At 40.4% G+C, this 69,930-nt stretch overlaps 1 protein-coding gene and 1 pseudogene across 2 annotated transcripts; both read left to right on the plus strand.

The window, feature by feature from the left end:
• Positions 1-25,014: 25,014 nt before the first annotated feature.
• Positions 25,015-51,980, plus strand: CLDN18 (claudin 18). 2 transcript variants are annotated; one of them, XM_033133082.1, is made up of 5 exons: positions 25,015-25,234; positions 46,834-46,998; positions 47,621-47,738; positions 50,771-50,881; positions 51,789-51,960. In XM_033133082.1, the coding sequence occupies exons 1-5, from the start codon at positions 25,015-25,017 to the stop codon at positions 51,958-51,960; spliced, it is 786 nt and encodes a 261-aa protein (XP_032988973.1). The 2 variants fall into 2 exon arrangements, with proteins under 2 accessions (XP_032988973.1, XP_032988972.1); XM_033133081.1 differs by lacking the exon at positions 25,015-25,234 and adding an exon at positions 31,317-31,537 and having other exon boundaries at positions 51,789-51,980.
• A 6,078-nt stretch (positions 51,981-58,058) lies between these two features.
• Positions 58,059-60,654, plus strand: LOC117036695 (cysteine-rich PDZ-binding protein-like; annotated as a pseudogene).
• Positions 60,655-69,930: the final 9,276 nt, after the last annotated feature.

The raw sequence follows: 69,930 nt of genomic DNA on the forward strand, positions 1-69,930 counted from the left end.
GATTCTACTCATAAGTGAGATCACGCAGTATTTCCCTTTCTGTATCTGACTTCATGTAGTATAATGTCCTCCAGGTTTATCCATACTGTTGCAAATGTCAGGATTTCCTTTCTTTATAAAGATGAGTAAGTGCATGGTGGAAAGTTCGCGAACTTAATTGTCGGACCTGCATATATCACATTTTCTTCATTCACCGAAGGACACTTATGTTGTTTCCATATCATGGCTATTGTGAATAATGCTGTAATGAACATGGGGTACAGATATCACTGACATAGTGATTTATTTCCTTTGGGTATATATCCAGAAATGAAATTGCTGGGTCATATGTTAGTTCTATTTCTAATTTTTTGAGGAACGTTCATATAGTTCTCCATAATGACTGTTCTAATTCACATTTCCACCAGCAGTGTACAAGAGTTTCCTTTTCTCCACGTGCTCATCAACACTTATTTCTTTACTCTTTGATAGCAGCCATCCCAGCAGGTACAAAGTGAAATCTTATTGTGGTTTTAAATTGCATTTCCCTGATGATTAGTGACGTTGAGCACCTTTTCATATACCTGTTGGCCACGTTTATGACTTCTTTAGAGAAATGCCTATTCAGGTCCTTTGCCTATTTTTAATCAGGTTATTCGTTTTTCTAAAAAAACCTTTTGAGTTGTATTAGTTTTTTATATATTTTAGATATTAACCCCTTATCATATATATAGTTTGCAAATGTTTTATTCCATAGGTTGCCTTTTTGTTTTGTTTTTTCCTTTGCTATGCAGAAATTTTTTAGCTTGATGTAGTCCCACTTGTTTATTTTTGCTTTTGTTGGCTGTGCTTTTGGTATCAATCCAAAAAATCATTGCTGAGAGCAATGTCAAGGAGCTTTCCCCCTTTGTTTTCTTCTAGGAGGTTTACAATTGCAGGCCTTACATTAAGTCTTTAATCCATTTTGACTTGATTTTTGTGTATGGTGTAACTTAAGGATCCAATTTCACTTTTTTGCATGTGGATTTCCAGTTTTCCCAACATTATTTATTGAAGAGACTTTTCCCATTGTGTGTTTTTGGTGCCATTATTGAGTATTATTTGACCGTATTGTGCAGGTTTATTTCTGGGCTCTCTATTCTGTTCCATGGGTCTTTATGTCTGTTTTTAGGCCAATACCATACTGTTTGATTACTATAGCTTTGCGATGCCTCCAGCTTTATTCTTCTTGCTCAAGATTTCTATGACTTTTTAGGGTCTTTTGTGATTCTACACAAATTTTAGGATGATTTGTTCTATTTCTGTGAAAAGTGCCATTGGAATTTTGATAGGGATTACGAATCTGTAGATTGCTTTGGGTAGTATGGACACTTTGATAATATTAATTCTTCCAAACTATGAACACAGGATATTATTCCAATTATTTGTGTCTTCTACAATTTCTTTAATCAATATTTTATAGTTTTAATGTACATATCTTTCACTTCCTTGGCTAAATTTATTCCTAAGTATGTTATTGTTTTTGATGCTATTGTAAATGGGATTATTTTCTTCATTTCTTTTTTAGATACTTTGTTGTTAGTATATATAAATGCAACTGATTTTGTATATTGATTTTGTATCCTACAACTTCACTAAATTCATTTATTATTTCTTTGGTGAGATCTTTAGGATTTTCTATACATAAGATCATGTCCTCTGCCAAGAGACGATTCTACTTCTTTCCTTCTGATTTAGATACTTTTCTTTTTCTTGCCTGATTGCTCTGGCTAGGACTTCCAATACTATGATGAATAGAAACGATGAGAGTGAGCAATTTTATCTTGTTCCTGATCTTAGAGGAGAAGCTTTCAGCTTTTCACCACTGAGTATGATGTTAACTGTGGGTTTAATAAACATGGCCTTTATTATGTTGAGGTACATTCCTTCTATACCGAATTTGTTGAGAATTTTTATCATAAAAGGATTTTGAATTTTTCAAATGCAATTTCGGCATTTATTGAGATGATCATATGATTTTTATCCTTCATCCCACTAATGTGGTGTATCACATTTATTGATTTACAAATGTGAATTATCTTTACATCTCAGGGATAAATTCTGCTTGATTATGGTATATGATTGCCTTATTGCATCAGTGAGTTGCTACTGCCCTCTAGTGGTTATAAGATGATTCACTTTCCTCCAAGAAAGAGTAACCCCTGGCCTGATTACTTCCTGGGAATAGAAATACAGTCTTCAGGTCTCCCAATCATGTAACAGGTGAGCTTTACTTGTCACATACTGTTAAGATACCACAAGAAAAGGCAAGCCAAAAAACGTGCAGACATTGGGTAAAATGTAGGCCAAATACCTGGCTAATTTTAAACGGAGAATAAATAAATTTCATAACTGCCATCAAAAAATTGACAATACCTTAAACATATTAGTGACATAAAGTAAGCCCAAATGGTGGTTAGACTCTATGTTCTTAGGAAGATTTCAGAATCCTCTTTAGTATATCTCAGCATGAGTTAAGATTTTGAATCAGAACTAAAACAGTCTCTAACGTATCCTTATTACACAGTGGAATCTGTGCCATCCATTTTCATAATACTCACTACCTACCACATGGTCTGATATTTAAAAGGCACTCAGTTAAGTTTTATGAAATGAATAAATGAGTCCATACACTTGCATATGTCAAATGGCTCATCCCATGAAGAGAATATTAACAGCTAATATTTAATAAGCACTTAACTAAAGCTTATTTAATAAGCATGGGCGTAGTTGTAATCATTTAATATACATTTACTTATCCAATTCTCATGAATTGATTAGAACTGAAAAACAATAAAAGCACTATCTGGAAAACTTGTAGGATGAAGCTGAAGTACTACTTAGAGGCAAATTTAAAACTTTAGATGCACTCTTTTTAATTTTGGGAAAATTCAAACTAAAGTAGAAAAGAGAATAACTAACATCTCTGTACCCATTACCCAACTACAACCTGTATTGACATTTGACCATTTTGTATTATTTTGGAGCAAAATATATCATATCATTCCATCAATAAATCCTTCAGAATGTATCTCTGAAAGTTAAGCATCTCTCTCTTTTACGTAAACAATAATTTTATCATCACACCCGAAACAACTAATAATAATTCCTTAATAATATTTCAGTTAGTTAGTTAGTTAGTTAGTATCAGGATTCTAAACAAGGTCCATATATTGTATTTGGGTTTATGTGTCTCTTAGATATCTTTTAATCTGTAAGTTTCTCTCTCTTTCTCTCTCTCTCTCTTTCTCCTCTATTTCTTGCTAATTATTTGTTGAAGAAGCCTGGTGTTTTCCTTGAAGAATTTTCCACAGTCTGGATTTTATTGATTCCATCCCCATGGGGTCATTTAACATGTTTCTTGGTTCCCTGTACTTCCTATAAAGTGTTAATTAAATGTTGAGATCTAATTCAATCAAGGTTTAGATTTTCGGCAAGAATACATCATAGGTGGTGCTGTGTACACCCAGTACATCAACTCAGGAGACTTTAGAAGCCATTGAGGATCGTTGCCCACCTTCATTTGATCATTAAGTGTTGCAAAGTGATCTTCTAAGTATATCATTCTTTATTTACTAACTAAAATTATTTTTAAAAGAACTTTCCCTCAACAACTATTTAGTTACCCTGAGGTGTAGTTTGTATAGGAAAAGCTGGATAAATACTGACACTTCCCTTATATAAACGGTTTCAGAATAATGAGTTGATATCCTAACATTAAAGATCACCATAGGGATATTTTAAGTATCATTATGAGTTCATGGATTTTATTATACATGATATATTTCAATTCACAGTAAATAATATTTTTGATGGTCATGTTGTCCCATCCTTGGCCAGTGAGAATGAACCCCTTTAATTAAGCTTCAGTATCCTATTGTTATGGAACTGGTAGTCTGATAGCTTCTTTGTTATCTATTGTGACAGATGTTCCAGAATCATTTTGCACATTTTCTGCCCCAGATCTGGACTCAGCCATTCTTCAAAAAGCCCTGATCTCTTTCAGTAGGATGATATTTAGAAAAATGCATTTTTTAATGGACAAGTTGGAAATAAATTAGTAATGAGGTCATTTCAAGAAGCTAGATGCAAAAGTTTCTTTAAAATGAAATGGATAAAATATTAAAGGTAAGGGCAGAAACTGGGAACAAAAAGATGGTTCCTTGCAAAAACTAATAAAATTGGTTTCATAATAATAAAATAAACAAACTTTTAACCAGAACTTTAGCCAGACTCAGCGAGAATGAGAAGGCAGAAAAAAAATACTGTGGAGGAATAAAAGAAGAAGACAAAGTTACATCTACAATAGAGATCAAAAATTATATTTTAATATTATAAATAATTTTATCCTGATAGATTGGTAAACAATATATTTGAAAAGTTCCTAGGAAAAATCTAAAAAGCAAACTGAAGAATAGAAAGCCTAAATAAACCAAAATCCATGAAAGAAATCGAATTGGAAATCGAAAGACTCTTCTTTATTCCCGAAGACCTAGGACCAAGGGAGTTTGGTCAAAATGTTAGGGAATGTGTAAGGTGAGACTTTCATTTGTCCTTTACCATATCCTCAGTGACTATAAGAGAGCCTGCACCTAGTGAGTATGCAATAAATATGTGCTAAATAAACAATTTTGATAACACATAAACTGGTTCAAAGTATGAAAATATAAGGAATGATGGAAATTAATTCTTGGAGGCGGTAAGTATATTCTCAGTACTAAAATGAGACAAGGAAGGAAAGAAGGAAGGAAGGAAATTACAGGTCAATCTTGTCTATAAAACTAGATGGGAAAATCTTAGGCAAAATACCACTGAATTAAATAAAAACATATATCATGGTAAGATAGAGCATATCCCAAGAATACAAGGAAATCTATTAATACAACATATCACAATACCAAATTAAATGAGAAAAACTATGTGATCATCTCAATAAATGCAGAAAAATATTTGATGATATTCAAAACTTATTTAAGATTAAAAATAACTTCTAATAGATAGAAACAGAAAATAATTTCTTTAATCTGAAAGAGGCTATCAAAACCTAAAACAAGTACTGTACTTATTGGTGAAACATTAGAGGTTGTCCCGTTAAAATCAAGAACAAGGCAAAAATGCCTACATCATTGCTTCTAACCACCATTGTACTAAATACAAGCAATTCAATTCTAACACAAATATAAGAATTGAAAAGAGGAAATAACACTGTCTTATTTACAAATAAGAGAATTCAGCAAGCTTGCTAGAGACAAGATTTATATACAAAAATCAATTGAAATGCTATATAATAGTAATAATCAAATAGAAAAGAAAACAGAAAAAGATCCTATTCACAATACCAAAATATCAAAATCTGCAAGGAGTCTTGGAATAAATAAATGTGTTTTATGAAAAAAAATTATTAAATATTATCGAAGTACATGAAAGGAGATCTGACTAAACAATGATACTCCACGTTCATAAGTAGGAAGATTTGATCTCATGATGAGATCAAGTCTTCCCCAAAGTAACATATAAGTTTAATGTAATTCCAATCAATTTTCCAACAACAGAGGTTTTATTTATGGAACGTGACAAGCTCATCCTTAAATTCAAATGAAAGAGTAAAGGGCCAAGAAAATCGATGACTCTTGAAGAAGAGGAACAAGGTGTGTGGGCAGGGAGAAGGTGAGACTGTGGGATGGCAGGGGGACAAGGAAGGAAGGTCCTTGCCCTACCAGATATCAGACTTTCTATACAGCCATTGTAATGAAGAAAGAGTGGTATACTTGTGCCAAAATGGACAAGTAAATCCAACTTATTAGCTATGTGAGCAGGGGCAAAATGTCAGCCTCTCTCAACAACTTCTTTAATCCCACCTGGAAAAATGTAGCTTTAGAACATAAACTGTAATTGATGTAAAGTGGTCAGTTCAAGAGGAATAGTAGGAATATAGTACAGGGTCTTTACATATATATCTGAAAACCAAAAGTAGTAATTCAACTGTAACAAGCTTTATTAAAATGTTAATTGGGAAAATTGCACTTCTGAATGTATTGGCTTCTCATAGGTTTCTTTGCCCTGGACACAGACACATAGAGCTCAGGAAAATCCTTGGTCCTTTCACTGTAACCTGGAGAGAGCTCTCACAGGAGGGAGATCACACCACTTATCTTCCCTAAGGCTATGGGCCAATAAGATGCTCAGGGTAACAGGGATATTACTACCCAACTATAATTAAAAATAACTTTTTTAATACTAGAAAGTATTACGGGAAATCCTTAACAGTGGTTATGGGTAATTTGATTTGATTTGACATTTTTTGCCTATGTTTATTTCTCATATTATCTATTCTTCTATAATTCACATATGATTTTATAAAAATAAAAAACTAAAGGTACTTTGGAGGCATAAATAATATTAAATGATGTATTTTATTTAATTTTTTTAAAGAGGAAAATATATTGTGTAGTACATCTCTTCATTGCAGGAAGGGACCATCAGTTTTGTCTGAGTTTCTTGGGCAGAGTCTGGTCCATAGCACAGGCTCCAGCTTTCATTACTGACAATGCCTTCCATTTCTTGTGACATAATTTTTCTCACCAGAGCCAGAATTAGGTCAGAGAAACCAGGACTTTGTTACTAAGGAACAAGTATTATAAATAATTCCTTTTAATTGTGTGAGTTTAAACCTTATTACATGTGGCATGTGTGCCTTTAACAGCACAAAATAAAACTGAGTTTATTAACTCAGAATATCCCGTTGAAATAGGAAGCCACGGTTGGCCATATTAGGACAACAAACAACTAACACCTTACACTGCTTCTCTGAAGCCAAGAATTGCTTTTTACAGTTTTTGTCTTCACTAAAGTTGGAGATCAGGGCTCTATGAAACAGTCCTAATAGGAACCTCTGGACCCCAGAAGCTCTGGACCCCTCTTTCCATCACCACACACACGATCGATCCATCATGTCCCCATGAGGGTCATATTCCAAAAATGTGTTGCAATTATGAGCAGCAGAAGATCAAATAGGCTATGGTTTACGTGTAATTCCTAGCAATTCCTTTCTTTCCTTCTCAAGAAAGCACAGGAAAGGCAAATGAGAGGGGTTTTAGGAGGAAAATCCTGAAACTGCTTTCATTTTACAATGAAATTGCTCAAAACTTCACAGCTTTCCTACAGTAATCATTACTGTTGCAAGATCACCGCTGAGAGTTCTCTGTTCTAAATATTTGCTTCAGGTGTCAGCTCTTATAGAGACAATGCATTCCAACGCAAGACCACCCTCCTCTCCTCAATAGTCACACATTTTCAGGAAGAGCCTAGAATAGTCTCTCCCCCTGCCCCCCCCCACACCTGTGGTGGTGGCGATCCCTTCCAGCAAGCGCTGCAAATTTTTGTATCGCTTGGTAACTCTCATCACGATGTCTAAATTTAATGAAACTAATTCTGAAGGTTGGAAATCAAAGTCCTATCGGGATTGAGTTTGGGGTTTCCCGGTAAAAGAGGAAACAGGAATCTTTTGGTTCAGTGGCACTTTTAAAAAGAAGTTTAATTGAAGTCTTAAATGTTGCATAAATGGAAGATATAAGTTTTAATTGAAAAATAATTATAACCACTTAATCATTTTTAAATGAGGGCTGTAATTGCAGTCAGCACACAATAGCCACATACAGACACTGAGATTTCCGCAATAAAGCAGGGATGGTACAGCTTGATTTGCTAATAGCACTTCCACTTCTCCTCCCTTTTGTCTCAAAGATTAATTCAGGCAAGGGCTATTAGTGCTGTTAATTGGTTCTGCAATTTAGACCTTGTGCCTGTGAATGAATGACTGATGCAGTCGCTCAGCCAATAAATGGGAGCACTTCGTCAATGCTCCCCATTGTCCAGCAGGGCATCGTCCAGGCCTCCCAGCCTCCCGCCTGCCAGCCCTTGGGGACAAAAGGCCCAGTGCCTCTTCTTGGTCACAGCTTCAGCGGAACCTGAGATAAGTCAACCAGATGCCTTTGAAATGAGGTTGACTTATTGAATCTAATGATATTCAACTAGCGCTCTTCCCCTGTCACCAGAAGGAAGGTTTCTTTTTGTTTTGAATCCTCCTTTCACTCTGTTATGAGGCTGTGAAGGAATAGGAGGCCTGGTTGTTATGAAGCTTGGCAAAAGAAAGCACCAACTGTAACATTAGCTTGAAGATAAATATACCCCTGAGCTCAGGGAGAAAACCTTCTTTAATTGCTGCAGCGCCGTTTTTGGCGTGGGGACGGCCCCCCCAGGGAGGCCTTGGTGAGTTATCAGACCCAATGAGGGACCATACAGATTGTGCCTCCTGCTGAGGACTTTAGAGATAATTGCAAGCTGAAACACCACCAAAGAGACATCCTGATTGAAGACGCACTCACCAGTGGTCATTTGCAAAGCCACACTAGATTTCACTATTTAGAAAAATTCCCATTGCTCTCTGAGACGCCCCTCCCCGACCACTGCAGGTCCGTCTCTCTCTGCCAGATACTCACACCAACACTTTTCAGAATGAAGATACTGGGAGTCAGTGGACTCTGCCATTTTAGCTCCCTAGAGCAGTCTCAGGCCAGACACGGCCAGAGAAGATGAGGGTGTGCAGAATGTCCCCAACAAGGGACAGGGAGTGGAGACGAAAGGGGCCTCTGTGACTGACTTGACATTGAGTGTGGACATCCCTTGAACTCTGTGCAGACTGGGTACTGAGTTTACACATTCGTGCTCCTGCCTAGGGGGGCACCCATATTCAGTTTGGATCCCATTCAAGAAATGATTCTGCTCTCTAAAATAAAAGTTTTAAATCTCTTCTACCCAGGCAACAGAAACTGCACCATATGAGAAGATGATCCAGGGCTCAGAGGAGAGAGAGAGGAACGCCACGGCACCAAGACGCAGTTTCTGGAATACCAAGTTTCTAAGTACAAATTTCCAACCACAAACTCAGATGTGTAAGAAAATAACTGTCCATTGTTTCATAACCGAGCGTAATTTTTACTTTGAAGTCCCCTTTCACTCAATGACAGAAACTTGGATCTTCCTCTGTTTTCCTGAAGGTGGAATCCAAACTTGGGCGCCTATGTGGTACCAAAGCATCAAGGCGGCATCATCTGTAGAGAATTTAAAAGCAATAATAATATGTATTCAAAGTGGGTCTGCTTTTTAGTATCATCATGTGATACTATATAATGTCAATGATGAAATTCTCCTCCCCAAGTACCTTTTGTTGGTCTAGTATCTAAACAATGACTGTGGTTACCCTTGAGTATTAATATTAATATATAAGTAGTCTTCAAATTAGCACATTTTTATTACTTCTCTTTTCATAAACATTTTCTCTATAGAAGTTAATTCAGAAAATTAACGGTTGGGGCCGTCCAGTTGGCCCCAACACACTTGAACTTAGCTGCACACATTTGTTTCAAAAGTAAGTTCTTATGGGTTCGGTACCATTGTCTTTGCTTCAGGCACAGTTTAATATCTCCAGCGCCTGTGATTCTATAGATTCCTGCATTGAAGCAGTAGATTTAAAATAAGTTATGATGGCATGTTTATTGTAAAGACAAAGAACATGGGCTATTTCAATTCTGTCATTCTATGATTCCACTTGGAGTTTTTCTTGTGTTCAAATTTGAAAGAATACAAATTACAGTGTTATTTTTTCCTTTGTTAAAATAATCCTAATGGCAGTAGAAAATCTTAATTCATGACTTTTCACCTTTTCAGTACTATAATATTTGTTCCATTTTTATTTTTTGTTTACTGGCATGATTATGTATGGAAATTTGATAAAAGAAAAATTTCATGGTCCACATTTCTTCTCTGTCTATTATTATTATTTGCTTCCTTTCATAATTGTTGCAGAAAATAATTTGGTCAAAATAAAATGTTAACAAATGCTCCTCTGTGGGTGTCAAATGTACTAGGCACAACATCGTTAGAGTGGACATACTGATTACTAAACTGTGACTGGTTTTTTGCTGTTTTTGTTTGTTTGTTTGTTTTTTGTCACTCTGATTTGTGGATCTTTGCTATCTAAGAATGACTGGGAAAACTATAGGACCTGCTTATGAAGTCATCCACAGTGAGGTATAGAAATATTCTAAGGCTGGTTTTGACAGCACAGTGGGGAAGGAAAGTTGCGTTGGGCTTGCAACCTATGCATTCAGCTTCTTTGCTGTATTTTGTAAAGCATCCTAGAGGGAATAAAAACCCTGAGCTTTACTCTCATGATTATACTGGGCCCCTACACTGAACTGAAACATGACAGAAATTGCAGGAAATGTCTGCCAACACCAAGTGCTACCATTACACTTCATGTAAGGATGTGCCTGTACACAGCATGAGCTGTTGAGATGCATAGAGAGGGCCCCCAGAAACTTGGTCACTGCCAATGGACCAGAAATGGCCATTCTATTCATCATCCCAGGTGAAGACTTTCAATAAGTTCCATGGTGAAGAGAACTGAAATTGATCACAGAACCCATCTGTATATGTTAACTGTCTAGTAAAAAATTGAGAGCACTGTCATTAACAAACCCCTTTTTTGTCTTTATAAATATCCCCAGGGATTGTTCCAGACGATTCTGGACTGCCTAAATTTTAGAATAAATGAATGGGTCTTAAAGAGAGTTAAACCACAAAAGCAGTTCCCTCCCCCACAAAGGCCATGCTTTCTATGTTCACATCTTTCTAAAAAAAAAAAAAAACAACCAGAAACACCATAAAACCTTGAGTTGTATAGAAGATAAGAATCTGAAAAGTACTCTACTCTAAAACAGTAATTGGAGGCATTAATTTATATATAATTGGAGGGTAGAGACCTCTGCCCACAAATTTGACATTAATTTCACTAAAAGAAGATATTAAAACACAACCTTGTAATGGAATTATTAATCTGATTAAAAACTTTATTCACTAACATGAACAAGCAAATCAAAAGAAAAGAAATTAAAATGTCCACAAATACAGGAAAATGTACTTATTAGTGGATAATAATCAAAGAATTACAGTTTAAAATAGACATCACTTCCATCTATTCTTTCTCAAAAGTAATAAAAATATTGATAATCCTCAATTTTCAAAGATATGAAAAATTGTCATTTAAACATATTGTTTTCTAGCAAGAGTGTAAGCTGATCTAATGTGATCAAAATTTTAAATGTGCATCTTTTTTATGTTCATACAAGATATTTCACTTTAGGTAATTTATCCTAAGGAAATAAAACAAGTAGGAAAAGATTAATGTTCTAAGATATCGATATCATTGCTCTTCATAGTAAAAAAAATATTGTAAACAACTAAACATACATTAATATGGAATTGATTAAATAAATTATAATATAGTCACATGATGGAATGCTTTGGCAGCCTTTTAAAATATTGAGGTAAATTTTGATGGCAGCCTTTTAAAATATTGAGGTAAATTTTGATGCAATTCCACGATATATTAAACTAAATTCCATGATATATTAAACTAAAAATAAAGAGGTTATAGAATATTGAGTATGACCAGTGTGTTGAATAGGTATCATTGTTGGCATATTAATAATGCAATTTTATTTGGGGTCTTTTATTGTCTCTTTAAAATTTGGTGAGTGGGTGTAAATTTCCTAGGCAATGAAATGAAAACTTCACGGACCCATGATTTTCTGCTCACTCTTGGTTAGACAATCCTACAGTCACTTTAAGTTATAATTACTTTCTGAATTCGAAAATCAGAATGGTTGGTCCATGATACTAATCAGAATTCCAAACTTGATTTAATAGCATTTACATATGAGACTTGTTAAAATATTAACCCTTTGTCATTTGTCTTTTAGCTTTGTTCTTGAGATGTTTCACTATAGAGCAAATCTATTTAAGGCCAGAATCCTGCAATTAAAAAGGAGTGTGGAGTTGTCTTCTTTGCTCTTCTCCACATAGAATTTCTCCTCCTTCCCTCTCCTATGGCACACTTTCTATCCCAGGAACACCTGTCAGCTAAATATGGTTCCTTGAGGTTGGGTGTGTGCGAGTGGGGTGGGAGATAGGGTGGGAGGAATGGTGAGGGGACAGGAAAGGTCTTATTTCAACTGGTCCCATGGTAAACTTGTTACTCAGTCAAAGAAACTGAGTCAGAAACCAGAGTGGAGCAATAAGACATCAAAGACAGAATCTAATCTGAAGTCCAAGGGAAGCAGGTGGGGCTGTTGGTTTAGCTGGCTTAGCTCTAATAGAGGAGGGAAAAAGGAGGGGAGTACATTTCAAGTGGTAGGAAAGGGACAGGCAGTGGTTGGGAGAAGAGAAAGAATGACCTGTGCAAGACACAGGAGGTAGTCCAGGGAATTAGGAAAAAGGAGCACAGGGAGAGGGCAGGGGAAGGGAGGGACCATGGCTACCCAGCCCTTACTCTGGCATATATGTATTACCACCTCCTGAGCAGGGTGTCTTATTAGTCTCCTTTAACAAAAGGCATAGCGGAGGCTCAGAGAAGTTGAATAAGCAGCGAAGCAAAAAGCTAAACTCTGATTTCAAATCCCTTGTTCTTTCCAGAAGTCAGTGGTTCCCAAACAACCCACAAAACCAGTATCAGGCTGGCTGCTCAGAATCACCTAGAGAACTTCTTTAAAATCCATAATCCATAATCCTTGGCTTCATTCCAAACCTATGGGCAAGAGGGTCAGGAAATAAGACATATTCATAGGCTTTTTAGGTGATCCTGTGGTGCAGCGAGTTTGGTAACGAGGGTATTAGGTGTCTCACATTATCTCCAACATATCTGTAGGGCAAGGGGCAAATGAACTATTATTTCCTGAGCACCTACTTTGCTTTACTTTATTACGAGCACCTTCTGGGCACTAGTCCAAGTGTATCATCACACGTTGTCCTTCCTCCACATGCCTGTAAGATTGGTATCATCTCCACAGCAATGAGGAAGCTGAGAGTGGTTATGTGATGTGCTCAAAGGGAGCTTAGTAAGTAGCAGAGCTGGGATTCAGACCTCAACTTGTAGGAGCCCTGATTCCTAGTCTTTGTACCTTACCACACTGTATAGGGGGAAGGACCTTATGATGGTGGGAGGAGGATGGAGAGATTTAGATACTGCAGATGAAAGGGCTAATTATGGAGCAATTCAGAGAGATCTGTAGTAGTGGCCCAGACTGCGGGAAACCTTGGCTGGGAAATCGAGTAGGAGGGAAACTGTAGAAGAAGTCCAGAGGCTGTGTTTGTGGATTTGCCCATTTCCTGAGAACCTGCCTAGTCTGAGAAGTCTTTATTCCAAGGGGCTGGCTCCCTCTTGTGGCAGCTGCTGCTATTCCCTGAATCATCTGGGAGCAGGCAGCCTTGTAGAGAGCAGAGGGAGCAACCTGGCTGCACATTGGACTCACCTGGGAGCATTAAAATGTAGCCATGCTCCAGGCCAATGAAATGAGAATATTTGGGGAGATTTAGACCTACACTATCCAATACAGCAGCCACTATCCACATGTGGCTATAGAACACTTGAAATGTGGCTAGTCCAAATTGACATGTAAGTGTACAATTACACACACACTGGATTTCAAAGATCTAGTTTAAAAAAGAAGTTGTGAAATATCTCGTTAATAATTTTTGTATTAATTATATGTTGAAGTGGTATTTTGGACATACTGAGGTAAAGTATATTATTTAAATTAATTTACTTTTTTAAATGTAACTACTAGAATATTTAAAATTACATATATGGCTCACATTAATGGCTCAGATCATATGTCAGATTGCCAGATTTAGCAAATAAAAATGCTAGATGCTCATAAAAATACTAGTTAAATTTGAATTTCAGATAAACACATAAATTTTTCAGTATCTTTAGTAAATTTTTAGTATAAATATGTCCCATGCAATATTTGGAACCTACTAATAATAAAAATAAAATTCATTGGGTGTCCTGTATATTATCTGGCTCCCTGATATGTCTATTGGACAGCACTGATCTAGACACTTGCTACTCAGACTGTGGTCTGAGGACAAGCAGGATAGGTTTTGTCTGGGAGCTTATCAGAAATGCAGCTTCTCAGACCTCACCCATAGCTACTGAACCAGAATCTTCAGTTTAATGAGATCCTCAAGTGATCCATGCAGACACCTATATTTTAAAAGCACTGAGCTTGAGAGCCACCATCAAAATGGAGGTGCACGGGGAAAGGGAAATGGATCTGTCCAGGGCCCTTGGCCAAGGCGAACAGTCCTGGATTTCAAACTCTGAACCCATTCACCTCTCTCCTTTATCTCCACAATGCCCAACACATAAAGGTTGATTGAACAAGTGAGTCAAGTGTGAACACGTAAGTGAGAGAATGGGTAAATAAATAAATGAATGAATAAGTAGTTGGTAGTTGAATGGGTGAATAAGTATGTACATGTTTGGGATAGTGAATAAATTCAAGAGCAACCAGAAGGATGACTGAATGGAGAATTTCATAGTGAATTCAGGACTACACAAGGCCCAGCAGAAGGAAGCACATGGCTCAGAGAGAAGTGACCCAAAGCGTTGTCCCTTCGCTTGCCGAGTACAAGCCCATGAAATAAGGAGCTCTCCTCCTGGCCCAAGACTCACCGTCTGCAGCCTAGAAAGTGTGGGGAGGAAGAGCTTCCTTCTCTATCCAAGCCAACAGCTGATGTGGACGTTCTGTGGGACCTAAACACATATCCCCTTGCTCACCAAGTGCTGGCCCACCCTGCCCCTGGTCTGACCTATCACCAAATGGTTCTCCCGCAGAGCACAGTCAAAACTACAGGCATTGTTTTTAATTTCCTTTAATTATATAAAGTAGGTCGGGCTTTAATTAATTATTTCTTTTTCCAAAATGGTAACTTCTTTCTTGAGTTTTCTTTTGCATTATAAATGTAATACGTGCCCAGGTAGAAAGGAGAAACTGAAAGCCCCACTATAATCCCTTCCTCCATAGATAAGTACTGCTAACATTTCAAATATATCCTTCTAGACATTTTATATAATTATCTATATATACATATTTTACATCGATGAAATCATGCCAGGCATATTATTTTATGGCCCCCTTTTTCACTGAACAGCACATTGTTCATATCAACCAAAGTATACATATCTAATTCTTATAAATGGATGCACATTATTCTTTCCGATGGATGCACCATAATTTATTGAATAAATCCCCTATTGTTGGACATTCAGGTGGTTTCTAAAGTTCACTCTTATTATAGGCAATGCTGTTCACTTCCAACCCCATACCCTTCATTGCCTAGTGAATTTCTACTCATCTTTCACATTTCAGTTCAATTTCAGCAGTTTCATTTCAAACTGGGAAAAACTTTCTTTACTTCTCCTTACCAAAGAGGGGGAAAAATTCTGCAGAGATACAATTCTGACTCAAGCGTACACCAAAAAAAAAAAAAAGTAACTTAGCCCTCAGTATACTTGGATTCTCAGTCTACAGACATTTATACTTTGGTTCATGGCAACACCACATTTCCCCAAGAATAGTAAGAGAGTAAGTATTTTACATTTGCTTAATAATAGTGTTAACTCCAGTGGTGCCCAGAACAAAACACAGCCTACCTTGAAGGAATATTAGAGCCTCTGTACCTAGTGAAATAGAAAATTGCTTACAGCTTAAATCTTAGATTTTTCAACTTCTACCCATCAAGATTAAAAAATAAGAGGGTCTGGGTTATCAAAAATCATATTACACATAAAAAGTAAATGCTGAAATAACCTAAACACTCAGTAGTGGGGGAAAGCTTAAGCAAACATGGTACATCCACATAATAGAATATTCAAATGTATGCTTGCAATTAATTTTTGATGAAGAAAATATTTTTGATAAATATAAATGAAAAAGGATGATAAAAACTCTATGTGCAGTATAATCCCAACTATGTAAAATATATGTATTCAAGAAAATCAGACTAGAAGGAAATAAAGCCAAAATATTAACAGTAGTACCTCTTAGAGGTAGAACCATAGTTTATTGTTTTATTCTCTATGCTTTTCTTCTTTGGGGCTTTAAAAATTTTTTTTCCTTTTATTTTGTTTTTTAAATTTTTTATCAGACTTTATTTTTTAGAGCATTTTTAAATTCACAGCAAAACTAAGTGGAATATACAGAAATTTCCTGTATATCCACTATCCCTACACACACATCGCCTCTCTTAATTATTGACATCCCCCACCAGAGTGGAACATTTGTTACAATTGATGAACCTACACTGACACATCATTATCACCCAAAATCCATAGTTTACATTAAGGGTCACTCTTAGTGTTGGACATTCTATGGGTTTAGACAAAGACATAATGACATGTATCCACCAATCCAGTATCATACAGAGAAGTTTCACTGCCCTACAAATCCTATGCTCCACCTATTCCTCCCTTTTTTGGATTTTTAATTGTTTTTATCCTTTAACATTTTCTACCATTTACATTACTTTAATGAAAAGAAAAAAAAAAACACTGTCATTTGAAGAAATCCTTTTGTGAAGGAAAATGCAGATCAGAGCTTTCATTTTCCCCATGACTCAGAAACTCGTTGAGTACCTTTTCAGCTCTCCTGAATAAAAGCACCCAAAGGTGAACATGCAGTTTGTGTGTTGAGTGTCAGGAGCAGGCAAGGAGCCTCATGCGCCTACAGCTAGTCAAACAGAAACCAGCCCTCCCACCTTGTTTGCTCTCTTGTCTCATTCTCTTCCCGAGAGCGGGGAAACACAAAGTACCACTGCTTCCTGATTCTGAGTGTCGGCTCAGATAAGGCGTGTGCTGGTGGGTAAATGAAAACCTCTATGACTTTCATCCCATATACTAGGGGGTTTCTTCTCTTCTTATTGCATACGTTAACTAAAGGTGATTTGATTTTACATTTTGATTTTTTTATTTTAACTAATCAAAATCAGGGGGTGGGAGGCAGCCTCCTCAGCTCATGCACACAGCCTCTTTTGTTTTGAAAGCAGTCACTACACAGGACCTTTCCGGAGTGTTCTGAAGCATCACTGCTCTCCCTTTAACCGGCCTGACATACAAAAACCTTCCCTGGAGGACCAGCAGTATATTTTCCTTTAGCATACCTGCATTCTTCCAAGTGAAATTTTGACTTCAAATTCTCCAGTAAGGTAGATGAGGGTAAAAAGGATCAAACATATGGTGATCAAAGGAGAACTGACTCTGGGTGGTGAACACACAATGTGATGTATAGAAGAGGTATTACAGAATTGTGCACCTGAAACCTATGTAACTTTACCAACAACTGTCACCCCAATAAACTTTAATTTTAAAAAATTAAATAATCCTGGGACGGACGGGGCTCAGTTGGTTAGAGCATGAGCTCTGGGCAACGGAGCTGTCGGTTCCATTCCCACATGGGCCAGGGAGCTTAGCCGTCTGCAACTAGAATGAAGTCAATGAGCTGCCGCTCAGCTCCCGGGTGGCCAGATGGCTCAGTTGGTTGGAGCACGGGCTCACAACCACAAGGTTACCGGTTCGACCGGCAACTGGACCTGGAGCTGAGCTGCGTCCTCCACAACTAAGATTGAAAGGACAACAACTTGACTTGGAAAAGTCCCGGAAGTACACACTGCTCCCCAATAAAGTCCTGTTCCCCTTCCCCAATAAAATCTTTTTAAAAAAATTAAATAATCCAATAAATTGCTCTACTAATTGAAAAACAAATTCTCAGATAAGATGATTTCTCATAGCACCACATTCTGTTAGTTGTCTTTTCACTTTCTTGATGGTGTCTTTCGTCACACAAATCATCGTCCGCTCTCTCTTTGGGCCCCATGTCTATTCCTCTGTCTTATAGGAATACTCTCTCTCCAAAGCCATCTCATTCCTAGTTGCCAGTCTCTCTCAACTTGCCCACAGCTGACTTGGCCAATAGTTACCAAATAGGAAATGCACATGACCTGGGGACAGAAAAAACAATCCACTGGGATACAGGAAGATAATTTCAGAACTTCTATTTACAATCACTTTTGTATTATCTTCATTTAGTTTCCACTTTAGGCTGTGTTTACAATGTAATACATGAACATGGTAGCACATATATATCATGTATAAATAACCATACATATCTGGGGACAAAGAATGTACCTTATTCATTTTCGTATCCACAGTACTTAGTGTACTGCTCAGCTCAAAAATCGCTTTTTAGACAAATGCATGCATGAATGAATAAAATAGATCACATGAAATCAATCAATGCTGTTCCTCAGTCCCTGTTCACAAAACATTCTAAATGAGTCCCCATAAGGCCACAGGCAGTGTCCTTAGAGACACACCACACCCACTTCTATCCACCTCCGTCCCTGCCCCCTCACCTAGATCATCCTACGTTCCCAAGATCTCCTCTCTTAGTCCATCTACATCTTCTCCCAAAGTCAGCACCTCCCCTCAGAATCACAAAATTTTCACCTTCACCTTCAACTCAAGAGTCGTGTTTCTGGCCCCTATATCCTGGCATTGTTCCCATTCAACAAACCTTTGCAGTGAGCAGCTCACTGGCTGTACGACTGCTCGTCGTCATCCAGGTCCAGCCTTCTGCCCCCATGTGGTCCATGATAGTGCTTTTCTCATCTGAGAAGAAATAAGGAGAAAGATGGAGGATAATATGAAACGTAAATGCAGATGTATATGTCCTATCTGTCCATGACTGTTCTTTATTGTGAGAATGTAGTTTTCTATATTTTTATATTAAAATATTCTTTCTCTTATAAATGATGGTAACTATACTAATCCGTACTGGACAAAATCAAAAGTTTAGCAGTCCTCTTTGGATCCTGAAATCTCTTATGTGAAAATTTACTCATTCACACAATCCAAAATCCTGGGAATCACCAAACCATCAGCAAGCAGAAATGTTTTGTTTGATTTGTTTTTAAGGAGGGAAGAGGAGAAGTTAATTTATGGGGTAAAATACAAATAGTCCACAAGGGGTTACAAACTAATCCTCACTATTCAATCATCCTGGCTTAGCACATCTCTTTTTCCTAATAGCAATAACAGATTTTAGAGCTGGAAGGGAGTATGAGGAGCCTGGGGCACTGAGCATCAGTGAGGAAGGGATGTCTCAGAGAAAGATAGATAAGTGAATCTGAGGATCATCTGTGACGTCATCACACCCATGCCAAGGCTGATTCTGTCTCAGAACTTTTGCCCTAAAAGAGCCTCCTGTATTAAGTGTACACCTTGATATTGGCATGTGCTGGCAACAGGAAAAAGATGGATTTTGTAAATAGTATCCATATTCCTGCTGCATTCTGCTTTATCACCAAAGGGAGCAAGGTTTGGATTTCCCGACTGAAACCCTGATTGGCAAACAAATCTGGACCTAATTCTTGTCTTGCCTGAGAGGATGCATAATGTTCAAATTCTTTTCCAAATATTCTAGGTATATTTCGTATTAAAAATCCATATGCTATTAGTCACTCAAACTGGAACTGAAAGACACAGTCAGATCTAGAAAGCCAATGAACGCTGGGCAGTATTTGATTGGCCATGCTTATTGGCTTTAGAATGAAATCTTGAGACTGAAATGGGGTGGGATACTTGAACCATTCACAGTCAAGGGAGTATTATCGTGTTCCTCCCACAAGCCAAACCTAATGGAAATGAGTCACATGTGGCTGAATCTTGTACTTGGAACACACATTAGGCTGAAAGTCATTTTTCTGAATCATATCTGACTGGACAACATGAGCTCATGTCAAGAACATGCTGAGTTTCTCCTACAGCATCTGGGATGGACATTTTTCACCTGGAAGGAGCAGGTTGGCTGTCTTGGGTCTGGAAATTTGAACTTGTTTTTTCAGAGCCCACACTCAGTGCTGAAGACTGAACATAATGGTATTCAGCCTGTTGTTTTTCAAAATATTCCTTTACTGTAGAGAAGAAATATTGTTTACTTCTCTGGGAAACAGAGGCCCAGTTTTGATAAAATGGTATAAGTAAAATTTCACAACAATGTCAAAGTTAGGACATGAACATCTTCACGTGTTATCATACATGTAAGCACACAGCGGACAGTTAGCGAACTAAATTGTCGACCTTGGGCATACTGAGATTGCTTTGCCTCTGATTCCCAGATTTGGTTAAAAAAAAAAATTCCTACAAATTTCTCAAGAATCCTTGACCACTGACCATACCATCTGGACAGACGGTTAGATATAAGGAGTGTTCTCTTGGCCACACGGCTAAGGTAAACATCTGGCAGCCAGAGGTTGCTTCCAAGTTTTGGCAATTATGAATAAGGCTTTTACAAACATCTGTATGAAGGTTTTTGTGTAGACATAAGTTTTCAGCTCATTTGCGCAAATATCAAGGAGCACGATTGCTTGATCATATGGTAAGAGTATGTTTCATTTCGTAAGAAACTGCCAAACTCTCTTCTAAAGTAGCTGCACCATTTTGCGTTCCCATCAGCAATTCCACATCGTTGTTAGAATTTGGTGTTAATGTTTTGGATTTTAAGCCATTCTAATAGGTGCGTAGTAGTAGTAATATCTTGTTGTTTTAATTTGTAATTTCCTAATGACATATGATGTTGATCTTTTCAGATGCTTATATTTTCTTTGATATTACTGTTCAGATATTTTGCCCATTTTTTAGTCAGGTTGTTAATTTTCTTATGGTTGAGTTTTAACAGTGCTTTGTATATTTTGGATGTGTCTTTTATCCAATTTTTATTTTGGTGGGTTTTTTTTTTTTGGATAAAAATTTTTTTCAAGTATTTTCCTTTGCAGATATTTTCTCTCCATCCTTGGCTTGTCTTCTCATTATCTTGAGATTTATAATTGTTTTTATTCTCAATTTTTAAAGATCCAGTTCTGTGATGTTCTGGTTTCTATTGTTGCAATTGATATAATGGCTACAATTCCTTTATTTATTATAGGTTTTGTTAAAGATTTTTCTCTTTATCTTTGGTATTTTATAATACTACAACACGTCCAGATTTGATTTATTTTTACTTACATTTTGTGAACTACTGTACATCCCTAATATGAGATTGATGCTTTTCATCAATTCTAGAAAATTCTCAGCCAATAACTTATCAAATTGCCTTTCTCTCATTCTCTTGATTATCTCCCAGTACTCCTATTGGATATATGTGGGAACTTCTCATTCTATCCTCCATGTCTCTTACTGCTGTTTCATGTTTTCCATCTCTTTATTTCTGTCTACATTCTGCATAGTATTCTCAGTTCTATCTTGCAGTTCTTGAATGCTAACTTTAGCTGTATTTAATTTGCTAATTACCTGTTAGTTTTCTAGTGCTGCCATAGCAAGTTTCCAGAAACTTAGCAGCTTTAAACAACATACACTTATTATCTCACAGTGTCTGTAGGTCAGATGTCTGGCATAGTGTGGTAGGATCTTCTGCTTAGCATCTTACCAGGCTTAAATCAAAGTATCAGCTATGGCTATGGTTCTTATGTGGGGCCTGAGGTCCTCTTCCAAGATCACTTTGGTTGGAAGAATTCAGTTCTTTTCAGCTACAGAACTGAGATTCCTGTTTCTTTGTCCTGTGATTCCTTTCATCTTCAAATCAACAATTGTGCATTGAATCCTCGTTCTTCTAATCTCTGGCTTTCCTTTCTGCTACATTTCTCTCACTTCCTGTTCTACCATCCTCTTTCCCTCTTTAGGGCTCATAGGATTACACTGGGCCTCCCTGGATAATCTAGGATAATCTCTCTATTTTAAGGTCCCCTGATTAGTAACTTGGATTACATCTCTAAAATTCTTTTTGCCGTATAACATAATATAAGCAAGAGGCAGAGATCATAGGGGACTATTACACTGTCCACTGAGTTTTTTTTGTTGCATTGACTATATTTTTAATTACTAGAGATTCCGGGGGCGGGGGGGGGGTGCCAAATTTTCCTGTTCTTTTTTCATGGTGACTTTTTTTTACTTAGAATTTTAGCTTCTTCTTTTATGTCTTTAACCAATATTATCTGATTTTCTTGGGGAGTTCATTGTATGTATTTGTTAATTCTTGTGATGTTATTCATAATCAAATGGTGAGCTGGAGTCAGCCTCTGGGAGCTGGTTCTGTACATCACTTCCCAACTTTGCATCCAGTGAAGTCACATTGGTAGCTTGAAGTCAGTCATGGTGGGAGTGGTTATGCCACAGAAACTGGCAAATGTTGTTAAGTCAATGATTTTTTCTTTTCTTTTCAGAGTTGGTTTGCCAGTATGTATACCACTGTTTATAACAGATTTTGAATTTTGTGTGTTGAGCTCAAGATTGACAGGGATTTACATGTAGAAATCCTATTCAACCTGCAGCGACGGTTTTGCAGTTCCTCCCGTAAGTCTTTCTAGATGTGTTATCAGCCTGGAATCACCTTTTAATGCTCTTATCTTAGTGTGGGAGTTTCAGGACATGATGTGGGATGTGTAAATTCAAACCCCAGTCACATATGAAACAGAGGCTCATGGTCGTATTTTTTTTCCCCCACATAGGGACCAGGTCAGACTAAGCCTAACAAGCTCTCTTATTTTCTCCCTAGGCCAGTGAGCTGAATTTTCTAGTACATCCCTTCACTGTATGAATTGTTGAATTGATTACTGAATGAATCTTTTCCAGTGGTTTTCAAATTATGTTCCCTTATGCCTTAAGGCGTTCTAATAAATGACCCAAGAAGCTACTTCAGGGAGCAAGAGAAAAGTGGTCAGACAATTCCCTCCATCCTACAAACCCGAGTAACACAAATTTCTCCTCTCCTCAAATTTCAATGCAAGTACACACACACACACACACATGCATTTTATCTACATGATGTATTAGTCTTCCTGACAATATCACAAAGAAAGGGGTTCCTCTTTTTTAGAATTATGAAATTTCTGAGATATTCCAAACTCTTCACTATAAAAATGGGGAAACTAAGGCACAGAAATATTAGCCAACAATGTATATAATATAGTTCCATGAGTTGGTAAAAAGACTTGAGACTTGAGTCTAAGTTCAAAGTAGGTATGACAATATTTGAACCAAAAAATTTAAAATGCCTTTCTGTAACCAGAGACATTTTGTGTGAGAAGTTGGGGTTTAATTTCTTATCAAGATGAAGAAATACAATGTGAGAGTGATTTGTCAATCACCAAAGCTTTTAATTATGTTACTATCAGTCTACCTTTAGTAATATAAGCATCCCTCTGTATCTGCAGGGGATTGGTTCTAGGGCCCCCACGGACACCAAAATCCATGGATGCTCAAGTCCCTGACATAAAATGGCATGTTTGCATATAAATTATGCACACCATCCCATATACCTTAAATCATCTCTAGATTATTTATAATACTTAATACAATGTATGCTATGTAAATCGTTGTTATACTGTATTGTTTAGGCAACACTGGCAAGAAAAAAAGTCTGTACACGTTCAGTACAGGTACCACTACCATAGACTTAACTACATCGAACATACATATCAGCAACAACATAGCTTTGTTTTTCTGAATATTTTTGATCCACGGCTGGCTGAATCCACAGATGCAGAATCCACAGATACGGAGGGCCCACCACATTTGCTATTATTTTCTGAGTACAGTTCTCCACATGCAATGCTTAGCATTTTACATGCATAATCACATTTAATCTATAAAGCAATCCAGGGAGATAAAACTATTATCTCATTTTACAGGTGAAGACAATGAGGCTGAGAGAGGCTAAGTGATTTAGCTGTTGTCTCACACAGCTAGTCAGCAGTGGGGTAAGGATTGAACGCAGGCTGTCTAGCTCCAGAGCCCAGAGGGCTGCTGCTTACCTCTGCTGTCTTCCCTCTGTGGTTTCTCTCCTGAAAGCAGAGTCCAAGCCAGCTTTCTCCTGAAGCTGCAAACGGCTTGACCACATTAACTACTCACTTCCATCAAATTACTACAGTCGATTATTTGCAGATTCATATTTGCAAATTTGCCTACTCCCTAAAATTTATTTTAACCCCAAAATCAATACTGGAAGTACTTCGTCAGTCATTATTGGACATGTGCTTCTGGAGAGGGCAAAAAATTTGAACTGCTGGAGGTGGATGTTCTCAGCTACAATAGAACAAGGTGAAGTTCTGCCTTCTTGTTTCAGCTTTCCTACTGTAATCAAGAGTCCTTCTCACAGTATATTTAGTGCCATGTTTCTCACATTTTTGTGAAATAGATTTCTCTATTTAAAACGGTCCCCAATCCTAGTGCTGAAGTGCTGGCTAGTGTTTCCAAGCTCAAAAAGGCTATTATGTGCCTTACAGAAAAAAGCATGTGTGAGATAAGCTTTGTTCAGGCATGAATTATAGTGCTATTGGCCACTAGTTCAATGTTAATGAATCAACAATATATATTAAATAGAATGTCTTTAAATAGAAACCCACATAAAACAAGGTTACCAGCTGATGAAAATGTGACCAGAGGCCGCAAGAACCTAACCCTGTATTTCCCTTAGGGGCAATGATTCAGTCTTCGCTAATTCAGTGTTCCTCATGACTTTAGCGAACGTAACTACCATGATTAACGAGAATCAACTGTACTTCATCCTGCCTCATAAGCAGCGTTACCTAAGTTTTTAAGTTAAAGTGGCAGTGGGACCTTGGGAAGGCCACATGGATGAAGCTGTTTCATCTCGAAGTATTTTGTGGCTTAGCTGCTGGAGGGCCTGCGTGGCCAAACTGCCAGGCCTTCCAGGCAGTGCCCTCTGCACTTGCTTTACCCTCTACAGAGGGGAACCTGGTTAATCAGGAAAGAAACTCCCTCAAAAGGTAAACAGTGAATAAAGTGTACATATGGTGGAAAACAAATGCCTCTTGGTACCATGTTGTGGAAATTATCTCAGGTAGATAGATAAAGGAGCAGGGCGAGCCCAGGTGGCACTACTGAGTCCCCTCCTCCATTTCATGGCCCATTCGTGACGTGTGCACCAGCCTTTCCAAGAAAACTCCATCCCTACACTCAGCACTCTCAGAACTGGATTGACTGTCGTGTGGTGCTCTGTGTCAACGCTGTACCCCACCATGGCCGTGACCGCCTGCCAGGGCTTGGGATTCGTGGTTTCACTGACTGGGATTGCAGGCATCATTGCCGCCACCTGCATGGACCAGTGGAGCACCCAGGATTTGTACAACAACCCGGTGACAGCTGTATTCAACTACCAAGGGCTGTGGCGCTCCTGCGTCCGGGAGAGCTCTGGCTTCACCGAGTGCCGGGGCTACTTCACCTTGCTGGGACTGCCAGGTAAGGGCCAGTGCCTGGCAGGCTGTCAGGGAACACTGGGCCTCTGTCTGAGGCACCATGGAGGCACAGAGCGACGATGGGGAGGGAGGAGCAACAGCCCCCACCACCACGGTAGGAACAGGAGTGTGGGAACCTTAGGGACAGGAGCTGTCTGGAGCTGTCAGGGTTCCTGCCCCCCTAACTAGATCGTACAATACTCCCCAAGAGGCACATTTTTAAAGATAACTGCTATGTGAACAATGGCTTTGAGTCTCCATCACCCACAGGAACAGGACTCAGGAGACCAGACTTCAACCACTTCTTCTTTTAGCCCCAAGATTCCCCTGTCTCTGAACTGGAAACTGAATCCATCCGCAGGCCCCCGTATGCCTGGTCCCAACTTCCAGGGAAGCCTAAGCATGTAGTAGCAACAGAAACGGGGCATCAGAAGGGGCCAGAGAGAAAGAACTGCGAGCTAATTTACTCTCGGGTGTGCCAGGTGGGCCCGTCCTCTGTGGCTCCAGGCTCCTGACCTCCAGAAATATTGGCCACATGGAACCAGATCCAGGGCATTCTGGACAGAGGCCTCTTGTGGCAAATGAACTCTGCCATGGGGACAGAGGTGCGGGCTGTGACGCCCACCTCCCCAGATTGGTGTATTAGCCACAGGACAATTGTGTGTTTGTTTGCTTAGTAGAATGGTCTTTATAACTTGAAGAAAAATTCAGGTCTTAAGAGTAGAACAAGTTGAAAGTGTCTTTCACTCAGGTAACAGAGTTAGGCAATGAATAAACTTGTCATTTTTATTTTTCAGTTTTTTGTTCCTTCCGTAAATATATATCAAAGTCTTGAGAGGGGCACTGATCTCAGGTGGCACTGTAAGGAGGATCAGAAATAGAAAATAGGGCTTTCCCCATCCAGACACTTGCCATTTGACAAGGTCAAGATTTAGACATGCACAGAAGGTAACAAGTAAAAACATCAACCGTACAGTGAGTGATTCATGTCTAAAGGTAGACATTCCATTCTTGTTGATGGACAGCTCACTACAGCCTCAGAAATCTGTGGGCTTAGTACCCCTAAAATATGAAAGTGCCCTCCAGGCTGGGTACGACAAGGTGCCGAGTGAGGACGAGGGCCAGGGCTGCAGGAGATGAGATGAGGATGGGACTGCTTAGGAAAGGCTCCACCGAGAAGGAAAAACCACAGGTGACCCTTGAAAGGTAGTGAGAATTTGGAGGGGTAGCAGCACAGAAAGAAAAACAACTTGGGAAAAGGCATGAGGGTGTCCCATGCTTGGGGGAAAATGAAATAATGACCTTGGCTGAAGGAAAGGGTTTATGTGGGACGATTATGGAGATCATTGAATGCCAAGCTAAAAAGGAAAAGCCTGGGTATAAACAGGAGAACATGAGCCAGTGGGTGACCAGCAGCTAGTTCGGCGGAGTCTCCCTCCACTAGGGACCGGAGGGAGGGCGGAGCAACTCCCACATCCCTAGGTCCTGCAGATCCCTCTGTAGCTCGGGTCTAACCACCTGCTCATGGGATTCCCCCTCACCTCAAAGGCAGAATGCCCAAAATCTCTCCGAGGTTGGCCTGGGTCCATGCAGAGTTAGAGACCATGAAGGAGAGGATCAGCCAAGGGCTGACCTTATGCCACATGGAGCACCTGGGTAACATCTGAGGGCTTTATACTGCTTCACAAAGGGCAAAAAACAATGATGAATCAGGCACTAACACTTGAGTAAACTGCCTTACAGTGTTTTGTGTAACCTGTACAAACCACCTAGCTGGACAATCAGCTCTAATGCGTCTTTTGGAGCAAAAATTAATATAAGATCCAGTCTTATTTTATTATAAGACCGGGTATAATATAATATAATATAATATAATATAATATAATATAATATAATATAATATAATATATTATAATATAATATAATACCAGGTCTTATTTTACTATAAGACCGGGTCTTTATAACATAATATAATATAATATAAAATATAATACCGGGTCTTATATTAATTTTTGCTCCAAAAGACACATTAGAACTGATTGTCCCGCTAGGTTTTATTTTAGGGGCAACGGTATTATCATCTCCCTTTTAGAAACAAGGGAACTCAATTTGGGTAACATGTCCAAGGTCACATACAGATGGAGCCAGAGCTCAAACCCTGTCCTGCCTGCACCCAAGCCCCAGTTCGTAGCCCTAACAAGGACTACGACTCTCAGACTCAAAATAGAAATCAATCCTGACCCCAAACAGAAATCCCCAAAGCAGAGGTACTTTCCTAGCCTCACCTCTTACCCAAGTCTGGCAAATAATCCATGGGAAAGATCTTGTTAGTAATCATAGTGATATATTAGGATCCTTAACAAACAAATTGTTCATATAAGTTGATGGGAAAAGTGCTACAATTTCATTACATAAATGAGGAAGAAGAACAAACTGACAATTTAAGAAAAGGAAAAAAACAAGCGCTTCCTAAATATTTGTTTAAAAAAGTTTCAAACTCATTAGTAACCAAAGTGATGCAAATTAAAACAACTGATTGTGTATAACTTAAAAAAATGACAATGTAGGTAAGTTTATAGTGAGACAAGATCTTTCAACTACTGCTGCTGGGAATAAAATTCATAGAAAAAAAATCTGGTTCTACATGAAAAAGATTACTTGAAAGTTCACACTCTTTGACATCTTAATTCCACTCTTAGGACTATCCTAAAGGAGTAATCATAAATTCTGGCAAAGAGTTGTCTGAAAAATGTTCATCATAACATTGTTTTTGATACAGAAAAACTAAGGCAGAGGTATAATCTAACTGTAAAAGAATATATGCTGTTTAGGTGAATAATAGCACATCTATATAATGGAATACTAATATGCTCATATGAAAATACTATTTTACTCATCAAATTAAATGTTTAATATTAAATATATTAAATGAGGTTTACAAGGAGCTTTTATTCCACATGTATGCAATTAAGTGAAAAAAGCAAAACATCAAATTGTATAATCTCTTAACCAGGTAAAAATTATATACAGAGAATGGATAAAAAGGAAACATTCCAAACATTGTCTATATTTAAAACTATGAGTGATTTGTTAAAATTGTCTCTACTTTCAAATTTTCTATTATGAGCACCAAAAGGTAGAATCAGAAATTAGGGATATACAATGTGGTAATATATTTTTAAATTAATATATGTATCAATTATTTGTCTTGCTTGTATACTAATTTTACTCCTCCCCTATTTTATTTTATGCTGCTATTTGACTACCATTTTTTGCTTAATTACCATAGATGGTGTTATATTAATATTCCTAAAAAGAGGTAAGGAAAAGGTGGAGGAAATGTTTTCTCCAATATCAGTAAAATAATATAAGCTCCTGGAAATTTAGAACCTGAAATGGCACTGCCAGAACCATATTTATACCTGCATATGGGGATGATTTCCCCTAAGAAGTCAGCAAAATATTTTGCTCCATTTTAGTGGTGACTAAACAAATTTGTACCAACCGCATACAGTATTGTTAAACAGAATCAGATCATGAAGTATCGGTATTATTATTGTATATTATTATTACATATCATTATAATCAGACCATGAATTATCAGTATTCTTCGAGATACATTTTATGTATTTTAACAAAACCTATTGCCATGAACGAGGAAGCCACATTTTCCTCTGTGGACCCCATTCACTCTTTGGCAGTGACAGCTAAAGCAATGTTCCCCTCATTTTACAGCACAAAAAACTTACCAGGAAGTAAAAAAAACTCATCTCCTAAATGTTTTAAAACATGTCAATATTTATTTCACATTAAAAAGTGTGTAAACTTATAATTTCTCTCTACTCATTCAGTATTCTGCTTATGTAAAGGTAGCTTTAGTTTATCCTTTAAAATCAGCTTTTCCTTCTTCCAAAAAGACTGTCACCATTTCAGACAAGAAACAAAGCTTCATTCATTATTATCTGAATAACTTTTTTCCCCATCTCAAATTTTGCCTAAGAACATTTGCATAGGGAAACCATAGGGAAAACTGCTAGGAGTGAGAATAACTTGTAATAACCTATTTTTTCAATTTTTCCATTTTCAATCTACTATTTTGGTGATATTATGGTCAATGTACTGGGGGAAGTTTCAGACAAAATGTCTTAAAATCAATAACTGGAAACCAAACTCTCATAGATCTCTTTATGAATAAAAAGCCTGCCTCTTGGTTGAAATAAGAGTAAAATGGACTTTGTCCATAAAAACAGTGGCAGAATCATTCCTGAATTATTCCAACATTTTCCAATCTAATTGGTCAATCCCTGTCCAGCAGAGACCACAGTCACTTTTTCTAGTTGCCCCCTCCTCACCTTTTAGACTTCGCCTTCTAGCTCAGTTCAGAGAATACAGTCACCAACACTATTTCACCTGAAATCATATAATCCTCTTCCTCTCTTTTGGGGGGAGGTTCCTGGCTCATACTTCATTCTCTACTAACACTGATCACAGAACCTAAAGCAAGGTGTGAGGTTGAGGAGAGTGTTGCCTCCCTTCAAATTAGAGGGAGATCTTCCATATTTGCTTTCTGTTTTGCTGGAAATAAAAGCATGGGCGTGGTGGCTGGGTGCACCCAAGATAACGTTGAAATGTCCAGATGCATGCACTTGCTTCCTGGAGAACTTATACAGGTTAGAGATTGGTATGTGTGGGGGGGGAGGGGGGTGGGTGTGTGTGTGTTTCAAGGTCTTAAAATACAGATTTAGGGAAGTTCTAATTAAAATGTATCTGACTTCAGAGGCAAGACACACATGACCCCTAGGAAGTTGCGGGTTGATCAATTCTCTAACAAAATCAAATTGTGTGGACCGAATGCAATGGCTGATCTCGGTCAAGTTTCTCTTTTGCATGATTATATCATTCCTGTTATTTTTACCAATTGTCGTGAAAACTTCTGCAAAACGTAGAAGAATACAGTGTGTGAGATTTGATAGGGCTCTGAAGTGTATGAATGCAGTCCCCATGTTACAGATGAAGACACTGTGACTTGCAGGGACTGAGCAGTTTCCCCAAATCACCCAGCACATAGCGTGTTAGCGACAGTGTCAAAGGCACATCCTAGGTCTCTCAGTAACCATGTCAAGGCCTTTGGACCAGCCAGCCCTGGTCTCTCTTCTGGACTTTCTGGAAACTTCTTTGTCTGCCATGTGGTCTTCACGTGGTTTTTGTAGCTGAAAAAGTGAAAGGGTGAGATGGAGGTCAACAGGATGACTCGCTTCTCATCCCAGTTCCAATACATGTGGAACAAGAGTATTATCTCTAGGATTTGGCTTCCTGTTGTTAAAAGCAGGGGCAACTTTGCCTGCCCCTGACACTCCATATGGAAATAGAGAAAGAGCACCAGAGAGGAAATTGAGGTGGGAGCTCCACCTTTGCCATTTTAAAGCATCTGTGGTTGAAGACACTTGGAGGAGTTCCTTAACCTATTTATACTTCACTTGACTCACCCCCTAAAAAAATATGGGGGTGGGGGATAATGATACCTGCCCTACCAATTTCTGTAAGATTAAAATGGAAAGATGTAAGTGAAATATGGTTTATGAGTTGTGAGGAGAAAATGTGAAGATGTGGTTTAAGACAGAGATTCCCAGGGTCATTTTTTTAACTGAAGTCAGCCAAGTGGTTTTCTGTGATGAGCAAAGCCTAAAGGAAAGGCTCATGGGGTTTCCCAGCTGTTCTGGACACGTCAGCTTCCCCCCAGTTGATGGCATGCTCCTGGCAGAGCCAGAGCTGAGGATGGGGAGGCTGGCATGGCCTTGGGGGAGGGTGTCCACTCAACCCGCTCTGCTCTCAAACCAGCTGGGCCTGCGCAACTCTGCAGGACAAGTGCCTCTTGGGGCCGCTTCCATAACAAATGAAAAAATAATGCCCTTGAACCAAGAGTGAAACTAAACTATCTAAGGAAAACACTGTGAGCAAACACCAAGCGCTGAGGGAAACCATCTGATTAGAGCAGCTCCCCTCGGGCACGGTAGGCCCGCACCTTCCAGAGGAGGAAGGTGGCAGCTGGTCCTGAGGCCGCGGTCAGAGTGCCAGAGGGCTAAAGCCATGTCCACCACCGCATGCCAAGTGGTGGGCTTCCTCCTGTCCATCCTGGGCCTGGCGGGCTGCATCGCTGCCACGGGGATGGACATGTGGAGCACCCAGGACCTGTATGACAATCCCGTCACCGCCGTGTTCCAGTACGAAGGGCTTTGGCAGAGCTGCGTGAGACAGAGCTCAGGGTTCACGGAGTGCCGGCCCTATTTCACCATCCTGGGCCTTCCAGGTAGGCGCCCGGCAGAACTCAAGGGCTGGACCAGGGCAGGGCAGGGCAGGAAGGGGCTTTGGAAATCGTTGTAGGAACTGAGCCATGCTCCCACCTCTGGGTGTGACCCTTGCAGCACTGGCTCAGAATACAAGGTGTGAACAAGAAGAGTTGGCCCCACGTCAAACAGGGCGATAGTCATATGAGAGAAAACTGGAGAATTCACACTCAAGTCAAAGGAATAGGTAGTGAGGAAGCAGCTCATGAAAAGGATGGGTCTGTTGTATAGACTACTGTTCCTGAAGGAGAAAATTAATCGTGTGCATGTATGTGCATGTGACTTGCTCCTGCCTGCATATATGTGGGAACAAGGAAGGAGGATGGCATTTTCTTATAGTCAAAAGTTTATGGAGAGCTCTTATTTAATTTTCCATTCAATTAACTTTTTCTTTGAAAAGTTAGAGTCTGTAGGTGCCAAATATATATATATAATATATATATATATATATATATTATATATATATCCACTAAATTATAGTCTTTTTCTGCATTTGTGTTGGGAAGTTATGGTACGCACTCCTAAAAAACAATGAATGGCAGAATATAATTATAAAATTATAATCATATTATAATAATATCAGAATATAATTATAAAAGTGATATCCTTTCACCCCTGAAGATGAACTAAGTTAAATGCCTGCTTTTAATACAAATAATTATTTCAAATATGCACCATAGAAATTTTGCATTCTGGGTATTACGGAGCTCTACTCGTATTATTTAAAAACAAATAAATAGAACTAACTAACTAAATAAATAAATAAAAGGTCAAGCTAATCAGTGGCTCCAAGATATGAGTTTGGTGTCGAAAAAAAAAAACAGTGTTGGGTTTTACCTCTCTGAAAGAAATACCTTGTGAACAGGTAGATAGAAATAAATTTGCATGAAACTGTTAAGAGCCTGTGAAGCCCTTGAAATTGAAACTGTGAAAAGTGATTCAACTAATTCATCTCAATTTTCATAGAGAAGCAGAAGATGGGTAACAGAGTAGAAGAATGGGTTATTTATTCCATTTTTGGAAGCCACTCGTATTGCAGGACTAATAGGACCACAGACGCTGTGAAAGACCTACTTCAGGAAGCAGGGAAGGTAGAACCTAGACAAATGGAAGAAAGAAATCCCAGGAAGGAGGGATTATGCTGTAGTGTGAGTGGGGAGGTCAGAAGAGAGGAGATGCAAGAATGTGGATGGTTGAGTGGCTAGCTACACCTAACTTTAATGAAGCAAAAAGATTGACCTCAGATTCAAAATTAAGGCATGACATCCCATGAGCTCATGCTCAGTAACCTCTTCCCACGGCCCCACCACACGTTATCAATCTCTTGCTCGTTCTTTATCCTTCCAAATATTTCCATGCTCCTAAATGGCCAAACCCCATCGCTGCCACTCTCATTTGTCTTTCCTATTTTACCAGAGGGTCCTACCCTCTTTGAGCCCTCTCTCCCTTGACAGTTCTGCTCCTTGCAGAACAGGATCCCTTCCTCTCTCCTGTCCAAGACCACCCTCTCCCCCAGAGTTCTGAAGGCCCCACACCATCCTGTCTGGTCGTCCCGGCTGATCAGCCCCTCTGCTTCTCGTTTCTTTCATCTCACCTTCTCATTTATGCTTATATCCTCCTTTCCTGAAAAATTTTCTCTTGATTCTGGTCATTGTCAAGTTCTCTCTCTCCCTGGGTCACTGACAACCAAATTAAAAGACTAAATTTTTCTACCACCTCTCACTCTTAGCCTTTTTAAATTTACTTTCTATCCTTCATCTCTTTAGAGTGTTTGCTCCTTTGACTATGGCAGAAGGTAGGGCAGAATGTTCCAATCACCAACTTCCAGTTCTTAGTTCTCATCTCCCTAGATATTTTAAAATGCAAACAGCTTCTGTTGTTCCCCACTCCCAGCTTATTGAGGTGCAGACATGACAGCCTGCCACCCATGCCCTCCTACCTCTCTCACCTACCTTTCCTGACCTATCTCTTACGATTGCCCTGCCAGCCTATGCTTCTCCCTGTTCATTTACTATACTTGAGCTTGGTCCTCAATACCCATTGCTCCCACAGTCTGAATGCTGCCCTTCTAGTCAGAGGTACCCCAACTACCATCTCCACAAATCTTCCTGTAAGTGAGGTCCAGCTCAAATACCACCTCTTCCCTGAAGCCTTCTCTCATCCCCAAATTGAATTAGATGCCACAAATCTCTGTACCAAACCCAGAGCACTCTGAGAGCCTTGAGCATATTCCCTTTTGTGACACTGCTCACAAATCTGAAAAGCTGAAAAGCTCCAGGCAGCTATCACAGAGGTATACCCCAGCCCTGCCCATCTGGGTCAGAGGAACAGGATTCCACCAAAAGCCAGGCAAGACATTTCTTGGGATTGAGTTTGCAGAAAAAGAGATATTTTAAATTATTGTTAATTTATGGCCCTGGAGAACAGTGTGGATTTAAAAATACCTAGTTCTCATGCAGCAGGAGTGACTGCAACGTAAATTGGCGCCCCAAAATGCAAATATTGGTTTGATGACTTAAGATTTGGCTGAGGTAAGAGATGGGTGAGAGGATTACCAAGGGGAAAAAGCTGAAAAGAAACTCAAAAGCTGAAGGCAGCAACAGAGGGAGATGAAGCCAACAGAGCGGAGGAGGCCACAGGGTGGCATATGGATACTTGTGAGGCCCCCGAGGGAGCTGAAAGGAATAACAGAAACCAGCCAGGACCTTGCATCTAGAAGGCACTCAGTCATCAGAAACATCTGCTAAAAGCATTTTCTTGAGCATGACAAGGGGCGTAGGGAAAAGAGACCTGAAGCAGAGAGGCTGGGTAAAATGCTTGGAGATAGAAATGGAAAGTTTTGGAGTTTAATTTTGACTTAGAACCCACAGGAGTACCACCCTCCCCCTAGAGCAGAGAAGTAAGCCTTAAAGTGCTATAAAGGCATGAGGCAGATACCGTTATAATACTTCAGTTAATAATCATACTAATCACCAAGTATTGAATTCTTCCTAAGTAAAAACTCTTTTCTTGCAAAATCTCACTTTTCATTCATCTAAGAAAAATGTATCTTGGTTAGTTGGAACTTGCAGCCATTGAATAATTTACTTCCATTCAACTAGCTGTATCATGTAACCTACAGATAGACTAAATGGCGTTGGTAGCAGGACTGTTCACCAATATATTACCAGCTATAATCTATAGCCCAAGATTCCCTCTCACTGCATTCCAGTCAGTGTAGCATGTAGTTCTCCAAGGACAGTGCCCAGAAATAAAAACACCTACCAGTTAGTAGACTACATATCAACTGTCCATTTTAATCTTTGCAACAATAGAGGGAAATATGTATTGCCTTTATTTTTACAAAAGTGGAAACCAAGGCTCAGAGAGGGGGCCAAGGTAATATGCCAAAGCTCCATGGACAGAAGATGGCAGAAGCAAGGTATGAACACAGGCTGAAAGACTCCCAAGCCTGTCTTTTCCCCTGCCCCATGCTCAGGCCCTGTTCCAGCTAGAAAGGGCTGCCTTTAGAATTGAAGAAATTGGCCTGGGCTTGAGCACCATAAGCCGAGTATATCAGCGCCTTGGCCCATTTACGGCAATATTATGAACAATGCACAGTTAGGAGTAATACGTTTAAGGAGTGGAGGACTTTTGTGTAACTCCCATTTCCCCCCACCCCCACCCCGAGACAGTGGGAGGAAAAAGCAAAGGGCAGCAGTCAATGAGCAGGTGGAGAGGAGGCAAAGAGACCCGGCAAACTCAAGTCCCTGGTTCCACGATGACATCACAGTCAAGTAATTTTTTTCTAAAGTGTTTGCAAATATTTGGACTGAATTTGGTGCAATGGCAGGGTCCTGTGGTTAGAGGCCGGTGAGTTCGGATCAAGGGCACAACTCGACCACCTATATCTCCTGACCTCGCTTTCCCCGTCTGTGAACGTGCTCTGTGACCCATTTTCAAGTTCTGCCTCTTGGTGTCATTAAATCATTACTTTCATGTCTATACCACCCAAAGATCTCAAACAGGATATTTCATCTTCCAGATGTCTTTACTTCTCCAAAATCAAACACCTTTTATGAATCTAAATACCCAAAGTAAAAATTAGTTAGGGTCTTTTTTTCCTTCCCAGTCCTCGTTCCACCCGCGCTCTGAGCACTTCACAGGTTCTCGGCCCCTTTGCAGGGGCTGGTCTTGGTTTTTCTTGTACAGTTGGCTACCTGTGCCCCTTCCTATCTCAATGTGCAAAAACAACAGCCCCTGGAGAGCTAGGGAGTTTCCCATCAAGCTGTCAATCAGATTTATACACACAGCCATGAGAGGTTCTAATGAAACCACATTTAACCCAGAGAACAATTGTACAAAATCTAAAGCAAAAATCATTAAGAGTGAAACTGCCCTTAAGTCTCCTTTCTAAAGGAGCTGCCTTGTTTATTTCTTTTTCGCTACTGGCTGACTGTTTCACATAAAGTCTAACGCTCATGATGCTGTGAAACCAGCTTGTGTTTCCCCAACATCTGGTGGAAGAAATTGGTCCCAGAAGGTAGAGTCAGTTATAAAGGTGTAAGTTAGTTAGAAAGTTGAAATGAGATCTAGGGGAGCCTCTTGATTTTTAGTCAAGCTGCGTTCCCTTTCTTCAAAAAGAGACATGTTTAGCCTTTTTAAATTTGTGAACAAATATCTGTAATAAAAGTCTACACAGTATTGTACATTGAAAGAGATCCCACAGAGAACTGAGGACAGACACATCCACAAAGCCCAAGAGAACCTGTACCTAAAACGAGGCTGCTTGCCCTGATTTCCCTAGGATCAAAGTTATGTTGACCAGAGAATAAGAATGAGAATGAGAACCTCAGCTTGTGGTTGTGGAGGTTGTTGCTTTGATAGCAGGACAGCCACCCACACAGCATCATGCCCTAGCATGGGCTAGTCACTGGAGGGGCATCATTTCACGGTGGGACCACATATTGTCAGAATTATGCAGTTGATGAAAAGGAAGGGCAATGAGGCTGGGAGCCACCTCCCCTGCCTCACCTGTCAGCCACATCCCCTGCTCCTGGCCAGCTGATCCTGAGTCCACTTCCCCTGATCATCCCCCCCCTACCTAGCTCCAGGCCTTTCTCTTCCTTTTATTCTCAAATCTTCTTCCCCTGTGGCGTTTCACACTCCCTCAGCCATGGCTCTTTCAAATTCTCAGCTACTGTATTTTGCCATATATAATGCACATCCACATTTTTGGCCCAGACTTTCAGGGAAAGAAAATCTTCCGTTTTAATTTTTTAACTCAAATTTTTATTTGTGTACATTTAGGTACTTGTTTTTGGTATTATAAAGGAATTTTAGTGTTTATTTTTTAACATATTATGGTACAAGAAATTTTATGTACCGGTAACAAATTTATGATATTTACACATCACAGAAGGCCAAGAACTCGTCGTCATTGCAAGTCTGTCTTAAGTTCAATAAAATCGATTATCATATTCCAGGGTATTATTTTACATACGGATATCATTACTGAGTTCTAGAGTTACACTTTTAACTCATAAGCATAAATAAAATAATTAAAAACATTTATATAGATACGGAATTAGTACTACCCATGTATAATGCACACCTTATTTTTCCCTCACAAATTTGGGCAAAAAAGTACACATTATACATGGCAAAATGCAGTATATTTCATCCCCACACAGAGGATTCAGGTTTGTACATAGTTGGTACAAGCCAAAGCCATACGGGGTTGGAGAGAGATAACTTCTTTTTAGGGAAGGGGAGGGAACTGATCTTTACTGAGTCTGGCTTAGTTCTGTGCTGGTGTCAAGTAGCATCTGATTCTCACAACATCTCTATGCAAGAGACATCTCTATTCCACTCCAGAGTTACGGAAAACTAGGCTTCAGTGAGGTTAAATGACTTGCCTAACAACTCACCTGGCATCAAATCGTTCTGCGGGATTTTACAAGATACAAAGGACCTCCATGTTGGTTCTCTGAGATCTGTGGAAAATCTAGGCCAGGGGTGTCCAAATTGCAGCCTGCGGGCCAACTGCGGCCCATGAGCCATTGTTAATTGGCCCACAGCAAATTCCAAAAACATATTTAGTTGACTTAAATAAACCAGGTGAGGCAATACGTACTTCACCTAGAGTGAGTGGCCCGGCTGTGTGTGTATTTTACCGCATATGGCCCTTGGTGAAAAACGTTGAAAAAAGTTTGGACACCCCTGCTCCAGGCCTTCCACCTGGTTCTGAAAGGCCTTTTCTCTGAGGCCTAACCTCAGTCTTCTCTCCTCTGGGCTGTCCTCCTTGGACTCTTCCCCAGCCCTTCCTACCTCCAATCTAAGGCCAAATTTGCCAGATGGTATGTGTCCTCTCCCCTCCCTCCATCCCCAACAAAGGCCCCAGGTCCAGGCCTTTGGCTCCTGGTGACTTGTTGTCTCATTAGCCCCACGCCCACCCTCCAGCCAGCTCAGTAATGTTAACCAGTGGGAACTCTTTCCTCTCAATTCCCGACTCAATTCCCCTCTTGAGCCCTCTTGAGGGCTGTTTTCCCAATTATTCCTTGAAATTTTATGTTATTAAACAAATGAATGAAAATCTCTAGGGATAGGGCCAAACCATTAATATTTCTTTAAAACTTCCCCCAAGAGATGCTAGTTAAGGTGCAGCCAGAGTTGGGAACCACACCCAAAGGCACCTTGCCTGTCAATCCACAGCTACTTCAGCTACTAAGAAATTTTGCAACACTTACTTCCCATTTTTCTGTTTGCTTCTGTCAGCCCTGAATCCTGCCCACCCTTCAGGTCTGATAATTCCTCATTGTTCATTGGAAAGAATGCTACAGTCACACCTTTGGTGCAGGGAATCCATCTATAGAGCCGGTTGACTCACCTGTTATCAGCTGATAAGCCTAAGCCTCTTGCTCAGAATATCAAATAAGAGACAGAGTGGCTAAAAGGGAAACCTACCTCCTTTAGGAGCAGTTTCTGTTGTTACCTGTTTATGGAAAAGGATTAGAATCCCAGATAGTAGAATCTTCCAAATGGAAAGGAAGTTCAGGTTACCAACATGCATCTCCATGCTCATTATTACATAGCAATGAGTGGTGGAGAACATTTCCTCCCACTTCCTGGCACCTGACCCCATCACAGCTCCCACTCTCAGAAGAACACCAAGGAGGAAAGCAGGAAAAACCTTGGTGCCTTCTTCCAGGCCCAGAGTTGTGACTCTGACAGTAGCCCCACAAGATATAAAACAATGTTGTATCTTTTCCAGCTGCAGGCTAAAAGGAAGAGGTAGGAGTAAGCAAGAAGGAGATTCTAAGAAATGGAAAGGAGCTTAAGGTCAGGGTGGACCCCTGGTTCAAAGCAGGTGCCAGTGCTCATCAGAAATCCAGAAATCAAGAGAAAGCAGGAAAGAAATGAGGCCTTGTCAGAAAACCAGACCCAGCAGAAGCAAGAGGACATCTGAGACCTGAAGCAATGGCTGACCAAGACAGGCTGGCCAGGGCTCCAGTACCTAAGGGCTCCTGTGACACAGCAGCAGCAACTCTCCACATTAGGCAAGCCCACAGTGCTTTCACTTGCCACCTGCCAGCATCACCATCCCATGTCATCCAACAATGTCAGGGAGGATCACATACCACAGCCACGGCCACAGTTGCAGCACACATGTGAAATGTTTTCAGGAATAAATATTAGAACCACTCAATCAAAAGAGAGTTAATGATACCATCCTTGCCAAGAGCCTGGAATAAGCACAATTTTTCATAGAATGAGGTGGAAACATCCTTTATTCTACTTGGTTAATATTGGTTTTTTGTTTGGTTAATTGGTTGGTTGTTTAGTTGGGTGGTTGATTGGTTTTGGATTGTTTTAACCAGATGCTTGCCAGATGCTCCTCAAAAGGGACAAATGATTTGCTTCTCTGAATAGCTTAAGGCTTAAAATATCAGAACTAGAACAGTTTTTTAAAACCTCTAACAGGTTCTAGGGTAGATCTGAAGTTCATGAGAGCCCGTGAGGACAAGATGAAATTAAAGTCAAAGTCCCTTCCTATTCCCATATGTCCAGTTTTCTGGTAGTAACATCCACACACATAACAGTCCTGAGAATATTTCCTTAAGTCTGGAGCTGCCCCACAAATGTTCTCTCCATAGCTGTCCTGAACCACAGGCTTGTAGCTTAATAATGTGGGTGTTAAAGAGAATTAGAACCACACCACAAGCTACTGTCAGAAAGTTGTTCTATTATGATTACTTAACCAAAGTACACCCAAGGTGAAAACAAATTTGAGGTTTAGGATTTCTGGTAAACATAGAATCTTCCCAGGTTGTAAACTACTTGAAGGCAGAGATTATGTCTCATAAAACTTTATACCTCCTACAGCACTTGGCAAAGAGTTTTGCAGATAATTTGAACTTAAAAATCCTTGAATGAATAAATTAATTGATGGTAAGTGTATGAATGTGTTAACTTTTGACTATGAGAGTACACCAGCATGTTCTGGATGAATACATGAAGGTGTAAATGACTACACAAGTAGATGACACAGGCTTGGATTTGTTAATGAGGGAGTGGACAGGATGTTTGTTCCTAGTGCCCTGTGGGACCAGCAAAGCAATCACGCAAGGCTTTGAAGGACATAGTTGACACACTACAGCCCTCCTATATTAGGAGTGGATTCAAGGGCCACTCAAAGGTCTTCATGAGTTCTCTTTACTTTAGTGGGGTCACCATGGTTCTAGCATCGGAAGTCAGCTGCAAGTCCAAGATGCCAATGTTATCAGTTCTCTCAGGAATGAATGATCAGATCCCAGAGGATTGATCCACACCATAAACAAACACATTTACCCTGGGAATATAGTTACTAATAGGGCTAAGACTGATAATGGTTGCTTGTAGAATTCTCTTCCCAACAGAGAAGTAAATTTAAAATCAGAAGTTCCTTTAGAGAGAAGAGAATCAGAACCTAGTGAATGGAGGTCAGTGGCTTAGAACTAGAGTAGCTAAATACCATCATCTCTAGACAAGGAGATAGCTGGTGAAAAAGGGGCTCCATTCCTCCAACACTACAGAGGCTCTTTAACAAATTCTCCTTTTTCAATATATTTTTCAATATATTTCATCGATCATCAATTCTTCCATCATGACAAAGTGCTCTGTGATATATACCTTAGAGTGAATAGCTCACAGTTCCACTAATATAGGTCATATTTGAGATGAAAATCTTCCCGAAGAGATTGGAGAGAATTCCCTCCCAGGACTCCCCTGTCTCAAGAATCACATTTATAAATAATCTCCCGGAACAGGTTATTCCTTGAGGTGATATTTGGAGAATATTCCTTTATATATTCTTAGCATCATTTCAAAGGATGACATTTTATGGCTGAGTCTCCAAATATGGAGGACGCACTCTGTTAAGACCTTACATATAGATCCCTGTACCTTGATGATAGCCAGAACTCTGCCTATTTTTCCAGGATAATATACCTCAAAGCAATGCACTATGATGAGAAAGTAACCATTTTAAGACAGTTCTGTGTTTGACCCCAGCTCTACTTTTCCCTTGCTATGTGTCCTTAGATAAGTTCCTTAACCTCTAAGTCGATTTCTTTCATTATAAAATAGAGGTAATAATATTACCTACATTGCAGGGGTTTTTTTGTGGATTAAATTTTTTAATGTCTGAAAAGCCCCTAATAGCTTTCAATCAAAAGCAGTAATTGGTTATAACAACTAGAGTAGGACGGAGCTTTCTGCTTTGCTTCACACAGTTCTTCAGTCCCACTCTACCATAACTACCCACATTAGGAGCCTTTCCTTCTGGAAGACACCAAGGACACATTTGTCTTTCTTTTGTAAAATTCATTACGCTTGCAGTGGATATGTTTGCTGACTGTCTTTCCCCACTTTGGTAGAAGCTCTATAAAGGCAGACCATGTCTGCCCTGTTAATTACTGTCATCCCTGTGCCTGGTCATAACTGCTGAGATGAGCCACTGCACTCTAAGGACACCCTAGAAACCAATTTGAATATATCTGGAGGGGAGGTCACTGCAATAGAGCCCAGCAGGACCTACAGCTTCCATGATTCCTGAAAAGGGAACTGTTAATAAACAGTGATAGTTTTGAAAGGCCTGAGATTGATGGTAATCTTTTTATATATACCCAAAACCTATAGCTCACCATGACCTTAGTAATCCCTGTGGAAAGAAACAAAACTGCAGTGCCTTTGGTATATCACTTAGTGACTTTACTTCCTTATATGCCATAAATGAATACTGGGTTTTCCTAAAGTGAACACAACTATATGAAGCATTGAGCCCACATGGAAAGACTGGAAAGAAAAAATGATTGTGCTAGAAATAAAAGCAACCCAATTTTACTACAAGCTCTATCAATCATTTTTAATGTTACTTTATTTAAGCCATTTTCCCTTCCTGGACCCCAGAATATCAAGCTTTAAAATGAAGAATTGGAAGGAGAGATCCAAGATGGCAGAGTATATAAACACTACAAGGTCAGAAAATTCAGTTCACAAACTCATCCTAGAAAAAGTACAACATACCTCACTTCTGAATATCACTATGGTCACCTTCGAAGTACTCCCCTTGGGAAGCTGCACCGACGCCAATGCCTAGTCCACCCTTCAAAGCAATTTTGGAACTCTTTTTCTGGAATGGCTATCAGAGCTGTCAATGTATTACCTTGATGTCCTGAATGTCATCAAAATGTCCTCCTTTCAATATTTCCTTTATCTTTGGGTAAAGACAAAAGTCATTGGGGGCCAGATCACGTAAGAAGGGAGGGTGTTCAAATACAGTTATTTGTTTACTGGCTAAAAACTCCCTCATAGACATTGCCATATGAGCTAGTGCATTGTTATGATGCAAGAGCCATGAATTGTTGGTGAAAAGTTCAGGTCGTCTAACTTTTTCATGCAGCTTTTTCAGAACTTCTAAATAGTAAACTTGGTTAACTGTTTGTGCACTTGGTACAAATTCATAATGAATAATCCCTCTGATATCAAAAAAAAAAAAAGGTTAACAACATCATTGCAACAAGTTTGCGAACTTAATTGTCAGATTCGTACGCCTGCTTCCTTTCATGAACACATTAAAATTACAACTAAATTATAGAATAATCAACCTGGAGAACCATCTGAAGTCTGGCTGAACAGAAGTTTTATAACTAAGGATATAAAGAAGCCACATTGAGACTGGTAGGAGGGATGGAGACGAGAAACAGCTGGCTACAAACCTCCGTGTGGTGGTTGAGAACTGGAAGGGATAGGTTCCCCCCAGAGGAATGAAAGACCCCAGCCCCACACCAGGCTCCTCAGCCCAGAGTACTGGTGCCAGGAAGGGCACTCTGCACAACATCTAGCCCTGAAACACAGTGGGGATTCCAGCCATCCAGGTGGAATGAAAGGCTGCGGGAAACCGAGACATCTCCTTAAAGGGCCCAGGCACAGAATCTCACTCGCAGACACTCACCTTGGGCTCCAGCAGAAGGACAGTAACTCAGGGGGCATAGGAGGAATACGGGGTCAGACTGAAGTGTGTGCCTTCAGCGCAAGGGCTGGACGATAGTTGCCATTTCCCGTGAGGGAGCCTCCTCCCATGCAGCCGGCAAGTGGGCACCATCTTTCCTATGTTGAGCCCGCCTCCACACAGCCAAATCTGAATTTGATTGGTCTGGTGAGCTCTGCTGCTCCACCTTGATGACTCATTGGGATCCCGCAGCATCCAACTTGCCCAACATCTGAGGCACTTTCTCCAAGAGCAGCCAATCCCACCCACATTTCACTCTTTATCAAAAAACTATTGGAATCTGCAGGACCCTGGTGGACAGCAGCTGGCCATTGTGTGCTCTGAGACTTTTGCTGAGTAGCTCCAGGCTCAGCACTGGCACCAAACCAGAGCCTACATTAATCTGTTCGCCACAATTCTTCCCACTCTAGTGACTCCCTAAAACCCTGCCTCATCCAACTTGTGTACCACATTAGGCTTTATCAGGTGCTGATCCTTAAGGGAACCAGCAGGTAGCAGCAGGACTCGGGGTGTCCTGACTTTTTGTGGAGCTATCCCAGGCCCAGCACTGGTGCCAGCTGTCCTCAATTCACAGTGTGGCCTCTCCCACACACCTCCAGAATTAGCACAGGCAGTGAACAACCGAGGATTGCTTTGTAGCTCCAACCAGATAGCCCAGCCAGTCACAGACAGTGAATGGCATGTGCCTGCACAGGAGCCCCTCACAAGAGGCCCCAGGACCAACATACTTAGAGGTTGGCTTCAGACCACAGCAGAGCACCACCCAATTAGCCCCACAAGTGGTACACCCAAAGGATTGTCTCAACAGGCACCAGAGCCCACTGGAGTGAATCCCACTCAGTGGAGCAAACCTCCCACACAGCAGCCTGTAAAATGTGGACGGGGGCCAAACCCCATAGCCAATCAGCCTGAGGGTCAATCCCATCCACAGATGTGCCAATAGCAATCAAGACTCAACTATAACAGAAGGGCACAGACAACCCACACAGGGGACACTCCTGGAGTACTCAGAGCAGGTGACTAGGGAGACTGTGCCAGGGCCCCACAGGGCACCTACTACGTAAGGCCACCCAGGCAAGACTGGGAGACACAGAAGATCTACCTAATACATAGAAACAAACACAGAGAGATAGCCACAATGAGGAAACAAAGAAATACATCCTAAATGAAAGAACAGAAAAAAAACCCAGAAAAAGAGAACTAAATAAAATGGAGCAACCTAATAAGCAACCTAACAGAGATAGAGACCAAAACATTTGTTATAAGTATGCTCAAGGAACTTAGTGAGAATTTCAATAGATATATAATAAGCATAAAAAAGGACATAAAAACCATAAAAAAAGAACTAGTCAGAAGTGAAGAATACAATAACTGAAATGAACAATGCACTAGAAGGAGCTACCAGCAGACTAAATGAAGCAGAAGATCAAATCAGCAATTTGGAAGACAAGACAGCAGAAAACACCTGATTGGAACAGCAAAAGGAAAAAATTATTTTTAAAAATGAGGATAGTTTAAGAGACCTCTAGGATAACATCAAGCATAACAACATTTGCATCATAGGGGCACAAGAAGAAGAGAGAAAGCAAGGGATTGAGAACCTATTTGAAGAAATAATAGACTGAAAACTTTCCTAACCTGGTGAAGCAAATAGACATACAAGTCCAGGAAGTGTAGAGAATCCTACACAGGATGAACCCAAACAGGCCCACACCAAGACACATTATAATTAAAATGGCAAAGTTTAAAGACAAAGAGAGAATCCTAAAAGCAGCAACATAAAGGCAACTGATAACTTATAAGGGAGATCCCATAAGATTGTCAGATGATTTCTCAACAGGAAGTTTGCAGGCCAGAAGGGATTTGAACAAAATAATCAATGTGAGGAAAATCAAGAACCTACAACAAAGATTACTCTACCCAGCAAAACAATCCTTTAGAATCAAAGGACAGATAAAGAGCTTCCCAGACAAGAAAAAGCAAAAGGAGTTCATCATCACCAAATCAATATAAGAAGAAATGTTAGAAGGACTTCTTTAATATGAAAAAAAATCAAAATTATGAATAATAAAATGGCAATAGCTACATGTCTATGAACAATTACTCTCAATATAAATGGATTAAATGCTCCACTCTTACACAAACAAAACTCTTACATATGCTGCCTACAAGAGACTCACTTAAGATTGAAAGACACACACAGAGGGAAAGTAAAGGGATGGAAAATATATTTCATGAAAATGGAAATGAAAAAAAAACAAATAAAGCTGGAGTAGCAATACTTATACCAGACAAAAATAGGCTTTAAAACAAAGGCTATAACAACAGACAAAGAAGGACCTAGTAATCCCACTTCAGGGTATTTATCTGAAGAAAGCCAAACTGCTACTTCGAGGGGACACATTTATCCATATGTTCATGCAGCATTGTTTACAATGGTAAGATGCGGAGGCAACCTGGGTGCCCGTCAATGGAAGAATGGTTAAAGAGAGATGGTGCATATATTCAATGGAATATTGCTCAACCAGAGAAGGGAACGGGTTCTTGCCATCTGTGGTGGCCTGGATGGACCTGGAGGGTGTTGGGCTTAGTGTGGTATGTCAGACACAGAAAGACAGATGCAGTGTGATTTCACTTATAAACAAAAATATAAAGAACAAAGTAAACAAACAAAACAGAAACAAACTCATAGATACAGAGAACATTTGAATGGTTGCCAGGTGGGAGGGGGTTGGGGAGTGAGTGAAAAAGGGAAAGAGACTAAGAAGTACAAATTGATTGTTACATAGTAATCATGGGGATGTAGGGTACAGCATGAGGAATATAGTCAATAATATTGTAATAATTATGTATAGTGTCAGATGGGTACTAGGTTTGTTGGAGTGATAGATGGGAGGTGGTTGGAGGGCAGGGTGAAAAAAAGTGAAGGGATTAAGAAGTACGAACTGGTAGTTACAAAATAGTCATGGGAATGTAAAGTAAAGCACAGGGAATAGAGTCAATAATATGGTAATAACTATGTAGAGTGCCAAGTGAGTACTAGATTAGTCGGGGGGATTATTTCTTTAATTATAAAAATGTCTAACCACTATGCGGTACACATGAAATTAATATAAAATAATTTTGAATGTCAGCTGTAATTTAAAAAATTTAAAACAGGGAAAGTTGAAGAGAAATAAGAGGTCCAAATTTCCATGTATAAAATAAATGTCATGGGGATGTAACGTACAGCATAGGGAATACAGTCAATAATACTGTGATAGCATGGTACCGTGTCAGATGGTTGCTGGATTTATCATGGTGATCTCTTCTTTAGGTATATAAATGTTGAATAACTATGGTGTACCCCTGAAACTAATAATATTTTATGTTAGCTATATTTTAATAAAAATCTTAAAATAAATAAAATAAATAAATTGAAAAAAATGAGCAATTAAAATAGATCAATTCCATTGACGCTCCCAGTTCCAACTGTCCAGCATTGTCTCATTCTACACACATCTGTATGCATGCCCTTCATCAATCAGAGGATTGTATAAGCAATAGTTTTGCACTTCCCACAATTCCACATCCTTTGACAATGACAAGGTTCACGGTTTCTGGACTTGCTATTTCTCAGAAGTTTGGTGCTGTTTGGTTGTGGTTGCTTGCTTTTTTTAAACCAGGGCCTGATCAGTCATGGTGAAGCGGTCTTGTCTGTCTTCTTGTATCTTGTCCCTTGTCCCTTAGCCATGCTGCAGGCGGTGCGAGCCCTAATGATTGTGGGGATCGTCCTGGGCGTCATTGGCATCCTGGTGTCCATCTTCGCCCTGAAGTGTATCCGCATTGGTAGCATGGAGGACTCCGCCAAGGCCAAAATGACGCTGACCTCCGGGATCATGTTCATTATTTCAGGTAAACAAGGAGCCTGGGGTTCCCACTCTCACACGTGCTTCTGGGAATGCCAAAGCGACATCATTCTGGCAGAGGAAACACTTCTTCTCCCTACCGAGCATAGTTTGAACATGGTTCACAGCGTTTCACACTGAGATTCAAGATCTGAGATTAAGGCCCAGTTACACTCTACAGAATTATCATGAGTGCTAAGGTCCCTCTTAGCTGCCAACCCATCTCATTAGAAGAGATTCCCAATGCTTAGGTAGCCATGTGATTCGACCCCTAAAGGCATGATTTTGGTAAGACTCTAGAAAATGATTTTATGGGAAAAGCTCTTGACATTTTCAAAGGGCCAGTCCCCTGATATTTGTACTATTAATCATTGGTCCCAAGATGCATGAAAAATCTTTCTGCGAATATACAAATCTTCCACAATTAGTAAAGTAAGAGTGTCTAAGCACCTAGTACAGTGTGTAGTACATAGTGGGAATTCAATAATCAATGCTTGGATTGACCATCTGTTTTAGGAATGGAATATTCTGCAGCCCGCTCATCCAAACTCATTTAAGCATATATTGCCTCAGAAACATTGGGATCCCTTTAAAACTGACTCTGGAACTTCCTTTTTCTTGGTCCACAGGTCTTTGTGCCATCGCCGGAGTGTCTGTGTTTGCCAACATGCTGGTTACTAACTTCTGGATGTCTACAGCCAACATGTTCACCGGCATGGGTGGGATGGTGCAAACTGTTCAAACCAGGTAACCTCCTAATCCAGGTCTCAGGCTCCCATGGTGAATGTTGTTGCAAAAATCCGATTAAACACATATGCCTAATGTGACTGTCAGTGCCTGAAATAGCTGAAATTTATCAGAGGCAACCATGCCATATCTTAAATCAACAATGATCTGCAAATTCTAACCTTCATTTCAGTGAAATATCCTTGGTGATATGACTTGAGGCTGATCTGACATTTGCATTGAAATACAGCGACAGTTCACAGTATTTATCTAACACTCTTACACAGGGCCCATTGTGGTGACAATGAAACAGGCACTATTAACCAAGGCATATAAATGAGCATCAAACCACATCTCCCGTCCATGACAGGAACCTGGCTAGGGACGGGTAAAAGCTTGAATAGAAATGAGCAAGGTGCAGTATAGGTGAGAAAAGTAATGTCTCCTCCTGTACCGCTGCCTCTTTCTCTCTTTCATTAATTCATTCATTCTATAAATGTATTGAGCACCTGTTATGGGCCAGGACCTGTTCTGAGTGCTGGGGATAAAGACAAGGCCGTAGTTCTCATGGAGGTTATGGTCTAGCAGAGGGAGATGAAACCCCACTATAATTTGGTGTCTGAAGGAAGGTAGAACTTTTAAAAGATGGAAAAGCAATTCCAACACGTGTGTTCATTTAGCCACTTCAAAGGGATGTTTCTCATAGCAAGAAGCAGCAGCAAATTTCTGAAGGAGAAGGATCATGTTCTGGGAGAGTAATACAAATATTATGCCTAAGAAGAGATACGTGGGATTTCTCCAGCCACCATCATGGGATACAGACAGGGTGTAAGGATGTGATAAACCCATTTGCTCTCTGGCTCCTTGAAACTTCAGTCCCCATCCATATCCTTGCTTTGTTTCAAAGATGGAAAGGAAATGATTCTCATAGCTGCCCTCATCCACCTCCATGGTCCTCCCATGGTTTCTTGCTTATAAGAGCAACTTAGAAGAAAACTGACTAACTCATCCCAGTTTGCCTGGGACTTGCCCAGTTTTAGCATGGAAAGTCCCACATCCTGGAAAGCTCCTCTGTCACGGGCAAATCTGGATGGTTGTTCACCCTACTTACAAGAGCCCACCTTGTCCAGAGTTTCTAAGTGCCTAGTGTCACTGCCCCTGCCCAGAGGAGCCACCTACCAGCTGGTACCCAGCACTAATGCATGCCATCACTCTCTCAAGGCATGTCCCTAAATCCTGCCCCTGTCCCTTGGGCAGGCAACTTCAGCCCTGAGACTGAGACCAGAGGGTTCTGAGAGGCCACCTAAACTTTGTCCTCCATGGATGGGCAGCAGTTTTTCTCTTTCTTACTGTCTTCTCACCTTCTCCACCCAGAAGTCACACAAGGTAGCACAGGTGCCAAGAAAGATCTTGCCAGTTAATTGATGGGGCTTGGTCCTGGTGCCCCATTTGGGCCCAGTATCCCCTCCTCCTGTCCTCTGACTCTGCACGGCTATGTTGAATGTAACATTGGCAGAGCTTAAGCCCTGGATCAGAGCTATAAACTGTCTGTCCTCATCCTGTACCCAGCTTGCAAAGTGTTTTGAATTAGCTTAAACATTTCATTTTATAACTTGAATTAATCACCAACTTTTAAAAATTAGAAGTGTCATAGGTTGGGTTACTTAGAAACATCCTGAGGACCCATGTGTGACTGATTCATTGAGGAATGGGAGACTGGTGAGGGCGTGGGGGAAGCAGGACAGGCAAGAGGATGATCTCAGATGAAGTCTTGGACTGAGCCTGATCCTAGGGAGCTGTGGGGTCTTAACTCCAAACTTTCATACTTCGGCACCAGTCAGCCTCTGTGCACATGGGCGAAGTGACTGCAGTGGCTGAAACAAGCCAGAACTCCAGGAAGAGTCAGAGGGACCAGCAGGTAAAGGTAAAAGAACACAGGAGCTGGTGGAGAGACTCAGAAATGGTTAAAGGGACAGAGGGGACATGGGCAGAGCCATTCGTACCTGATACAAGGATATTTCATAACACACACACTCACACACACACACACACACACACACACACACACCTGTATTGCCACCTTCTTGTAAAAAAAAAAATCAGATGATCTGGCAGCACTGGGCCCTCATTCTCATGTGGCAACGACTTCTGCAGATGACAGGCAGCTGCCCTTTAGCTAGGGCTCACACTCGACATTCACTCTCAGGCCTATTATCACATGTTTATGGTTTTTACCCAATATAATAGAGTTAAGACAGTGAAATATTTCCTTATACGCAGACCACTTTGCTCATTTACATTTCTTACCTGTCCCAGGTAAGTATATAAGTTTGCTAACCTTGACTAAGAGTGTCTAAGTTGAGGAAGGGGACCTCGTTCCTCGTGCACAGAGGATAGTATAGTTTAATGATTAATAGTGAGGGCTGTGGAGGCAGAGTGGCCTGAATTTAAATCCTGGCAATGCCATGTCCTTCCCGCGTCTTTGGAAAAGTTAATTAACCTCTGTGAGCTTTAATTTCCTCGTCTGTAAAATGGTCACTTCAACTTAGTTCTTTCTGAAGACAATACTCCTACCTACATGGATGGTTGCCAGGATTACTTGAGGTAGGTGAGATGAATGCTTCTTGGCCCACAGTAAGAACTCAAGGGACCAAAGTTCCTTCAGAAATAATAACTTGAGACTGATTCCATATTTCTCAAACATCTTCTCTGGCCACACCTTCAAGATACTCCCCTTTGGTAATAAGGAGGGGAGGGGGGTTTCCTGAGATGTTTCCCTGAGATTAGAGATTTATAGTTAATGTTATGCCTCAGTGATCCTGCAAGCCCAAGATACCCCTGCTATTCTGATGACAAGTGTAAGTCCCAGTGCTATTCTCCAAGGCACCTGATTCAGTTGCCTGGGACCCAAAGGAGTGTGTGTTCAGAGGGGATTGGCAGGGATAGATGTAGAATCCAAAGTGGGGACAGAGAGGATGCACGTGGCCCAGTGCAGTGGGTGGAGCCTGGAGAGTTGAGTCAACCGCGTTCAAAGCCATCCTCTCCCTACTCAGGTACACCTTCGGTTCGGCTCTGTTTGTGGGCTGGGTCGCTGGAGGCCTCACGCTAATTGGAGGTGTGATGATGTGCATTGCCTGCCGGGGCCTGGTGCCTGAGGAAACCAAGTGAGTCTCCCCACCCCAATGCAATCAGATGTTTGATCCGAGTTCGTTATTTGATGTACAATTTGCAGCCAGACTCATCAGCGTAGGTATATGGAATAACATCGTTGACTGAAGGATCAAGAACCTTCTCTTTTATGAGGAGCCGAGGTGTGATCCTATTTGAAGAGAAAAAACATCCACGTGGATTCCCTCTGGCTCCAATAGTCTGTGATTCAAGGGCTCTCAGCTGGGAGCAATTTGTCCCCAAGGGGATATTTGGAACCATCTGAAGACACTTTGATTGTTAACAACTTGAGTGTGGGGGGACAGGTAATACTGGCATCTAGTGGGTGGAGGCCAAGGGTGTTGCTAAACACCCTATAATCCACAGGCAGGCCCCCACAACAAAGAAGCAGCATTCCAAATGTCAGCAGTCCTGCTGCTGGGAAAGCCTGCTGTAACTCCATCAGTGGACTGGAGTTAGAAGACCTAGAGCCCAGTCTGGTTCTACTGCTAGCTAGCCGTGTGACCTCTAACAAATCATTTACCCTCTCGGGACCTCTCTTACCTCATCCCTACACTGAGCAGATTAGAGGAGATGGGCTGCCTGTAGGCACCTTCCAGCTCACAAATTTTATGATTCTTTGGCATAAACTTGTTCCCCCTGAACATTGTTTCTAGTTCACTTTAACTGATTAACAGAGGGAACTCACTAGTCATTAACTACCAGCTCTAATACAAAGCAAGAAATTCTGCTCCACTGCAGAGGCAGAAAACCACTGTCCCATAGCCTAGAGTGACCAACTGTCTTAGTTTGCCCAGTACTAAGGACTTTCAGTGCCGAAACTGAGACATTCCAGGGTAAATGAGGTGACTTTTCCTCCTGCCAAACACATCTATCGTCATGGAATGTTTCTTTTTCTTTCAGCTACAAAGCCGTGTCTTATCATGCCTCAGGTCCCAATGTGGCCTACAAGCATGGAGGCTTCAAGGCTAGCACTGGCTTTGGGCCCAGCACCCAAAACAAGAAGATATATGATGGGGGTGCCCGCACAGAGGACGAAGTACAATCTCATCCTTCCAAGTATGACTACGTGTAGTACTCCAAGACACCTTGGCATGGGCAGAAGAAACCCCCCCAGGAGATCTCAGTCCCCCAAAAAAGGAAATTTTACCTTGATTCCTGATTGCTTTTGACTCATGGTTGGAAGTTAGGAAAGCCTTGATTTCACCTGTAGTAAGGCCAGATGGTCTTGGCCACATGTCTCTGTTTCTAAATGCTCCATCAAAAACAGCTGAGTTATCAGATGTAAATAAGAGGCAATAGCTTACATTTCCGATCCTCTATTTCTTTTTTGTAATATAACCTTCCGAATCTGACGATAGAATGTGGTTTGAGTTCCTATCAGACCCTTGGATGATTTAATCAGACTCTCCTTCTAGCCAATAGCCCAAAGATGATCTATTTCTCAACTCATCCCCCAGAACAATTCTGAAAGGAAAACAAGAGGGTGAATCCAATGACATCATTTTCTCCTATTAGATTGTTGCCGCTCCCCTGCCCCAACTTGGCTACTAATAAACACTGATTGAAGAAGAGGTGAGAGGGGCAAGATATCTGTAATGTTTCCAGCTCATTATCTGACACCACTGCTCATTTTCTTACACCACTGTGATTTTAAACGTTACTTGGACCAAAGTGATTTCAGTCTGAGGAAACCAAGCCTTTCTGTTTCTTTTGGCATCTGCTAATTCCTCTCCCAGGAGTTTCCTGAGCTCTCCACCACAGGTCCTCTTTCTGTCACAGGCCAGAAAGTGTCCCGAGAGGAATGAGAAGAGGATTTTTTTTCCCTTTTCGTAATCTAAATATATTTGGTATACTATAGTTAGAATAAATAATGTATCAGTAAAATGATGCACTGTCCGAATTAGCCTCACTCCTACACATGGATAGAAGAAAATGAAAAAAATAATTGCTTTGATGTCTATATTGTACTTCATAAAAATCACACTTACGTCCAAATTTCATAAAATGCTCACTGATCCTAACTTCCTTTGAGTTCTCCATGACTTTGATTATACTGATAGAGTCATTGTAACCCATGAAAAAACCAGATAATGGAATATAGGAAATGAGTTGAAACTAGTTCTTTCAAAAAATAAAAAGTGATGAGCCTGAATTTAATGTTACATTGCCAAGTGCCACATAACCACACTTGCATGGTTATAGGCCATTGTCAGTTTACAGTAGACCTACTTGGCACTGTGGTCAGCTTTATTACTCTGAGAGCTGTTCTCTTCAATAAATTCATCTAGAGTGGTTGGACCATTGAATGTTCAAGCACTGAAAGCTCTTTGCAGCCACACACCTTCCCTGTGTTTATGTCACTGCTACAGAAAGCCTAAACTCCTTCCAAGCCACCTGAATTCCATCCCAGCACCAGAGCTAGAATAGGCCCCCTGGGAAACTAAGGTCAGGGCAGTGTCTCTAAACTACCGATTCAGGGAGCAGCATTGTAAGGGGGAATTTGACCATTGGGTTATTATCTAAGGAAAAAAGTCCTCACACCAATAGTGCATTCGATCCTCCAAGGAGGATATCCATCCTCCAAGGAGATGGGTAATATTCATTGGGGTCTTTAGGCTGGACAGACTGTGTCTGGGGAAAGATCATGGCCCATTAAACATACTTGGTGAAGTATGTTCACCAAGAGCCAAAACAGAACCTTCTCACTGAGACAGCAATTGGTTTTAGGCCAAGTCAAAGAGAGTACTCACGGAACTCATTGTCTGAAATGGGATAAAAGATGAATAACTAAAGAAAGCAAAACTGGGGTAGAGGGGAAGAAGCTGAGCAATCTAGGGCATGGGGATTGTTAAGGAGTCACAGGATTTGAATTGAAGGCCATGGGGCACAATGATCTCTCCTTCCTGTCACCAAAATGTCACTGGTCGGGTCTGAGATACTGAGGTGTGGCCCAGCTACGTTTTTAATTAGAACATTCTCTATCCAACACTTAATTGTTTGAAAGTCTCCATGTAGTTAGATTGTGCTTTGTAATTTTTTTGTTGCTCTCTTTTATTGTATATGCATTGAATATTGACTTGCATATTTTGTTACTTAAATATTAAAAACACTATTATCTCATATTTGAACAGCTTCCACTCTTTTTTCCTAAGCTTCAAGAAATGGAGGTGGGAGTCTCAGCATCTCAAAGCTGAATGCATCTTCCTGGAGTGTTTCTGCTGGCAGAATCTGTGCTTGCTCAGCGGCAGCATGGCTGCCTGGAGGCCAGCTAGGTCTGATCTAGCCTGGTTAGTAGTATTTGCAAATTAGGAAGCCTAAATAAGAAGAGATTCCCAGAGCAGCCAGGCATACAGTATGGGATCCAAGGACCAAGTTTAGCCTGTCTGATCCTGAGTGCACCAGCCTGAAGTGTCTAATGTCATTGGCCTGCCCATGAGCCAGTAAAACTGGAGAGCCAGTGCCTATCCTTTTGAGGACGTCAAAGTCTGGGTTCACCAGCTCAGCTAGCTGTACTCACTGAACCTCCATCAGGTTGTGGAAAAACCATGTACTACGTATAGAGAACAGCCCAACCTCAAATCTAGGCCACATCACTTTCCAGCTCTGTCAACTTAAGCAAAGCACTTAACCTTTCTGAGTCTCAGTTTCCTTATCTAGAAAATGGGGATAATAAGGATAATGGAATAATGCAAGTAAAGGGCCTAGTTAAGTGACAAACACCCAAGTTACACAACGTTTTAGACAAATAGGACCATTGGCTTATGTAACTAGGATATGTGAAGCCAGGGTTGGCTTCAGGCATAGCTGGATTGAGGGATATCCTCAAGACTCTACCCTTTTCTGCTTTCAGTTCTGCTTCAGTTCTGCTTTCCTCTCTGTTGATTTGCTTCTGAGGCAGGTTGTCCCCTCAGAATGGCTGCTCTTATTTCTAGGCATATGCCATCTTTCAGCTAGGGAAGCTTGCCCAAAAGAGGTATGTCTTTCCTGATATTTTTAGGACCAAAAAAAAAAAAATCCTGATACAACTCACTGGAACATTTGAGTCATGTATCCATCCATAAACCTCTTCCTATAGCCAGAGCAGTGGTATTTAGCTTGACAAAGCCTGGGTCCCTCAGTCAAAACATGGAGATTTGTTGTATGCCACAAAGACTGTATTCTAAGGACCCAAGTCCTTAGAAATCAGGCAAACTCATTGCTTTGCCTAATTTTTCACAGTTTTGGTTGAACTTGAACTCCAAGGAAAGCTTCAGAGGCACTACCTCTGAAACTCTGACTGGTTACCAAATAGCATATAGTTCAGAGAGGGAGAAACTGAGAAATTACCCTGGTTCTCACAGAAAACTGATAATTAAAACCTAAAAATGGTGAAAACTTGACATTCAATTTTAAACACGTGGGAGTAAAAAAGTGTCCTCAGCTATATAATTATGAGCTATTCAAATTTAGATTTCCTAAGATTAGAAGCATTTTGAAAACTCCTGTGCAAAGACAGAAATGAAGGAATCAAGTCATAATGTACATGCTCAAAATATGACTCACCATCATAAAATAATCTATAAAAATCTCCGGGTAATTGTGAGGAGCTGGCTACTGAGTGTTTTGCTGTCATCCATCCTGGAGGTCCAAAAGAAAAAAGTTTAATCAATGCCTCTGAAAGATGCCCAATATTTTTACCATTTTCTTGGGTAGGTTAATATTCAGCCCTGTCCTGCATTCACAGGACATTACACAGGGTCAACCGCTGCTATGGCCACATTTTTTGCCAAAGTGCAGAGCTGATGCATTCCGCTGGAGAGAGCACTGCACTTGGAATCAGAAACCTGAACTTTGGTCCCAACTCCACTGCCAACCAGTTATGTTACCTTGAAGGATCAATGACAATAATTCACCAACATGTTTTCATGATTTTGTTTCTTTGTTGAGTCCTTGTGATTACCAGTGCAGCATTTAGTGCTTTATACTTTATCTCTGATCCTCCAACAATCCTGATCTCCAAGCTGTGACCAGTCTAAGTGGCCCGAAGCTCTAAGGCTTTTGCCCAAAACCACACACATACAAACGCACACTCACAGATACTCACACACACTCAAACACCCAGTTATAACTCTGGGTCCTCAGCAGGGACCATGACTTTTTTGATTTTTCAATTCTCAAGTATTTGTAGATAACTCGGAAATACTTTTGAACTGTTCCACTCCTCCAGCTGATTTTTCATACCTCTCAGTCCACAACTAGAAAGGAAAGGGATTATTCTCTTCACAATAGCCCAAATTAAGGTGGAATGAGCATAAGAAATATTAAGAATTGAGGATAAACAGAGTTCCTTTTGGTTTAATATTAACTGCAAGAAAGAATATCGTGGAGACAAAATGTCACTAAAATGCTTCAAATGTATTCAAATGTCATTCTGAAGTAAAAGAATTTACTTTAGAAACCAAAAAGGCATCTAACAGTGATGGGTTTTAGTGTGCATTCCATCACAATACTCAGTACTAAAGGCAGCTACTACCTAATGACCAACTAAGATGAAATTTCTTAGCTACCCCTGCTATAGCGGGCTGATAAAAGAAATTAGAGATTTGTTTCTCGGAGCATTTTCCAGGGAGAGGTAGATCCTGCTTGTTGACAAGGAAAATACAAGTCCCTTCCATAGAAAACATAATATTTTGTCCTATCTTTTAACTAGATATTGGGAAGAATTTAAAGATAATGTTATATCTAATAGTTTAAAAGTCTAAAAATATCTGTCCTTTATTCCAATTATTTTCCCTAAGGAAATAATCATAAATATTTATGCCCAAAGATATATACCAATTGTTTAGAATAGTGAAACTGACTCAACCTAAAATCCAACTAGAGGAAGACTTGTAGCCATGAAATTATTAAGATTTTTTTTGAATATTAATTATTTTACATAGTGCATTGAAAAATGCCCTGGAAAGAAATATATTCTAAAATATTTTTAAAGTCGTTGCTTCTGATTGGGGATATAATGATACTTTTTGTTTTTTATACTTATCAGTACTTTCCAAATTTTCTCCAATATCTTCACTTTACATTGAGGAAAAAAAAGTTAAACTGAAAACTAATGGAGGGGCGGCCAGATGGCTCAGTTGGTCAGAGTGTGAGCTCTGAACAACAGGGTTGCCGGTTCGATTCCCACATGGGCCAGTGAACTGTGCCCTCCACAACTAGATTGAAGACAACGTGCTACCGCTGAGCTGCTGGAGGGACGGCCGGATGGCTCAGTCGGTTAGAGCGAGGGCTCTTGACAACAAGCTTGCCGGTTCAATTCCCACATGGGATGGTGGGCTGCGCTCCCTGTAACTTAAGATTGAAAACAGTATCTGGACTTGGAGCTGAGCTGCGCCCTCCACAACAGGACTGAAGGACAACAACTTGAGCTGATGGGCCCTGGAGAAACACACTGTTCCCCAATATTCCCCAAAAAACTTATTTAAAAAAATAAAAATAAGAAAGTAAAAAAAAAAAAAAGAAACTAAAAACTAATGGAGAATCAAAAAATAGAAAATAACATCCGACATGGCACAATGTGAATAGGCTTAACACTACTTAACTGTACCCTTAAAAATGGTTAATATAGTAACTTTTATGTTATGTGTCTTTTACCACAATTAAAAAATAACAACAGCCAGACAGAACATCCACAAGGGCAGGTGCAGCCTGTTACCTGGAGACCTGACCATCTGAGGCAGCTTGGAAGGAGGAATCTGATAAGTCCTGGCTGAGTCGAGCTCTCTGTTTATTCTGAACCTTAAAATAAAAGAGTCACGAGCCTAGAAACTGACCTCATACTGTGTTGTTTGCGTTTTTCTTCCCTTTGGAGACTTTTTGGCCTTCATTTCTCCATTTGATCACCTCTACTCACCTATGAAGATAGGAGAACAGAGGCCCACACCCCCATTGTGGAGAAGGACCAGAGAAGGGTCAGGACATGCTCAGGGCCCTGCTCAGACATGACAGGGGGAGCCAGGACAAGGATTGGAACCCACACGCAGCTTTCACTTCTTACTTCCTCCCCAAGGCCACACAGATCTCTTCTCTTCACTCTTAGTCCATTGGCCTCCCCAGTTCCCAGCTCCTTTATCTGGACAGAAGGGCCAACCCAAAAGAGCAAGGACAGGCTTTCTGCAGGTGAGTGGCCTAATGTCAGCAGGCATCCTGGGCCTCTACTCCAGTCCTCGTTTCGGGAAAGGCCCAGAACAGGCCCTCAGCTCCCAAACATTCAATACCTGGAACACGACAGACCTGCATCTGGTAAATAAGAGGATTAGTAGGAGCTACGTGTCTTGTATCCAAAGAGGAAGACTGTAGGAGTTTAAGTCAGTTTCTCAGGGTTTCTAAAAGATAATCTCAATCTGAGTTAGTGTGTTACCCTTAGACTCCACTCAGAGATGTTAGGAATCAGGCAAAGTTCAGTAGATTTTTTTCAATTGGACAAAGCAAAGTTTTAGAAAATTAGGTTTAACATAAAAATGAAAAAAAATAATAATAACCTCCCCATTCCTGAACAAACCTTAGAAATTAAGAGAAAAGCATTGATGGCAGAAGTAAATGATGGGGAAAGATCACTTTGAGCTTTAAAGAAATCAGATAATTATTAATATTAATAGTACTATCATTATCATCTATTGAGATCTAGATCTCAGACATCTTCAGTTGTACAATAGCTCTAATTCTCAAAATAACGCATGAGACAGGTATTATTAATAGTATCCCCATTTCACAGATGAAGAAACGAAAGTTCAGCGAGGTCTTGCCCAAGTAAGGTGATCTTACCCAAGTAAGCCGTCTTGGTTTATCTAGAACTGCCCTGGGTTTAGCACTGAAAGTCCTGCGTTCCAGGAAACGCCTCAGCCCCCAGCAACCTAGGACATCTGGTCACCCTAATGCCAAGACTGCATAGCTACTAGTAGAAACGCATGGATTCCATCCAGGGTCTCTCTGGCTCCACACCTCACTCTCTTTCCACCATGCCAGAGTGAACCCCATTAAACAGACAAAATACATACATAGGAAGAAAGGAAGGAAGGAAAGAAGGAAGGAAGGAAGGAAGGAAGGAAAGAAGGAAGGAAGAAAGGAAGGAAGGAAGGAAGGAAGGAAGGAAGGAAGGAAAGAAGGGAGGAAGGGAGGGAGGAAGGGAGGGAGGAAGGAAGGAAGGAAGAAAGGAGGGTATAAATCTACTTTAAACAAGAAAAGCATTTGCCTATGAAGCCAAAAAGCATAAACTGAAAACAACATAGTACTGTAAAATTTCAATCTTAATTCTCAAGTTTAAAAAATGTCCAAAAAAAAAAAAAGCAAATCTATTATAAATGGTAGACAGACAGATGGCAGGGATGGAGGAGGACATCAGGCTAGCTTATCCATTTGAGCTCATATATGCAGCCTCAGGGAAGCTCTCAGTGTGCTGTGCTATGTGTGCAGTTTTGAATGCTTCCAGGCTAAAGAGGACTGTGTGTGATGCAGGGAAAGGTCCAGGACCCCCAAAGTGCACTGTCTGCAAGTGAAATCACTGACCCCTCCAGTGGTGGCAGTCAAAAGCCACCCAAAGTTTGAGCTGAGGCTCATTTTACCTCAGTACTAATCTTTGGTTGGAGCTCCCTAACACTTTCTGGGATCTGAATCAGTTTCCACTATCATTGAGAGTTTTCCCATTCCTTTCTTGTCTCAAGTGGAGCTGGACATAACCTGCTCAACTCTGGTCTCTGGTTGTTGACCAGTCCTGGTTTCCCTGTTATCAAAGCTGCCGCCCTTAGCCCTTGTTGACTATAGAAAGCTTATTTATTTTGTTCAACAAGCCAACTTGAATTTCCCCAAAGAATTTTTTGATAGATAAAACATCAAACATATTAAGCATGTGGAACTTTGCCACCCATACTTGTTGCTCCAAGGAGGATAGTTGCCATGGCAATCGCTCTGTAAGGAGGATGGAGTCAGGCTGAAGGGTGAATAAAATACCATAATGGAGCCCAGGCCACCCAACCAGCCAGCCCCTTATGATACTGGGAGTGTTTGCCCAAGTCTTGGAAGTTAAGTCATAATTAAGAGAGTGAGAGAAACAAAAATGTCCCACTGCAAATAAACATGTTGAGGGGTGGGGGTCGGGGTTAGAATGTGGGTGGAGATGTTTTGAAAGTCAAGAGTGAGTGTATGGGACTGTTTCTTCTCCTGAGGGCTGGCAGAATCCTCCCACCAATGCTTTTGTGTAGACAGACCAGTCCCAACCATCTGCAAAGAGGCATAACCAATAGAACAGAGAGAACTCAATGAAGGGTTCACCAAAGAGTGACCCTGCCGCCTTTTTGGCAACATACTCCAAGATACTCTGCTATACTCCAACACAACTACCTGGTTCATTCTCTGTGACCCAGTAGTCCCCATTCCTGGAAATCTGCCCAAATAAAATCATCCTGACTCTAAAAAAAAAAAAAAAAACTGTGGTTCCACGGGAACCATTAGAAGAAGGGTGGTATACAGGAAATGTGAAAAGTACCTTGGTACTGTTATCATTCCAGATACGTCTCCCCATGTGCAAGGAATTCCACAGAAAGTGGTGGAAAACGCTGAACAAAAATAAAGCTTTGAGTTCTAAAAGGGCAAAATTTGATCCACATGGAAATTCTCCACTTGCAGAATTTGTAAAAGTTCTTGCACCAGCCAGGTTCTCATTACTGCAGCGTTGTGCAATGTGTGGGAAAAGGTTTTAGATACCAAAAACTACCAGCAAATGTCTGTCTAGATGTATTGATGAAGTTTCTGGTTTCCTATATGATTTTACTTTCTGCTTTGACTTTTCAAGAGATAACATAAATGTTCAAGTTACAAAAGAACATGTTTTAAGACAAATAATTAAGTTTAAACCAGGTAAGTTGATCAGTATTCATTCTTCTGCTCTCATGAAGTTCTGAACAGCACAATGTAACTAGTTTCCTTCCTGAAATTATTTTCTTTAAAAACATTTTATAGAATTGGAATAGTGGCAAATTTGAGAGGAAAAAATTTTCCTTCTCTGACTTATTTCACTGAGCATAATACCCTTTAGGTCCATCCATGTTGTTGCAAATTGTGAGATTTCATTTTCTTTTTTTTTATGGCTGAGTAATATTCTGTTGTATATATGTACCACTTCTTCGTTATCCATTCATCTGTTGATGGACACATAGGTTGCTTCCATATCTTGACTATTGTAAGTAATGCTGCAGTGAACATAGAGGTGCATATACGAGTATGTTTTTGAATTAGTATTTTGGGTTTCTTAAGATAAATACCCAGAAGTGGAATTGCTGGGTCATAGGGAATTCTATTTTTCATTTTTTGAGGAACCTCCATGCTGTTTTCCATAGTGGCTGCACCAAGTTGCAATCCCACCAACAGTGTCCTTGCTTTCCCTTTTCTCCACATCCTCACCAACAACTGTTTGTTGATTTATTAATGATAGCCATTATGATAGGTGTATGGTGATATTAAAAGAGATTAAGAAGTGCAAATTGCTAGTTATAAAAATAGTCCCAGGGATGTAAAGTACAGCATGGGAATATAGCAATAATATTGTAATAACTCTGTACGGTGTCAGGTGGGTACTAGACTTATCAGGAGGATCACCTGGTAAGTTATATAAATGTCTAATCACTATGTTGTACACCTGAAACTAATATAATATTGTGTGTCAACTGTAATTTTAAAATAATTTTTTAAAAAATTAATTTAAAAAATTTCCCAGTTCTATGTACATTTTTTATTTAACATTACTCACATAATTCTTATTGTCCTTTCCCTCTACATTATTATAGATATTGCAAATGTGAGAAGATTATTGATATTTCTCTTTGAGCTTGGTATCCAGACTTTAAAAACTGATTCCCTCAGTCCCTTGTTGGCTGCATAGTTCTTAGAGTCAGCAGTCCCTTAATTAATTGCAGTTTCACAGAGTATCTAAATATCTGAGACCATTATTGCTGAATGGTTCCTAAGTAGTTAGTCCAGACCGAAATCAAACACAAGTTGTATTTATGATTTTCCATTTGTTCTTGAAGCCACAATGCCAATACCTTTCAGATGAAAACAAGAACACTAGGACCACCCGCGTAGGTCCAAATGAATACACTGAATTTCAGAAAAACACATATTCCACACATTACCTTGAATTTAAACTGTCATGAAAAACAGTGCACTGTCTACAGGTGAAATCGCTGCACTGATTTACAGCATGAAAGACGGGAGAACAGTGTCCATCCATGACGTTTAATGTAAATGAATGACCACTCTTTGGGAAAGCTCTTTGAAGCAAAAACCAAACCTTCTTCTTTTTTTTTTTTTACCTCTACCTTTCCCCACCAAAATAAATAAATAAATAAATAAATAAATAAATAAATAAATAAATAGAACAAAGGGGGGAAGGCTGTGGGTACAAAGAAGTTCAGCGCAGGGTTGTTTTCAATTCTGTAAAACTGGAAAAAGGAAAGGAAAAAAAACTGAATCCTAACAGCAGCGGAGAAGCTACATTATGCTGCAGCAGTACAAGGAAATATAAGGCAGACAAAAAATGTTTAAGAAATCATCCTAACAGATGGAGAATTTCTCATCCTTTCATGTTACAAACAAAGGTCAAATCCATAATTGTAAATACAATATGATCTGAATCATGGGGAAAACAAGCAAGAATCTGGAAGGAAATTAATCAAATTGTTAATAATTCTTGGCTTTAAGTGCTAAGCCTGGGGTAAGTTTACTTTCTTCTGTTTTTCTAAATTTTCTATAATGGGCATGTCATTTTTATGTTTGCAACAATAAACTTTTTGAAAGACCCAGTACATATTTTCTTTGCTCATGGCCACTCCAACCCTCTTTGCTCTCATCTGCTTCTACTGTAGAAGCTGGAAAAGCTCAAATGGCCACTTTTCCAGCCACTTTCGTCCTGGCAGAGGCCACATAGCACAATTCCAGCCAATGAGATGCGAGTGGAAGTCGGAGCCCCACCCTTTCCCCTTCCTCCCTTCTCGTCTAGAATGCAGACTCAGTGAGTGATATGGGCTGAAGCAAGCATGTGAAAACCAAGCTGTAAAGGTCAAGAGAATCAGAGATGCTGACTGTAACACTCTCAGGTGCCGAACCAATGCCAGCAGCTGGCAGTTGTTGAGACCATGAAAAGTGTTGGAGAAAGCAATGTGACAGCAAGGCCAAGAGCAGAGGTTCTCAGCCATTATCATTTGGAGAGATTCTGCAAATACTGATGCCTGGATCCTAACCCTAGAGATTCTGATTTAATTGGTCTGGGCAGTGGCCTGGACATTGGGATTTTTTTTAAAGCTTGTGATTCAGGCAAGGTTGAGAAACAAGTTTTGGAGACACACAAAAAAAGGTCGGAGGTAATACCCCAGTATCCAATGGTTCAGATTTCTCATTCTGTGAAACCAATAAACCCCACTTTCACTAGGATTTTATGTAACTAGGATGTACTCCTAACTGGTGCAACTGTACTGTTTCTTAAGGCTGGCCCAAGTGTGTGCATACTTAAATGGGTAAAATTCCATAGCACATAGTACTCACATGGATATTTCTGTTTCTCAGTGTGAACTTTTCCCCCCTTTGAAATCACACCCAGGCAAAGACCAGATAAATGAAGTATGTAAAAGTACAATTTTATTGCTAAGACAAAGCCCCGAAATGTAATGATTTCCCGCCCTCTCATTCCTTCTACGCCTCCCCTTGATGTCAGCACTGGTCCTACTAAACTGTAGGATCTTGGTCCTCAAAGTATGGTCCATAGAACAGCAACTTTAGTATGAGCTGGGAGCTGATTAGACGTGCACAATCTCAATGCCCATCCCAGACCTATTAAATCAGAATCCACATGTTAACAAAATCTTCAAGTAATTTGTATGCTCATTAAAATTTCAGAAGCCCTGCTGTAAGAAATAGCAAGAGTTAACTCCATTTAAAGCGGTACTTCTCTCTCAACAAACTCTCCTTTTGGTTCTTCTTTTGCTGTTTTTTTTTTTTTTTTAAAAAAAAAAGTGGGGACAGGGAGAAAGATAGGACAAGAGAGAGGCAAGGTTGTCAGTAGGGCTGTTGTGAACAGTGAACAGAACATGCCTGGCTACGTAACCAGCGGGCTTTCTGTCCCTCCTCTACCCAAACTAGGGCTAGGACTTGGAGTTCCCTCACTCTCAGCTTTCCACTGGCATGCCCATCCCAGGTGAATACTCCACTTACCAGCCAGAAGGAATGGAAAAAGGAGCATATTAAATTCCTTCTTTTAACCTTTTTGCTGCAGCTAATGTGCCAATCCCACAGCAAGTTCTTCAGGGAAAGAAAATTTCAGACAACTTTAAAAGCAAAAAAAAATTGATCACTCCTTTCTGTGTGTATACAAAAATAAAAAAATAGGAACTTCGGGAAATGAAGGAATAAGGATGGGGGAGGAAGGGCTAAGAGAAGTGGAGCTCGGTGAAACCGATATACCAACCTTGGAAATTGCCACACAACAGAGCATGCCACCCGGAGGGAGATCTGTTAGCAGACCCCACACGTGTAGATATTTGAACTAAGTTCACTGCATACAAGGGAATAGAAATACTTCCCTCATTGACCCACAAACACTGAACAGAAATGTGCCATCAATCATGGATCAGAGATGGCAAAGGAATTATCTGTGAGATAAATGAACCCACACTCCATGCTATACGATGAGGTGTGATCAGAAAATACGGTGGATGCTGCTCCCGAGTGCCATCCAACAGAAAGGCAGGGATCTTCAATACAGGAAGCTGCGCATCGAACATTAGTAACAGTGTGACAAGTTTCAACTTGTTCAATGCAGTCAGTCAGTTGTGCGCTACGGTTGAGAGAAGGTATGTGTTAATGTGTGCTGTAAATCATCCTCCATATGACAATGCTCCATGTCACACATCACTTCCGGTATACAACAATTTCTGTCAAATAAAAACATTACGGTGTGTCCTCATCCTCCTTATTCACTGGATCTGGCACTGTGCAACTTCTGGCTCTTCCCCAAAGTCAAAATGACCATGAAAGGTAAACGTTTTGAATCAATTCAGAATATGGAGACAGCCACAACAGCGCAACTAAAGACATTCATGAAAGACAACTTGCTTTAGAAAGTAGCAAGAATGATGGGAATAAGTAGGAAATCCCAGGCAAATACCATTGAGGATGTCGCCTGGACAGTCAAGAGCGAGTGGGCCGTGAAGAGCAAGCATCATCTTAGCTTTAGTGCTCTTCACCCATCTGGGATTTCTTCATTAGTTTGAGAACTATAAAGATACACACACTAGGCATGCAGAAGGCCCAGCTTAAGCCAACACTGTGCTTACCGTGGAGTGAAAACATATATGAACATCCTGATCCAGTCTTTTTGTATGCAAAGACCAGAAAACCCACTCCATGATTCTGGCTCTCTCTATCATCTGCTCACTCATCAACTAAAAATGGTTTTTCCACCCTGAGCCAATATTGTATGAATTTTCAGGTAAGTATCTACTACCACCTAAGCAGAATCTATGTTTCCCTTAGTTTAAATTCTTCTTAAGAGAGAAAATCTGACCGACCACTGCTATCAGTTTTGTCCCTGAGTAGCAGGAACTGTTGGCGTGCCTATTCAACATCCGTTCTACTACGATCACTTTTTCTTGCTCAATAAGTATATCCCCCCTCCCTCCTATGATCCTATCCCCAGCTCAACGGATATATTCTATTGGAGTAAATCAATCACACTGACTCACTCTCCTTCCCAGGGATGGGTTTAGGGGCTGGAGCATATGACACCCTTTTGACTAGTGGTTCATAAACAAAAGTCTGTTGGAGGATTCTAAGAAAGATGTCTTCACTCTTATTGAGAATACAGCAAAAGAGACAGCCCCACCCCACAAAATACAAACACACACACACACACACACACACACACACACACACACACACACACCCTTTCTTCCTCCACTTAAGCACAAGCATTACTCGATGGGATGATTGGAAGTACTGAAGCTGGATGATTACCAGCCTGAAGATGAAGCCAACACATGCAGGAGGCCTAGGGAAGCCTAGGGAAGTGGAACCAGAGTTCTAATTTATGCTCCTCACCTGCAGATAATCCCATCCCTGAACTTTTTGAAATGTATGATAATTAACTTCTTTATTGCTTAACCCAATTTCAGTTGAGATGCACTGTTACTTAAAGCCAATCGATCCTAATCAAAACGAAATAGACACCCAGACCAGGCTTTCATCAGAGACCATGGATGAGTACAACTCAGCCACAGAAATATCCACTGTGCCACAAAGGTTTGGTGAACTTGGGGAGCGTGAGGACTGAAGAATGTCCTAAGGAATCCCATCTCAAAAGTTGAAAAGTGAAAAAGAACAAGCTTACTTCAAGGATGAGTAGAGATTATTCTGGATGCAGTGTAATGGTTGTTGTTTTGATTGTCCTCTAATCTAGTCTGCATAGATTTGTATCTCAGGTCTAGGGCAAGTGTATTGCAAAAAAAAAAAAAATGAAAAATATTAACTGCTTCACTAAAATCTCCATGGTATACTGAGAGGTGCTAGTAGCTTTGGTGCCATGACTTGTGTTAGGAGACTAGACTGAAGCTTCCTGTGAGGGAGGAGGGGTCTTTGAATCTTGGGTACTAAATGGCACAAAGGTCCCTGTTCGGAGAGAGGGACAGTGAGTGGTTTGATCTTAAATGCCAGTTCACACTAATTCCAGCTGACTGTTAGAAGGACTCGGGCATGAGGAAAAACCATGATCAATGAGCAATGTCTGTCATGGAACTGGCTGCAGAATGGCCGCACACATGCCTCCAACTTGCCCTCCTGAATCCCTTCTCAGCTGGACCTCAGCCAAACACTCCCTGCATCACAGTGAGGATGCGTGCCTTGCAACACTCCATATTATACATTCAAAAATCTTGTATTTTATTTTTTATTTACTCTTAAGCAAGGATACACTTACAAAAGTGCACTGTCTCCAGCCAGTCCCGTCATTGTTAAACAATCCACCAAACCCAAGAGCCATTCTTGTCACATTTATTGTCCCTTATGCTTCAGAGTACTTGACAAGGCTCAACTCTTGCTATTTCTTGAAGAACAACAGCACTCTACCTAGTGAATTTCACTTCAGAATTTTAGTACTTTTGTTGTTTTTAGCATTATTCTTGTCTTCGTCCTAAAGATTTTAACCATGAGTAGCTTTGACATGCTTCAAAACTTCTTTTGTTCTTTCAGGGAGCTTTTGGAGAGGGTCCAACTTCACAATGTCCCTGTGAAACAAGGCCATGAAGAATCCTTTGAATTTACTTCCACAAATATTTCTTGAGTACCTACTTTGTACCAGGTGCCATGACAGGTACAGAGATAAATAGAAAAGAAAGAAAAAGCATCATTTGTTGAGATTCTGCTGTGCTATGCAATGTGCCAATACCACGCTGGGGACTTTAAAGTGTTTCAGCTCATTTCATTCCCATTACAACTTCCCAAAGCATCAATATCCCAATTACAGCTGAGGAAACTGAGGCTTCGGGAGGTTACATGACATGCCCAGTCACGCTTCTAGTGATTAGTGGACCTGGGATTTGAATCATGTCTGTCTGACTCAAAGCCCATCATGGTGTTTCAATGGCACCAAAGGAAAAATTGGGCCAGTTACTAACCTCTGTTAGCCTCCGCAGCCCAGCCAACGTGGGATAATACCTACCTTGCAAGGTTGTTGTGAGGATTAAAGATAATATGTGTAAAGCACCTAGCCCCTGTTAAGTAGTTTATAAAGAATAGCTATTGTTATTCACAGCTATGTAAATTACCATTTTTCAAAAGGGCCAGACCATTTTCCTACACACTGAATTCTCAGAACTTCCAATGGGAACGAATTATGAAATCTGGGATCTAAGTTAACAAGATTTTGCTCTCTGACTGAGAAAGGTATATGGTTGTCTGAAGAATCCCAGAAGAGTCTGCAAGAGAAAATCCCAAATCACAGGCAAGTTCAGAGACTTGCACTCCTCCTCCCAAGCCCTCATTCAGCAGAGCTACTAGCCAGGAATGACAAGAGGACTCACCATTGTTGAATCTGCCCATGAATTTGCATGAAAAGTGATAAACAACATAACCACCAGTCTGGCCCCCTGGAATAGCCACGGCATCTACAGTGAGAAGAAGGCCATTATCTACACTGCCTGGAATCCCACTGCAAATCTTTACAGAAAAGCACGAACTCGTATTGAATCAGGCTTCAGTTGGCCCGGAGGGAATGCTGACTTTGTTTGTTAATGCCAAGACAAAAGTGTCCCTGAATGAAGGAATTGACAGGACAACTATCTCTGCATTGAAACCTGATTAAAAGCAAGTCCAGCCCCTTCTATTCTCTCAGGAGTCTTCACAGTGTCTAAGCTGTTTAATCCTTTGTGATTCGGTCATTTCTATGGCAGGAAGACTCCATCCTTGTTTCTTCTAGTGATAACCCATCCACAGTGCATGAACACTCAAGGAACAGGCTGCCTCCCCAGTAGAGAGGATTGTTGCCTAGGTAGAAGGACTTGAACAGGAACTGAAAAAACATCCCTATGACATCCAAAGCTCTCCCCCGTCAAACACAAAACTGTCCCTATCTCCTGATACTACGAATTCTCAGCCTTCCCAAACTTTTTCATGAAAAAACCCTTGAAAAGAAGGAAAGAGTGGGGATGGTTGCAAAACACTGTGACTATACTAAAAATGACTGAATTATATATACATTTTAAAGTGATTAACTTTATGTTATATAAATTAAATCTTGGTAATAAAAATTAAAAAACGAAAAAAAAAAAAACTAAGGGAACTCAGCCTTGGGAAACTTGTCCTTGGGAGGCCTGGAGGGCCGGACTCAAGTGGACAGCTCTTGTGCTTATTGCGTTCTGCTGCATAATATATCTGTATTTGTTGTACCTTTTCAAGAGTTAAAGTTGTTTACCAATTAAAATGCTTAACTTTTATTTGAATCCCATCGTATTCAAATAAAATTAAAACCCAGGAACACGTTGTGCCTTAGTTCCCTGGGGGTTTAGAGAACCTTGGCAGCACCACTCCCTTGTGGGCCTGAGAAGCATGAGAAGAGAGCACGGCTTACCAAGGTGTGGATCCCACAGTGTAATCTCAGTGTGACTCCTGGGGAGATCCCAGGGTGTGAGTCCCAGGGTGTGGATCCTGGTTACAGGATCCTGATCTGGTCACGACACTAAGAACACCCATTTCCTCCTCTTTAAATCAGGAATCGAGCATCTACTGTAACATGAAACACACCCAAACAAAAAATATGCTTTATGTCACAGGAACAATTGGCAACAAAATAAAACAATCACAACAGCCTCAAAATACCACATGTACAGACATTCACACTCACTAGAGGGTAGCTCCAGAGTTGAAAGAGCTAATCCAAGGCAGGAGACCTCCCAGAGGTAAGCAAAGAATAAACATTTAGTGAAAGATTTCCAAGTGGAACAAGAAAGAAAACCTGTGCCCAGTAATGGGGACCTATGAAGGCCAAGGTTAGGACAGACTTCTGCAGATGGAGGAAATGTCTTTTCCTTATTATAGGTTCAAACTGTATGGACAAGAACAAAATGAATGTTTGTCTTCAGGACAGTACTTATTTTAATAGATCAACTGATAAACAGGTGATTATATCAAATAGGAGACTTCAATTGGAGGATCCACGTCCATCCTCACCCATCAAACCAGAGGTCACCACAGTCTCACTTCTCTTCCTGTACCCAGTGTGCAGAGACCTAGGGCTCGACTCTACAAGTACAAATGTACATGTGGTCGTCTTAATGAGGAGACAGGCAGGAGCAGTACGTGGCTTAGCCCCACTCAGTCTAGGGGCCTCAGGCCTCGTGGAATAAGTTCAAGCCTCTGAACTACCAAAAGCCCACTGCCACATGTCTGGGCCCATTAGTCAACTCTCACCCTTCCGTGTTCTATCTTCAGGGCCCGCTTAGATCTACATCATCATATAGCAGCAGGT

This window comes from Rhinolophus ferrumequinum, chromosome 17 (assembly GCF_004115265.2).
Source record: "Rhinolophus ferrumequinum isolate MPI-CBG mRhiFer1 chromosome 17, mRhiFer1_v1.p, whole genome shotgun sequence".
Taxonomy (NCBI): domain Eukaryota; kingdom Metazoa; phylum Chordata; class Mammalia; order Chiroptera; family Rhinolophidae; genus Rhinolophus; species Rhinolophus ferrumequinum.

Bases quoted from the DNA above. Each gene is read 5' to 3' on its own strand.
- CLDN18 (XM_033133082.1), top strand. From the start codon at position 25,015: ATGGCCGTGACCGCCTGCCAGGGCTTGGGATTCGTGGTTTCACTGACT. The intron at 25,235-46,833 runs GTAAGGGCCAGT...CTTGTCCCTTAG, and splicing joins CACCTTGCTGGGACTGCCAG to CCATGCTGCAGGCGGTGCGA. The intron at 50,882-51,788 runs GTGAGTCTCCCC...TTTTTCTTTCAG, and splicing joins CTGGTGCCTGAGGAAACCAA to CTACAAAGCCGTGTCTTATC.